Here is a 72089-nt window from a genome sequence, read left to right as displayed (position 1 = left end):
TGGAATATCTTTCCATTTATTTCTATCTTCTTTGATTTTCTTGTGGCAGTGTTCAGTTTGTAGTGTGGAAACCTTTTACCTTCTTAGTTGAGCTTATTTGTAAGTATTTTATCCTTTTTGTTGCGATAAATGGAATTGTTTTCTTAATTTCCTTTTTTTTTTTTTTTTTACAGCTCCTTTGGTTGAGGGATTTCCTTTGTGAATTGATTGTTAGTGTATAGAAATGCAATTTTTGAATTTTGCTTTTGCATCCTGTAACTTTGCAGAATTTACTGATTTTAACAGTTTTTATGGAACATGTCATCTGTGAAGGGAATTAATTTTACTAATTTTCCAATCTGTATGTTTTCTATTTCATTTTCTTGTCTAATTGCTCTGGATAGACCTCCTAGTACTGTGTTGAATAGTAGTGGTGAGTGTGGGCATCCTTGCCTTATTCCTGCTCTTAGAGGGAAAGTTTCAGTCTTCTTTTGTTGACTATGATGTTAAATGTAGCCATCTCACATATGGCTTTTATTATGCTGGGGTAGTTTTTTTCTATTCCTAGTTTATTGAGTGTTTGTATCATGAGATTGTTGGATTTTGTCTGCATCAATTCAAATGATCATCTGGTTTTGTCCTTCATCTTGTTAATGTGGTGTATTAAATAGGATTATTTTCATATGTGTTTACTTCCTTTCGTTCCACAAATAAGTCCCACTGGTCATGGTGTATAATCCTTCTAATATACTGTTGAATTCAGCTTACTAGTATTTTGTTGAGGATTTTCACATCAGTATATTTAAGGGATATTTGCCTGCAGTTTTCTTTTCTTGTGTCTCTCATTTTGGTGTTAAGGTAATTCTGACCTCATAGAATGAGTTTGGAAGTGTTGCAGTTCTTTCAGAGAGTTTCTGTTTTGATTCCTTCGAAGAGTTTGAGAAGGATTAGTGTTAGTTCTTATTTAAATATTTGATAGACTTCTCCAATGAATCTGTCTGGTCCTGGCCTTTTTTGTTGGGAGGTTTTTAATTACTGTTTCAATTCTTTACTAGTTATAGGTATGTTCACATAGATTTCTTATTTCTTCATGATTTAGTATTGGTTGGCTTCATGTTTCTAGGAATTTACCCATTTCTTCTAGATTATCTGGTTTCATTGTAATTTAATAGTAGCCTCATACTTCTTATTTCTATAACATCAGTTGAATGTCTTCTCTTTTGTTTGTAATTTTAGCTATTTCAATCTCCTCTCCATTTTAATTATTGCAGCTAAGGATTTGCTAATTTTGTTCATCTTTTCAGAATACCAACTGTTGGTTTTGTTGTATTTTTTCTATATTTTTTCCTATTTGTTTCATTTATCTCTGCTCTAAGCTAGTTGTGAATTTAGCTTATTTTTCTTTATTCCTTTAAGTGTAAGGTTAAGTTGTTGATTTGAGGTCTTTCTTCCTTTTTAATAAAACTTTCCTCTTAATACTGTTTCTGTTCCATTCCATCAGTTTTGGTATGCTGTGTTTTCATTTTCATTTATTTCCAGATATTTTCTAAATTCCCTTGTGATTTCCTATTTGACCCATTGGTTGTTTAAAACTGCATTAATTCCCATACATTTGCGAATTTGCCTGTTTTTTTGTTTTTGTTTTTTGGTTTTTTTGGCTATTGATTTGTAGTTTCATTGTGCTGAGGATGGAGAATTTATTTGTATGACTTCAATCTTCTTACATTTAAGGCTTTTTTTGTGGTCTAACATGTAGTCTCTCTTGGAGAATATTACATGTGCACTTGAGAAAATATGTATCCCCTGTTGTTGGGTGGAGTGTTCTGTTTGTTAGTTCCAATGGGTCTAAAGAGTTATTCAAGTCATCTGTGTCTTCTGTTTGATCTTCTGTCTGGTTTTCTATTCTTACTGAAAGTGGGGTAATTGAAGTCGCCTGTTAGTATTGTGTTGCTGCTCATTTCTTCCTTCAATTTTTTTTTTTTTTTTTTTTTAAGGTGGAGTTTCCCTCTTTTGCCCAAGCTGGAGTGAAGTGGTGCAATCTTGGCTCACTGAAACCTCCTTCCCCTGGATTTAAGCGATTCTTCTGCCTCAGTCTCCTGAGTAGCTGGGATTATAGGCACCTGCCACTACACCTAACTAATTTTTTATATTTTTAATAGAGATGGGGTTTCACTGTGTTGGCCAGACTGGTCTCCTGACCTCCGGTGATCCACCCGCCTCAGCCTCCCAAAGTGCTGGAATTACAGGCGTGAGCCATCGCACCTGGCCATCTTCCTTCAGTTCTGTCAGTGTTGCTTCACATATTTGACTGCTTTGATGTTAGATGTGTATATATTTATTGTTATATCTTTTTGGTGAATTTACCATTGTATCATTATATAATGTCCCGCTTTTTCTCTTATGATAGTTTGTTTTCCTTAAAGTCTATTCTGTTTGATATATGTATGGCCGCTCCTGCTCTCCAGTTTCTCATTTGCATAGAATATCTTTTCCACCTTTTCACTTTTAGCCCATGTGTATTTTTTGTTTATTTGTTTGAGAAGGAGTCTCGCTCTGTCGCCCTGGCAGGAGCACAGTGGCGTGGTCTCGGCTCAACTGCAACCTCCACCTCCTCAGTTCAAGCAGTTCTCCTGCCTCAGCCTCCCGAGCAGCTGGGATTACAGGTGCATGCCACCGTGTCCAGCTAATTTTTTGTATTTTTAGTAGAGACAGGGTTTCACTATGCTGGCCAGGCTGGTCTTGAACTCCTAACCTCATGACCCGCCAGCCTTGGCCTCCCAAAGTGCTGGGATTACAGGTGTGAGCCACCGTGCCTGGCTCCCATGTGTTTTTAGATATAAAGTGATTTTCTTGTAGGCACCTTATCATTGGATCTCATATTTTTTAGCCATTCAATGTCTTGGTATGTTTGATCTTTTTACATTTAAAATAATTACTGACAGGAAAGGACTTAGTATTACTTTAGTGTATTTAATCCTTTTATGTTTAAAGCAATTACTGATAGGAAAGGACTTAGTATTACTTTTGTTCATTGTTTTTTGTCTGTCTTACAGCTTTGTCTTTCCTCTCACTGTGTTTTTTGTTGATTTTTTCTAGTGACGTTTTGATTCCCTATTTCCCTTTGTATATATTCTACAGATATTTTCCTCATGGTTACCCTTGCAATTCCATAAAACATCTTAAAAGTTCTAACAATCTATTTTAAACTGACATTTTAAATATTTAAATATTTCAAACTGATAAATTAACTTCAATCACGTATAAAAACCATGCTCCTTTACCTGTCTTTCTGCCTCCTCTTTTGTTATTGATGACTCAAATTGCATGTTTTTACATTGCTTATTTAATATAGATTATATTAAATAAGCTTTTAGAAAAATTCTGGGCCAGATGCAATGACTCATGGCTGTAATCACAGCACTTTGGGAGGCCAAGGTGGGCGGATCACTTGAGTTCAGGAGTTTGAGACCAGCCTGAGCAACATGGCAAAACCCCATCTCTACAAAAAACACAAAAATTAGCCAGGCATGGTGGTGAGTGCCTGTGGTCCCAGCTACTTGGGGGACTGAGGCAAGAGGATGACTTGAGCCTGGGAGGTGAAGGTTGCTGAGAGTTGAGATCATGCCACTGCACTCCAGCCTGGGTGACAGAGCCAGACCTTGTCTAGAAAAAAAAAAAATTCTATACCAGATTTATAAGTGATTTACTCACCTACATTACAATACAGGATTCTGTATTTTTCTGTATATTTACCTGGGACTTATGTTTTTATTAATATATGGCTTTATGTTCCTGTTTATCAGCTTTTCACTTACTTATAGGTGCTTTTTTAGAATTTCCTATAGAATAAGTCTAATGGTGATAAACTCCCTCAATTTTTATCTGAGAAAGTCTTAATTTCTGTTTTTGTTTGTTTCGAAAGGGCACTTTTGCTAAACATAGCATTCTTGATTGGCACCGCTTTTCTTTTGAATACATCATCCGACTTCCTAGCCTGCAGGATTTCTGCTAAGTCTGCTGAGAATCTAGTGTGAGCTCCTTTATATGTACTGAGTTGCTTTTTTTTGTTTGTTTGTTGCTTTCAAGATCTCTGTCACTAGACAGTTTAATTATGATACAATGATATGTCTCAGTGTAGATCCCTTAGATCCCTTTAAATTTATTGTGGTTGGATTTATCTGAGATTCTTGAATTCATATATCCATATTTCCAACCATTATTTCTTCAAATAGGTCCGCTACCCTTTTCTTTCTTCTCCTTCTGAGGTTCCCATAATGCATGTTTTCTTCTATTTGATGCTATCCCAGAAGTCCCTCAGATTCTCTTCATTTTCCTTCATTCTTTTTTTCTTTTTTGCTCCTCTTCTTTTCTTTTTCTTCTTCTTTTTTTGGGGGATTTATCCTGCTTGATGTTCTCTGAACTTCCTGGATCTGTGGTGGGATCTGAAACCAATTTCAGGAAATCCCCAGTCATTGTTACTTTATTTATTGCTTCTGTTCTTTTCTCTTTTAATTTTCTTGATGTTTCCATTATGCATATGCTGCATTTTCTGTAGTTGTTCCACATTCTTGAATATTATTCCATTTTTCCGTCTTTTTTCTCTTTGCTTTTCAGTTTTGTAAGTTTCTACTGACATGTCCTTAAGCTCAAAGATACTTTCCTCAAGATGTGTCCAGTATACTAATGAGCTAATCAAATGCATTCTTCATTTTTGTGTTTTTGATCTCTAGCACTTCTTTTTAATTCTTTCTCAGAATTTCCATCTCTTTGCCTACATTATCCAGCCATTGTTGCATGTTGCCTAATTTTTCCACTAGCACCCTTAGGATATTAACGGTCGTTGTTTTAAATTCCTGATCTGATAATTCCAACATTCCTGCCATATGTGAGTCTGTTTGTGATGCCTGCTCTGTCTCTTCAAGCTGTGTTTTTGCCTTTTAGTATGCTTTGTAATTTTTTGTTGAAAGCTGGACATGATGTACTGGTTGAAAAGAATTGCAGTAAATAGGCCATTAGTCATGTAGTAGTGAGGCACAGGGGAAGGGGAAGCATTCTATAATTTTATGATTATATCTGAACCTTTTTTTTACAATTAGGACAGAATGAAGCTGTCACTCTGGTACCCAGGCTAGAATGCAGTGGCATAATCTTGACTCACTGCAGCCTCCACCTCCTGAGTTCAAGCCATCCTCCTGCCTCAGCCTCCCAAATAGCTGGGACTACTGGCATATACCACCATGCCTAGCTAATTTTTCTTTTCTTTTCTTTTTTTGGGGGGGGGGGGGTAGAAATGGGGTCTCTCTCTGTTGCCCAGACTGGTCTTGAACATCTGGAATCAAGCACTCCTCCCACCCCAGCCTCCCAAAGTGCTGGGATTACAGATGTGAGCCACCACACTTGGCCTGTCTCAGTCTTTAAGTGAGCCTGTGGCCCTAGGGTCTGAACTTCACAAGTGCGCCTCACTTCTTTTCCCAGATGGCTGGAGGGAGGTATCTTCTGTTCCACGTAGGTTAGAGCTGACTGGAGTTGGTTATTTTTGCCCTTTCCCCAGGTCAGTTAGATTCAAAACCATAGCAGATTATGATCTGGTAAAATAGTCTTCCTTGGGGGAAGGCCTTGTTTAGAACATAATGCTTCTCCCGACCACCCCTAATACCTGAGGGGATTTTTCCTGGTAGAGCTCCAGGAGGTAAAACTCACAAAAGCATTGGGTCCCCTGGAAGTTTTTTAACTCTCAGACTTGTCCACACTGAGTCTCTGGCAATTTGTTTATTACCGTTCAGGCTTTGCTACCAGTACTGGTTCTTGTAGTGGTTTTCTACTCAGGGTTTCTGCTAAGTTGTGACTGTATATCTGCTGTCTGTCAGAAAAGGGAATGCTTCTCAGCTCTTCTAAAGGAATACTTTTCAGAAGGCCCACAAAGCAGTGAACTGAGGATGCAAGTTGGGTGAGGAATTACTACCATGGCTATGGTTCCTAAGAAATCAGTGCATTCATGAGTTATTTGAAAAGGAACTGTTTTATTACCTCATGTCCAGAGATAAAGATCCTAAGGTCTGTACTGTAATAGCTTTGACTGAAGGAGACTGACAGTTGGTGTTATAGGTTGATTTGTATCATGGCACTCTTATCATTTGCCTGTAGCTGTAAATGCTTAGGAGAACCATGCTTTAGTCCACCCTTGCCTCTCTCCACTGAAGTCGGTGTTGTTTGTACCATATGGGTTATTTGGGAGTAAGTTGGTTTGGGATGGGCATTGCACCAAATTAAAATTTGATAATTTCACATTTTAGGTCTTATAAGCATGTAACACATACTATTATGTAGTATGAAAGCAAACTGTGTACTTTGCATATATGAATTCAGTTAGTTTTCAGAGTAGCCTAATTAGGAAAGTACTGTCATGTCTGTTTTATGGATAAGGAATATGAGACTTAGAAAGGTCAAGTAAATTGCCTGAGGATACGCAAGCAGCTAAAGGTAAGTGGCAGGGCTGCAATTCAACCTCCTGACTCCAAACACTAGTAAATACTACCCTACTCTTTTCAGTCACTACCATTTCATGGCTTTCATTCTTCCCATTTTCCTTCTCTTGTCATTCCCTCCACCCCACCCCTACTTTTCCTTCTCTTCTTTAACTCACTATGTCAAAGAGAAAAGGAAATACCATTTTTGAGACAAACTGATTTGCTGAAAGTTCAAGTCTACTATCAGTATATAGTACTCATTTCATCATATTCTACATTAACAAGGTAAAATATCCATTTATATTTCTGCTTTTGTAAACTGGCATGCCCTTTATTCACATTTCAGTTAGGATCATACTATTTTATTATTGATTCGTATGCACTATTTAGAAGGAAATTTTACGTATGACTTCCTGTAGTCACCTTTTACACTCTGAGGGCTGCAACAAATATTAGACTAATCTAATCAACAAGCAGAAGTCATCTAGAAGCAATTCAGCTTTATGCAAAAATAATGTAGGCCCAGTGCCCCAAGTGTAACTGAGACGGACAGATTTTTTATTTAATTTCCTTTATATGTAGGGAGAAAAAACAAATTTTAGATTAGAATTACATAAATTTCAGTTTGTTGAAGTTGGCTCTGGAAGGGTGTTGTACACCCTCATTTCCTAGTGGCCTGAAAAAGAATAATAAAAGAAGAATAATGAACCTTCTGTACTTAGTATAAGGAAATGCCTTTTTTTTTTTTGAGACGGAGTTTCACTCTCGTCACCCAGGCTGGCGTGCAGTGGTGTGATATTGGCTCATCACAACCTCTGCCTCCAGGGTTCAAGCGATTCTCATGCCTCAGCTTCCCGAGTAGCTGGGATTACTGGCGTGCGTTACCACGCCCAGCTGATTTTGTATTTTTAGTAGAGACAGAGCTTCTCCATGTTGATCAGGCTGTTCTCAAACTCCCGACCTCAGGTGATCCGCCTGCCTCGACCTCCCAAAGTGCTGGGATTACAGACATGAGCCACCGTGCCTGGCCTAGGAAATGCTTTTTAAGTACTTGAGGTCTGGCACAATATTTACCATTCCAACACTCCCATTAACTTTGGTTTTTCTCCTCAGGATGATAAATCTGTATTCAGAAAGGCTTTGGGTACAGTTGTAGTTTATCTGCATAGATAATATCAACCAAGTTAGGACCAATAAAGAGTAATATAGAATGACTATTTAAAATACTATAGGGAAAAGTTGGTTTTTTTTTTTTTTTAAAGCTAGAGTATCCGAAGTGAAATTTGGCCAAAGCGGGTATCAATTCCTAGACTTAGGTTTTAACTTAAATGGATTTATTTATGGCCTCTAAGACAATCATTTTATTCTTACTGCATTCATGAAATAATTCACTAACACATTTCCCCCAAAGAGTTGCTAATGCAATGCTCTTTCGCTCAGTGGAGTCATCTGATTGTTTTAGCATATGCATTATCATCTCACCATCAGAATATATAAGAAATGTTTGACCTTTAATTGAAGTTGCAGAATATAGCTGCTATTGTGTAGCATTCTAGAAATGTTTATAAAAATATGAAACCATGGGAGATGGGAATAAAAAGTGGTCTTCATCCCTGCTTTGTGTTAAATATCTGAAGAAAAAAATGTTCTGGCTTATGAATTGGAAACATTTTCATCCCTAGTAAACAGGTAGCTGCTTAAGTGTATTTCTTAACACTGTGAATCATAGGGGAATATTTAAATGTGACCAAAAATTCTACATACATAACTTAGGAGGCAATATAATAAAACATAACAGCTAAGACTATGCAGAGGCTTTAGAGCCCAACAGACCTGGGCTGGAATTCTGGATCCCCCATTTATTGGCTGTGTCACCTTGTGCAAGTTTCTTAACCTTGCCAAACACCCATTCATGTGTAAATGTAACTAATAGTACCTACTTCACAAGGTGTGTGGTTGGGAGGGATTTAAATCAGTTTATGAAAAATGCCTACAATAGTGCTTGGCACATAGAACTCAACAAGTAGTAGCAATTATTATTACAAAAGCGAAACAACCTCTTAAATAAAAATAAAATATTAGTGTCATCAAAATTCAGTCATTAAACATATTTTATGATTAAAAAGAAGACTGCCAAAATCATGAAGCAGTTGGAAAATAAAACCATTACACTTGAAATTTCAATAACAGTAAGTTGGAGCTAGTTGTATTTTTGTTTTAGAATTTTTTGGTTATCATGAGATTTGACATCTTAAGTAAAAGGTCTATTTGTTATACCATATTCTGGTAGTGGTTTTGACAGGTACACATAGATGTTAGAAAAAAAAAAACCCTTTGGTTGTTGCAATTATCTCCTTATTGCATCTAATTGTACCGTGGAAGCCATGGAAGCCTTTAAGAGAACTTCTATAGGCTTAGAATGTAGTGAAAATTGTTCGGGGACTCTATAACATTTGTATTACCATAAAATCCCCACCCTTACCCTTACTCCTTCCCCACCCACCTGCAAAAAAACAAGAAAGAAAAAAAGAAACTATTCTAGTAATCAGCTGCTTCATTGTGCTAAAAAGAATTTCTGTTGTGGAAATATTTGGCAATGAACCAAAAAGAATTTGGCATTTGGAAATATCTTCCATTGGCATAGCATGTAATACAGTTCACAGAAACTTTTAAAAACAACTTGAATATAATATCTGTAAACTTTCATATTTACCATACTTTGGGGACAGGATCTTAAATCTTCCTATCTTACTCATCTTCACTTTTGAAGTTCTTTCAGAAATGTTCATGCTGATTAACAGTTAAACGATTTAAGTATTAACTTACCCATTTCTAGCACATATAATAAATAGCCTTTTAGTTGTTTTCTTGCTTCTGAAGCAGCCAGCATCCTTACAAATTTTTTCATTACTCATTGTCCTCAAAAATTGCTCTTCAAGCAAAATGTGGTTTCCTGTATTTCCTGTGTCATTCAATTAATGTATTTATCCAAGTCTAACCATAAGAACTAGATACCACACACTGTTTCCTAACAGATGGAAAATCCTTATGTTTTCACTTAACATCCCTCTACTAAGCAGCTCTCTGGGAGCTGTCTCCCTTGTCCCATTAGTATGTTAAAGCAGCCAGATCCCTGAAATATAAATGATAAAAGTGGATTTCATATCTGACATTTTAAGTTACCAGGCATTTTTCCTTTATGGCTTAATCATTGAGATTTTTGAAGATAATATGTACAGGAGGGGAAAGATTCTTATTTCAGAGACTGGAAAAAAGCAACACAGCATTTTAGTAGATTGCATAAAAATGGAGCAATAGTTAATTTTTATAATTTTTTACTTTAGCTATTAAAGACTTCTTTTTTTATAACTACATTTTAATAGCTTTTAATCTAACCATAATAATAAATACTAGTTCCTTTGCCCAGGGTTTGGAAATAATCAGAAAGAGTTCTCAGGCAAATTTGGCTTTTAAAATATTTCATCCTGTTGTATTTTGTTGATTTCTTGGGAACTGGTATAGGGAAAAGAAGAATAAAAAATAAGATTCATTTATTTCTTATTTGCTAGAAAAAAAGCTGCTATTCATATCAAACACACTCTTGGACTACAGGGCAATTAAAAAGAAATCAATACTAAGAAAAAAAAGCTGCTATTGTTTTCTTCACTGGCAGAAGCAGCGTGTAAGTGGCAACTCATGACTCTAATGATGCATCATCCCTACGCAGATTACTTATAATACATATGTAAAGTCAGTATCACTAGTGACATCTATATGTATTTAACCCTGAATCTTCAATCTCTTTTATCTTTTATTTTGAGGAAACCTATTCTTGGTTTACTTGATACCTAGACTAGTTTGGTATAGTATTGAACAATTCTACATCAATTTGTCTCCACTGTGACTATTTTAACTAGCTCAGTTTTAAGCCTTGTTTAGAAATGGTAATTCCTCTTTCTAAATCTAATTTTATGTCCAAATGTTTTTGGTACAGCCTGGCCAAATTCAGGTCCCCATCTAACTTACTTTTGTATTTATTCAAAGACTGAAAGAAGGCCACAAGGATGCAGCATGAATGAAGGGTGGACTAGTATGAGATGAGACAGGATGGCGGGGTAGGGGGATCAGATCATATATAGCTATATGAAGGCCATGATAAGGAGGTCAAATTTTATTCTCAGGGAAGCCATTTAAATTACAATGACATGATGTGATATTTCATTTTTAAAAGATCACTGTAGCTGCTGAAAACTACATGGGGCAGGAATAGATGGGAGACCAGAGAGGAGGCTCTTAGCATAATCTAGAAGATTAGACCAGAGTAATCAAGGCGATGGAGAGAAGGGGAAAGATTCAGAATATGTTTTGCAAATAAAAGGTTCCAGGATCTAGTGACAGATTGTACGAAGGCTCTAAGGAAAAGAAGCATCAAAGATATGCCTAGGCCTGATACTCAGTTCATGCCACTGCCTTGGCTGCCTAGGTCTTTGTGTGAGTCTTGTTACGAAGGGCCAGTGCTTTTCTGTATCTGATGAGCCAAAGTTTTGGGCTTGAAATGGGGAAAAATCATGGATGAACAAGTTTAGAGAGGAGACAATCTAAGTTCTGTCTGGCTACATGTTTTAACATTCCCAGACTGATGAGATTTACTTTAAAAGTACCTTCATGAAATTTTTCTGAAACTTTATTCTACAGCAGTGCCAAAAACATTCCAGACAAAAGTGGTCCTCTGTTGTTTCATGTAACAGACATGAATCTGATTTCTTCCACAACTTTTGACATCTTATCCAATAGTGAATTAGCAAAGTTTTGTTAGCCTGCAGGGGTTTCTATGAGGGTTTCTCACCTCAGCACCACTGACATTTAGATGGGATACTTTGGTTTAGGGGGCTGTTCAGTACATTATAGGATGTTTAGCACCATCCCTGGTCCACAAGATGCCAGCCGCAACTCTCAGTTATGAAAGCCGAAAATGTCTCCAGATAACACCAAATGTCCTTGGGGAGCAAAATCATCCCCAGTTTAGAACCAAACTAAGCAACAGAATTTTCTAGCATGGTGCTAATAGTAACAAAACTAACACTTATTAAGCACTTGTTATAGCCCTTTTATCTTATACTACCAGAGCCAGTAGGTAATGTTTAAAATCTTATACATCATAAAAATAGATAAATGCCTTTAATTTCTATTTTAAATGTAATTATAAATCCAATCAACAATTGATGTTGGACCACAGCCTTTTGAGTATGAATCCACTGGCTGGATTTCCAAATTGCCATGGTACATGAAGCATTTTCTACCATTTTTAGTTTCAAGTATTTTAAAATGGGGTAAAACTGGATTCTGCTTTCATCCTTGCTTTTTACATTTGTCCAGTCTTTTAGTTTTCTTACCCATACCCAGTTTAACTGCTTTTTGGCTGGCGATGGGTTGAGGGGAACAACTAGCTTTTTTTTTTTTAAGTGTTTCTAATGCATTCAACCTAGCTTTCAAATAAAACCAGAAGTCTTTTACACTCACAGTTTATTGACTGCTGAATATTTAACTGAATTACATAATTACCCTAAGTAAAACAAAACAGATTCAATGACCACTGCCACTAGCCTTTGGTAAGCATGCAGCTGATCATCTGGTGGGACAAAAGCATAAGGTTGGTTAGAGAATAGCCTCCTAGCGACAGCCTTCTACCATGTGATAAGCAAGTATGCCTATCAGCTAGTTTCACTAGGCAAAAACTGGTTAAGAGTTATTGTATGTGTGAAACACCATGTAAATTACTCTACCTGCATTATCTCTTTTAATCTTCACAACAACCCTAATACATAATTATGTTAATATTTGTGTTTTGCCTTTGAGAAAACTGAAACATAAAGATAAGTGTTTTACAGAAGGTTACATAGCTAATAAATAAAAGGACCAGGATGGGAACCCCAGGCATTCTAATAGGTGCTTTACCATGTCATCACAAGTCCAAGGCCATAAAGGTTAATTTTCTACAGAGCACTAAGCTCCAGTTTGGTCCATGATCACAAACTGTACCTTGGCATCTTGACCTGTCATCTTCAAAGTAAGTGCTATGGCAACAAAACATGGGATATTAATATAAATCTACTACTTGGAACAATTCAAAGGATTGATAAGAAAGCTCAGTGACTCCAAAGCATCAAGTCCATACATTTAAAGATAACCCAGATAAATATACCTGTATTAGTTTCCTATTTCTTTGATAACAAATCATCACAAGCTTAGTGCCCTAAAACAACAAAAATATATTATCTATAGCTTATAAGTTTGACACAGGTCTCACGGGGCCAAAACCAAGGTGTCAGCAGGACTGTGTTCCTTTCTGGAGCATCCAGGGAAGAATCCATTTTCTTACCTTTTCTAGCTTCTGGAGGGCACTCACATTCCTTGACTTGTGACCCTTCTTCCCCCTATCTTCAAAGCCAGTAGCTGCATCTCCCTGACCATTCATCTGTAGCCACATCGCCCCGACTCTGAACTTTCCTGCCTCCTTCTTCCACTTTTCAAAACCCTTGTGATCACATTGAGCTCACATGGATAATACAGGCTGATCTCCCTACCTCAATAAAATGAGCCTTGGAGCCTTGGCACAGCTTTGAGCCACAGTCAGTTCCTGTTCAGCTACATTAACTGTTTTGTTTTTAGTAGGCGTTTTTACAAGGTGATGTGACTCAAAGTTTGATTTGTATGAGAAATCAGTTATGACTGAATTGCATAACTGTCCCCAAAGTCCATGTAAATGGATTTATGTAATTATAAATAAAAATAATAATTACAGCTATATCAGAGGTCCTTTAGTCTTGTAATAGTTGAGTCTAGTAAGTCTCACCAAATTCCACACACAAGGTTCTAACATATGTATACATGCCTTTGTTACAGAATGTAATTTAAATACTATAGTAACCAAATTCAAGGTAATGGACAAAAATTAATTTTCATTAAAGCTTTCTATTTTGGGCTCCTCCTGAATGTGCTGTTTTAAATGACTAGGACATTAAAGTGATTGTTTCAGAAGAACTATCAGCACCTTTTTTATGTGCCATGTTCATCCAGACTATCCATCCAGATAATGATATGTCTTCCAAGGTTGTTACCCCTCCATGTGGGATAGGCAATGAATTTAACTGTCTTTTGTTCCCTAAAAGTTTTATAAGTTTTTATCCAACATATGCATGTAGTGGAAAAAAACTCACAAAAGTGCTTTCAAGCACTCACAGTGGTGTCTAAGCCACTATTAACTGAAAAAGCTGCTGTATTTAAAAAACTGCTAGCTCCTTTAAAGACTTAGAAAACTACACTGAAACTCCAAAAAGAGCTATGAATTAATAAATTTCTATGATTATAAAACTGATAAATTCTACAGTAAGACAGTTAAAATGGCAATATTAATAGTATACCCTTTATTGAATACCTATGTGTCTGGCCCTTTGCTCGTATCATCTCATTTCATCCTTATAACCTGTAAGGTAAGTTAATCTTTTTACTGATAAAGAACTGGATGGCAAAGGCTAAGCAACTTGCCAAGCACCGCAGAACGTGGTAAATGCTGGAGATTTGAAGCCCAGTGTGACTCATTTCGAATCTGTTTTTATTTGCTAATATAGTTAAACATTTGAGTGTGTTCTCATGTTTCCATTTTTATTTAAGACTGAGTTTGAAAATTTTAGTAGTGAAATTTTTCTGGCATTAAATATTTCAAAACTAGCATTTGGTTAGGTAAAACACTGATGTAATTATGATTCTTATTAAAATATTTTGCAAAGATAATCAATGTAAACAAATTTGTCATCCATTTTAAACTATCTAGTTTAGGTAAAATGTGAATTACTTAAATTGAAACTTCAGGTCCTACAACTTGGATAAGCAGATCCTTGAGTCTGATGCAAAAGGCATCATTCAAAGATAAATACATCAAAAGGCAGTAACTGACTGAGGACTAACTTGAAAAGTTTGAAAGGCGAAAAAATAATTCTCTACGTATTTTCTGTTTTCAGGAGATGAGTATGATGTATGTGCCATTTGTTTGGATGAGTATGAAGATGGAGACAAACTCAGAATCCTTCCCTGTTCCCATGGTATGAGTAATTACATACTGATTTGAATTTACATATAGTAATTTATATTTAGGTTCCATATTCCAGGGGAAGAGATGGAAAATAGCTACTGGCACACCGTAAGCCAGGCCCTGTACTAATTAGTGGTCTCATTCAAGGATGGAGGTGTATTTATAAAAATGTATAAACTTTCAGGCCAGGTACAGTGGCTCACGCCCATAATCCCAGCACTTTGGGAGGCCGAGGCAGGCGGATCACAAGGTCAGGAGATCAAGACCATCCTGGCTATCAGTGAAACCCCGTCTCTACTAAAAATACAAAAAAATAGCTGGGCGTGGTGGCGGGCACCTGTAGTCCCAGCTACTCGGGAGGCTGAGGCAGGAGAATGGCATGAACCTGGGAGGCGGAGCTTGCAGTGAACGGAGATCGCACCACTGCACTCCAGCCTGGGCGACAGAGCCAGACTCCGTCTCAAAAAAAAAAAATTTATAAACTTTCTTCCCGTCCCTACATGATACATACAGAACACTGAATATGGCAAGAGATTAAATATAAAAGTATCAACCACAGCATACTAAAGATGTATATTTTGCTTCAACAGCTTATCACTGCAAGTGTGTAGACCCTTGGCTAACTAAAACCAAAAAAACCTGTCCAGTGTGCAAGCAAAAAGTTGTTCCTTCTCAAGGTGATTCAGACTCTGACACAGATAGTAGTCAAGAAGAAAATGAAGTGACAGAACATACCCCTTTACTTAGACCTTTAGCTTCTGTCAGTGCCCAGTCATTTGGGGCTTTGTCGGAATCCCGCTCACATCAGAACATGACAGAATCTTCAGACTATGAGGAAGATGACAATGAAGATACCGACAGTAGTGATGCAGAAAATGAAATTAATGAACATGATGTCGTGGTCCAGCTGCAGCCTAATGGTGAACGGGATTACAACATAGCAAATACTGTTTGACTTTCAGAAGATGGTTTATTTCCCTTTAAAATGTTTAGGTAATATACTGTAATTTGATTTTTTGCTCCCTTCAAAGATTTCTGTAGAAATAACTTATTTTTAGTATTCTACAGTTTAATCAAATTACTGAAACAGGACTTTTGATCTGGTATTTATCTGCAAGAGTGTACTTCATTCACTAATAATAGACTGGTGCTGTAACTCAAGCATCAATTCAGCTCTTCTTTTGGAATTAAAGTATAGCCAAAACATTTAAAAAAAAAAATCCTCAGTATAGCTTGCAATTAAGACTTAGATCACAGTATTTAAATGTTTTGTGTTTTATACATGAGGTCAGTGCGACAGCCACCTAGCATGAACTAACCCAGCTTCCACCTCCATAAAGTTACCTAGAGTTGTTGAGTTGGAGTATGTTCTGGCATTTACCTGACCTGCCAATCATTAGGGAGAGGCAACAAGGTAACTCAGCCTTTCCTCCTCCTATCAGCACAAAGAAACTCAAAGCTGTATTTTCCCTTTCTGTTCCAAAGCAGTCTTATCCTGACAGGAGCGGTCTATACTAGTGCTGATTTCAACACTTTTTTTTTTTTAATGTTTTAATTACTATAGTGTTATGTAGAGATTTGATTCAGCAGCTAATGTTTCTGAACTTTACTTATTAATTTTCAGTGTCCTTAAGGGTTTTGTGGTGTTATCAAAGCAAAAAGAAAATGCTGCATAAAAATACCAAACTTCAGCAACTGTTAATACTCAGATCATATACCTCTTAATAAATAGCATCTTATGCTAATTAGCCCTGCTAAACTATGTACAGAGGAAATTGTTCAAGTATTGGATTTGAAAGTAAGTGACTTATGTTTAACAGAACTAATGATGTATTGAAACACTGTATTATGAAAAGCTAAATTATATACATCATTGTAACTATGTAGAAAATGTAGACTAATGTATAATCAAAATGCTAAGGATTTTTATATGGCCTTGTATGAGGGGAGTTTGAATGTTAATAAACATGTTTTCCACTTTAAGATCCAGTAAATGTCTGTTCTACCATTTACTTACCATATTAGTCTTATTTATATATATCCTATAAAGGGATAACGATTGAGGTCAGAGAAATCACATCACCTTAGAATTTTATACAAAGTAACTGACCATTCACATGCAGTTAGGTAATCTCCCAAAAAGTTTAGACTGCTGCCAAAATTATTCCAAAAATAAACAGTGTACATTTTGGTACCCTGTTGTAAATTATGGTATATCGAGGGAAAATTTCACTTTCCGAATTGCCTTTTAAAAAATGTTCATAATCAGGAAAAAATAGGTATTTCTACTTTGGAAAATAAACGGTTGAATTCAACATCCGCTATCTGATACCTCATCCCTCTTCCCCTTTTTTATAAAAAATTAAAGAACCACAGGCCTGAGAAACAGGACATCAAAGGTTACCACGGTAGTTAAGCAAAGTTTGGAACTGGACATAATTGTGTGGCCCTAACCTTTTTAAACCTGCTTGGTCATTTGCATAATTTTCATTTAACCTAAGTGAGGGTGTGAGGACAAAACGTTGGGCTCAGTATCTGGCGCACAGATGTGCAATAAGTAATAGTCTTCAAAATAATAATTAAATAAAAACATCAAACCTAAAATAGTATTTTAAAATAGGAAAAGGGAAAAAAATAAAAAGTCACAGTAATGGGTAAGTATGTATTAGATGTTATATTCCCTTAGTCTTTAATCCAAAGTTTAGAACAAGGACCTAGTTCCTTTATGTTAGGAGTTTTTATGGAAAAAAAAAATTTTTTTTTTGAAATTCCAAATTACTTTAATTTTATGTAAAAAAAAAATCTACGAAGTGTCTTATTTAGCAGCACTGGCTAGGACTGTTACTAGGTTCTGTTAATGTTCACTTGAAATGTTCTGTAATTTCATGGTATAGCTTTTTGAATAGGACAGTAGGTGCAATTAAAATCCAATTTCTATTTAAAAAACATTTAAAATTTTCTTGATTACAAAAGTAACATTAAAACACTAGAAATCAAAATATAGTCACCTGGAAACTATACTGCCTTCAGAAATACATATGTAAAATACATGTATATTAATACTGTATGTATGTGCACTGTCATGTAACATGTTTATACTCTCATTAACATTCATTGGTAAGCATTCTCATGTCATTCTTCAATGACTATTTTGTCCTATGGACTTAAAATCATTTATTCAAACCATACCCCTTAAAAAGCTGAACCTTGTAGATGTTTTCCAAGTTTGGATGGCTTAAGTAATGCAGTGTGATGGACATTCTGGTATACAAATTTGTATAGCTTCATTTCCATATGCGAAATTCCTAGAACTAAGTACAAAGCAAAGTATACCTGTATATATTTCCCTAAGTATTTTTCTAATGAAATTGTGGGTGGAGGGCCAATGAATAGTTTCATTATATACTATTTTAGTGATACAGTCACCCTTTACCACCTTCTACCCCCAACCTCCTCTCTGAACACACACACATACACACTGCCCCCTCACCTACTTACAGATTAATTCATTAACAGTTTCAGAATTTTGGTCACTGCTTTCTATAATTGGTTACCCTAATAGTTCTTTACAAGTGAAGTGTGAATGTATATTATTGTAAAATCTCAAATCATCACAACCACCAAATTTTCATTTGCCCAATCTTTTGGCCTTAACAGGTCAAGAAACTGATACCAGGTTTTTATTATAGTTTTACAATTTCTAGGTTATGTCCAACTACCACAATAGCCCCAGTTCCTTTATCTTCCATACTTTTACATCCCTGTGTATGTACAACCATATTCACAACCAATGCCTGACAACCAAAGAAAACTTTCATTATGCATAGTATAAGGCAGATTAATTCCTATTCCCTAACCCATTGTTTCTCAAAAGGTAGCATAAACACTACTTAAAATGAATCAGACTGACCCAGTGATTGTTTCTGAAAAGGGATTCCTGGGCTTATGGACTCTCCATCTCCAGGATGGAACCCCAGAGTCCATAATCTGCCTTATAACCAGCTCCCCAGTTTTACTGAAACCCACTAACTTTTGAGCACCCCTGGCTCTAAGCATCTGCTTGAGTTGTTGGTAATAATGATTTATCTAAATAGCCCTAAATTTACATATTTACCAAACTTCAATACATATCAGGGATTTTATGGCCTCTGGGATTAAATCTATTACATAGCCATGGTCAACATGTCACTACAAAGCCAAAAAGTGCAAAAGCATCCCAATTACCTTATATGCTGCCTAAGGAATGTCTTCTGCTCTTATGTAGGAGGGCCCCAGTTGGCTGACTTCAGCCTGCCAACACAGCCTCCAAATCTAAAGTCATATGACATTTCAACACAGAAAAATCCACAATAGTGCAGAAACCCTTCTTGGTACTCCCTTTGCTGTTTATTAGATTTCACATCTAGAAACCAGCAAGAAAAGGAAAATACTCATTTTCTAGAAGATGTCAGTTGCTTCTCACATACGCCTGAAGATGAGCCTGAAATGACTCAAAACTATGTGTAACAGATCAAAGCCCATTAAAAAGAAATTCCCAGGCACTAATTTTATCTGTAATATTACTTGAAGTAGGCCATCACCTGAATGTTAAAGTTTTATGCTTGCGGCCGGGCGCAGTGGCTCACGCCTGTAATCCCAGCCCTTTGGGAGGCTGAGGCAGGCAGATCACGAGGTCAGGATTCGAGACCATCCTGGCTAACATGGTGAAACCCCGTCTCTACTAAAAATACAAAAAATTAGCCGGCGTGGCGGTGTGGCCTCTAGTCCCAGCTACTCGGGAGGCTGAGGCAGGAGAATGGCATGAACCCGGGAGACGGAGCTTGCAGTGAGCCGAAATTGTGCCACTGCATTCCAGCCTGGGCGACAGAGTGAGACTCCGTCTCAAAAAAAAAAAAAAAAATTTTATGCTTGCAGCAGACTTTGGCCTATTCTGTGTATTCCCACTTTGTCAAAAATCAGCTTTTAACAGTAAGGCAACAATTTATATAAACAACAGGAGCCTAGAGTATTTGGTTGGAATAAATTTATTTCATCTGTCTGTAAACAAGGTGTTTAATAGTTATGGCATTTTTTTAAATGCATATTAAATCAGATGAGTTAGACTGTATCCCAGATGTAACAAAGTGCAGGGAAAGAAATGGACAAATCAGCAACAAGATTTGTTTTTAAATCTGTACATTATCCACAAGGCCCAAACAATAGAAGCAAATACTAGAATGTCCCTAAAGTAGTGCCATTCGAAAGAAACCCTTAATAGGTCGGTTAAAATCCATCTCACAATAGCAACGGTTCATTTTAACAATAGTATGGCACAGAATACATATGAAAAAAATTCATCACAAGACAGCCAAGTCCACAATAATGCAACTTCATATAAAAACTCAAGCTGCAAATAAAAATTGGTCCTATGAAGAACAAACTGGACACACTCCAGATGGTTATGTTGGGATACCTAATGTCCATAATGGCAGCCTTTTACAATTTTACTAAAGAGTAGAGCTGGTGTGCAAAGAAAAAGACAGGAATAAAAATGTGAGCTATTGCAATGATGGAATGTCCCTGGGGAGTCAATCAGTATGGTTACTGTAAGGTCATGGGAGGAAGTGCTTTTTGCTCTTGTTTTGCCATTGCACTCTTCATATGTCCTGTAGACACTATGAATAAAGGTTTGTCTCAAGTGCAACAACAATACTAAAAGCAAACTACTGCAGCTCTCAATAGCTCATCAACAAAAGGGATATTAATTGGTTAAAAAAAACAGGCACTGCATAAAAAAAGATGGAAGCAAACCAAATGCCTATGTGCGAAGGGAGGTGGGGCGGGAAAAAGAGAAGAGTGAAGGAAAGATGCATGCACTTTTTCCTCCCAACCATGCGCTACAAAAGGAAGACTAAATGAGCCAAGTAAATGCTCAAAGTGCTGAAAAGACATTGATCAGAGATTGTACAACCGGCACCTTGCTTAATATTAACTTATTTTAGTAATCAATATCCCATTAATTGCTAAGACAAAGTGATGCCCAACTTGGCATGCCCCCTCCCCCCAATTTCAAGGTATCATGCAAATCATTATTGTGCTGCAATTATGTTGCCAGATAAGGGTTGGTTACATACAGTGGTTAACATACAAATGATCCATTGGGCAAACAGGAATCATGACATTAGAAAATAGGTAAAGAAAAATTAGCTACCATCTATAGTTTGGTAGCATTGTGACCATAATTAGGGTTGTTGATGAAGACAGTTGCTAGGTAGATGGGGAGAGGCTGCTTACACATCAGACCTCCTCAGGTATAAAGCGAGTTCATATGCTTTCTTGTTAAGTGTGCCTCCGTGGACACCTTCCTTTCCCATGACTATAACCAATGCTGGAGTACACAAGGAAACAAAACAAAAGTGAACAGAATTATTTGGGGGGGGAGGGCAGAAAGAAAGACACCTTTCCCCACCAACAGAGGGATACAAAGGAGACACAGGTTCATACCCCATCACCCTGCATTGCTAATAAAATTTCCAGAATTAAGACTTAAGCTTACAGCTAGGAAAGTTTAAGAGCAATTTTCCCCTAATACTTAACAGTCTGCCTAGCAGCTAGAACCCAGAGTCTCTCAAGTATTTTGCCATTGAGTATGCCTTCTTATTCAATCCGCCTCCATGGACCCCTTCTTTTCCCATTACAAAGACCAAGACTGAAAGAGAAAGAAGAAAAGTGTTTCAAAAGAAGTGTTAATCAAGAAAGTCACATAAGTTTTAGCAGACAGAACCCCGATTAATAAGTTAACATTAAGTTAGTTTTCCATGAACTGCCAAGCACTGAAATCAAGTAGGTTTCCAAAAAGAACTTTCAAACTAGTAATATACTAAACAGAAAATAGTAAACTTGAATGCATCTTGGAAGCCCAATCAATGCAAGCAAAAGTTCTATACAACTATCTTTACACTAACTACAGGAAAAAAAAAAAAAGGTGATCATTTGTCTTCTATTTTAGGGCAAAAAAATTCTGGCTTATGTCAAGTACATGTTATTACTTGCCCCAAACATATAAACTTAATAAACTCAGGGAGTTATTTACTTACAAACTCTCCCCAAATTTTAACATGCTTGACAAGTTTAAACTATTACGTTTTACCAGTGAGGCTAAATGTATCTCTTATTTCCAAAGGAAAATGAAGATCAAATTTTAAGTAGCATACTCAGTATCATTCAGAAAAGGCCAAATTAAATTATTTAAGGTGTTTGCTTACTGATAACTTCACCGTACTAGCCTTGTTTCTAATTGCGTCTAAAAAAATAGGTTTACGATTTCTAATCGCTCTTGTATAATACAATTCAAAGGTCTATAACCCAAAATATATGTATATGTCAAATTTTATATTCACTACCACTAGATGTCAGTAGTGCTGTAGAGTATAAAAATATTCTGTTTTTTTTTTTGTCTTGTGCTTGACGTTTCTTTTTAGCATATAGTGCAGCTAAGGTTTAAAGAGATTTGTCACTATTTCAAAGTCATCTAATTTTCTTATAAATACTTAAAACATCAACTCACACCAGAATTACGAGTAACTTTTAGGATAATCACAGGGAGCTGGTAGAGCCACAGCATTAAATTACAACTCAGGGCAGCTTCAAGTCCCCTCACATGGTAGAGCTGTTATTAAAATTAGATGTGCCAAGTCAGCTATGTGAGGCTACAGAAGCACTCTATATTTACAAAATATTCGTATGCGTTAACCCATTTAAATGTATTTGTAAATCAATCAGATGTCATAATAAACCTCAATTTCAAAAGTTTATTTTGAAAAAGTAGGGAGACTTAGTACAATTAAGAGTTTCTATAATGCTGACAACAGTCTGGAGACACCTGAATTTTTGGACCAAGTATACAAATGAAATGTAATTTCCTACTTTTCAAATCTAAGTCTCAGACACACAATTTTTGAAAATATTTCAGTGAATGGACAACTTACTCCAAAATCCTCATCTAATTATCTTTTCCCCAGCAAAGTTCCTAACTGAAAAATGAACTGATGTTAATTTTTACTTCTTTATGCTGAATAGTGAAATGGTTAGAATACAAGCAAGAAAAAAAAGAAAAGAGATCCAAAGGTCAAACACAAACTGCAAAGGACTAAAATAACCAAGTGATTCCAACAATTTAACAATCTGAAACACCACAGGATTATCATTTGACATGCCAAGCAGTTTAGGAGACTTTATAGTTTAATAAAGCTGAAAGTGAGTTGATACGAATATTCTACCTTAGAACAAAATCAGGATCTAAAAGGGCAGGTTGTAGATGCTGTAGAGTAGGTAAAACTAAAGCAGTGCTTCTCCATAGTGCTGGGCAGTTCACAAAAACCACCTTAATAGCCATTATGGACTAACTTTTATTCAAAATGTTAAAAGAAACTGCTTAATAAGTTGTAATGTGGCATGCAACTTTTAACCAAAAGAATGCCTTACTTACCTCTACCAGCTCTGCCGACAGCAACATTGTATGTTGGCTCCCCACCTTGACTCTTTGTCCGGATGTCCATTGTGCAGTCACCATCGACGTATAGACTATCTCTGATCACTGAGCATTTCTTCGCGCCAAGAGTCAAACCGTTGGTAAAGAAACCTTCCCGGTCTTTTCCTACAATCATATCTATTTCTATTGGCTGCCCCCCACCAGAAAGAAAAAAAAAAAAAAACAAAACACATGAAGTTGTAGTTAATTCCTTTTAGGGCTTGATGTTAACAGGAAAGGCTGTGTGCTATGCCAGACAGCCACATTTCACTAACGTAAAACCAAGATTCGGTCTTTTCTTAATAATTACTTAATTCTATATAATCACATCTTTTACATCAGTTGATTTGATTTCAGTTAACGGTGTCGTCTCTTAACCAAGACCAGTCTATATAAAGAAACTCTAAATAATTGATAGTTGACACTAGACAAAGTGCAAACTTAAAGAGTTATTTATAAACTGTATTAAGTCAGCTGGTGCCTGAAAGTGTTCACGTAATGGTAAAAATTCAGCTATCAACTCTTTGAACACAGCTGGTCTATCATATTCAGTCCCATTACAGTAAATCATGTTTCATCACATTTAAAGTTGCTTCAAAGTCTCCCAAAATAAAGCCTGTTCTTTGATTTGTTCACTTCTCTGCTTGGAATAACTAGAAATATACCTGATAATATGGACTTCAATCCCTGAACATCAGTGCTTTTCCAAATTCATATTTCCCTCCTATTTTTCTAGCCACGACTCCTGTTTCTTTCCAACCTCCCTTCCCCTCCCATCTCAGTAATCAGTTTTCTTTCCGGGCAAACGCAAAGTGGATTCTGTCTACAGCACTGCGGTAGGCAATAGTAGAACAGAGAAAATGGAGGGAGATTGGGAAAGAAACTGAGGTAGCCACCAGAACCGGAAAGGAGAAAACGTGCATTCTAACATTCCATGAATAAGAAGGAAGGCGTCGCCCCCATCAGAACTGCAGAGTCATAGCAGGCCCCAGCCATTTCCAAGCACACTCCCGCAATCTTCCTAGTCAGACAGCGGGAACTCACACACAAAGACAAGAGGACTGCAGGAAAAAAGTTGATGACCAGATGCCAATTCCCTACAAGAATTGTAGTCCACTGCGGGTATACGAGACCTTAAAGTACTAGCATCAAGGACTGAGTTCTAAAGTCAGACTTTAAACCACGTTAAGTGGCAAAAGAATAATTAGCACCCATAATAGGGGACCTGAATTTTGGTGTTTAATGGGAAGGGAGCGTGGTGCTAAGAAATTAAAGGAATGGTCTCGTATTTAATACAATTATCATAATTTTAGAAACAGCCTTGGGCAGAAACAGGCAAAACAATAAGCTGGAGGCTTACTTGCAAATATTTCCAAACATACTGCAACCAACTCAAAACCATCAAGTCTCAAGAAAATCAGGCAATGTGAAGCATAAAACTGCATTAGTTCCTTTACTGCCACCACTAAAGAGGGAGGGACTTGGAGAAGTGAAGTGTGCTCCTGGTCTTCGCAGATAATTGAAAGCCCCCGAAAAGCACCCCTTTTTTGAGCTATGTTGCGTAACTGGGGATAACCGTATATCGATGAATCTCCATATGAGAAGGAGAGAAATCAATGGCAGTTCGCCATCTTGGAGAATTTAAAAAAAAAAAAAAAAAAAAAAAAACAACCTATAGAGCTACAGCTGAAGTCGAGATTCACGAATCCACCTACGCGGTCGGCGCACATCTCTCGCAAGCCCCAGAGGCCTGGACATCGGCAAACCTACGCAAAGTCGCTTCGAGAATCCCGGGGGCCGGGTCGGGGCCACCGCCTCCCACAGCCGGAGGCGCGGGCGGCTCGCTGTCCGCCGAGCAAGAGGCGGCCAAGAAGCCTGGGGACCTCTACCCGGGGCCCGCGCTCCCCGGCCCGGATCCCCGACCCCCGCTTCCACCCCAGGACGTGCATAGCAAACCTCAGGGCTTCAAGAGAACCTAGGGGAACTGCACTAGGAGGAAAAAAGGAACCCCTCCCCTTGCCCTGGCCGGTGCGTGCCCCCTCCCCCAACCCGGGCACCTGGACCCACGCTGGGAACGCCGGGGACGCCAGGCGAGGGCCAGCGAGGAGTCTGGCCGCCGCCCCCGCTTGTCAGCGCAGCCCCGGGTGAGGGGGCGTCCCCGGGCCTCGGCCTCCCAGCCTGCCCGGCAGCCGCATCCTCGGCGCCCGCTGCCTAGCACACCTGCGGGCTCGGCCCTCGGTGTTCCGGCCCCGCGCTGCGGCGCCCCCGCGGCCCGCCAACCCCACTCCGGTGCAGGGACCAGGGTCCCGGCCGCCACTGGTCCTCACCGTAATGCTCTGAAAGACGCCCCCGGCCGTGGCTGCCCAGACGTATTTGGCGTCGCAGTAGCCGACAATGGCGGCCTCCTGGCAGCAGCCATCGCACATCAGGTTATCCACGTAGCTCTGCCAACCGGCCATCTTCGAGCCCTTCGCACTGCAGCGCGGACGGCGAGGAGCAGCAGGCGCGGCGGCGGCGGCGGCGGCGGCGGTAGCGGGCGGCGGCGGCGGCGGCGCGGGGGAAGGCGGGGCGGGGGCGGGGAGGAGGCGGCTCTGCGCAGGCACCGACCGCCCCCCTCCCCGAGGAGCCGCGGAGGGAGGACGCGGGTTCAGCGATGAGGGACGAACCTCAGAGCGCGCCCGGCCACCCGGCCGCCCGCAGCCGCGGGGCTGACTAACCAGCGGCGGGAGGCTGCGGAGCGGCTGTGCCGGTGGTGGTGGTGGCGGCGGCTGCTCCTTACCGCAGCGCCCTCCGTTCTCCGCGGATACGGCGGGGCGTGCGCGCGCGCGTGCGTGCGATCCTTCCGCGGCGCCCTGGCACGGAGGGTCCCGGGAAGGGCGGGGGGAGACTGAGGCGGGGGCGCGGAGGGATACCGCCCCGGGACAATCACGGCCGCCACGTGCGGCAGGCGCCGGCCGGGCGCGGTGGCGTTGCGGCGGATGGCCGATCTTCGGACCCTGGGCCGGCGGAGAGGGGTGGCCCCCGCGTCGCTCTCGGCACCCTAGGAACAGCAGCCGCAGGGACGCCTTGGAGCCCCGCGGCCGGGCCGCGATGTGCTTTTCTTCTGTGTCCGCTGCCCGGGATGCGGAATCTTGAGCCTTGGTGTCGGGTTGCAGAGTTGCCCTGGTGACGGGATGCGGAGCGTTTCCTCTTCTTTGTGGTGGGGGCGGCTGGTGGCAGGGTCGCCCACGTTAATCTCCGAGCCCCTAAGGGCACCCTCTTTCCTGGAGCCCTTTTGCGCCTCGCCCATAAAGGCAGACCCGCGGGCGCGCGCCGGCAACCTGAAATCAGAGCAGGCGTCCGTGGCGCTCAGGCACCTTGCTGAGCTTCGCCGATCTTTCATTGTTGCTTCATTTGGGTACCAAGGGCCTCTCATTCTGTGGATTCTTTGCCTGGAAGAGCCCCCTTAGTGTTGCTAATCACGTGTGTGCTTAAATGGCTCGTAAATTCCGAACAAAACAAATAGCGACCTGTGTTACACTGTTTCTTGGTAACTGGGAAAGTTACTGGTGGCTCGAAGTAAACGCAGAAAATACAAAGATTAAAAACTAGGGACGAGTTCACTGAATGAACACCATAACATTTCTGTTCTGCAGGGTAAAATAATTTCGGGACCCAGGTCTGGGCGAGATTTGCATTAACAAGGTAAATGGTGGGTGGAGTGCCTGAGAAGCTATTCGTATCGTCTTGTAGCCTCTGGGCACTAGGACTAGACATGGAATTAGGGGTCCCCCAACAAGGACTTCAATTTTAGGTTAATAGAAACCATCTGCCACTTAGGGAAAGCAAGCGCCAAAATGTAGATAAGTTGATGTTCACCCTTAAAGTTATCGTGTAAGGTCATGATTTGTAGGAGGATTAAGGCATGTATCTCTGGAAAGGGCAAGAACGTTGCTTTTAAAAGTCTAATTGGTTCTGAAGTTTGATGTTTTTTCTGCTGATTCCTTTAAAATGTTCGGCTACTAGAGAGAAAAAAGTACAGTAAAAGAACCCCCAAGTCGGAGACCTATCAGACTGAGAATATGTATTTTCTCATGTTCTAAAGATACAGAATACCTGTGTGGTGTAAAATGTGAGCCAAAAATTGTTTCATTTCTCTAAGTGTGCCTCCCACCTGATTTAATTACACTTAATTGTTCTTGTTTATAACTGCCTTTTATGGTGATGTTGATCATTTTAGTCCTTCGATCATAGCACTGTATCATCTTAAAAGTTAATAATAGATTACTTGTAACACAGGCTCACTGTGAGAATTCATAAAGCTGTATGTACATTTATTATTGTACTCTTCATTGTATTTATAATTCAATAAATTGAAACAGTAAACAAAAAGGTAATGATAGAAAAAATAAAGTGATGATAACTTGAAGTATGTTGAATTTTTATTAATTTACTCTGAAGGTTTTAAAGTGTAATTTCTAGACGTTATTATCTTATTGTTATAGCCCAGAGTTGGAAGTAACTACATTCTTTTCCTATTCTTTTATTGTTGGCTTTAAACAGTTAAAGAATTGGACCAACAATATTTTCGAATGCAAATCTCAAAAGATTCTAAAACACATTTCTTGGGTAAAATATTCACAAAATTTAGAATTCCTGTCATTTTTCTATATTTTTCAAAATATAATTCATTTTAAATTACTGCTTTTCCAACATGATGTTTTTTTCTAGAATTGCAAACAGTAAAATTTAAACAACTGAAAATTCTGTATAATAGATTAAATTTTACAGTTTCAGTTTTTAGGTTATATATTCAAAGAGACTCCATTTGCTGTCTCCGTTTTCAATACTGTGATAAAGTAACCTTTTTGTTGGTTGGTTGGTTGGTTTTCTGAGATGAGACTCCGTTGCCAGGGCTGGAGTGCAGTGGCGTGACTGCAACCTCCGCCTCCTGGATGTAAGCGATTCTCCTGCCTCAGCCTCCAAGTAGCTGGGATTACAGACGCTTGCCACTACACCCAGCTAATTTTTTGCATTTTTGGTAGAGATGGGGTTTCACCATGTTGGCCAGGCTGGTCTCGAACTCCTGACCTCGTGATTCGCCTGCCTCAGCCTCCCAAAGTGCTGGGATTACAGGCATGAGCCACCATGCCCTGCCACCTGTGCTTGTTTTCTTTAGAGCCAGCTTCCTTGAATGCTGCTTTATTTTCCATTTGCATCTTTCTCTACTTTTCTGAGAGTAACTAATGGCTAGGATAATAATTGTAATATCTGGGCAGAAGTCTAGAAAAGTTGTCGCTATGTTGTTGATACAAATATCCAGAATAATGTAGCCATTAACAATCAGTAGCATATTCAAGTTTGGAGTGCATTATTATGCATTCTTTCTAGAAGTATTTTATTCTTATTGAGTAAAGCAGAAACTGTGTAGTAAACCACATTCTTTAATGTGTGAGTCCAGTGGTGTCTGAACCACTTGAGTCCATGTAAAAGTCATTTGAAATTTTAGCAAAACTCAAACAAGAAATTATCTTTAAAATGTACACAACCTGATAATCACTGGGGACAGGATCTAAAACTACAGACTGTAATTACCCCCAAATTTAGTAAAACCATAATTAACCCTCTGTTATCTAAAGATTTCACCTGTATACTTCATTTCTGAAAAAAAGTATATTAATTATAAAAGCAGTATGACAGCAATAAAGTTTAGAAAATGGAGAAAAATCCTTAATCCCACAAGCTAATACAAATATCTTTTGAATGTATTCACTCTTTTATGAGTTTTACAGTAAAGAACAAGGAGGACTTATAATTCCGCATTTGGCCATTTTACCCTGAAATTCTGTGAATTTTTGCTTTTTATATTTTGAGGCTATTAGGAAAATGGACATTTAAATTGTTATATTTTTCCTTTCTGATGGATTTATTCTTTGTTATTTAGTAGTTACCCTCTTTATCACCAGTACTGCTTTTTGTCTTAAAATTTTTGTCAAATATTAAACATCCCAGCTCTCTTTTTATTGGTGTTTACCTTATATAACTTTTCTCTCCACCACCTCTCTTTCAACTGTTCTCTGCCTTTTTGTGTCTCATAAACTTCACACAGCTGGATTTTGTTTTTTAATCCAATATGGCAGTATAACCTTTAATTGGCAAGTTTATTCCATTTACATTCGTTGTAATTATTAACATATATGTGGACTTGTTTGAACTAATTTTATTAGTCTCTTTTTTTTTCTATGCTTTTTTCTTCCTTGCTTTTGAAAAATAGTTGGGGCATGTGTGTCTTATTCTTCCATATTTTTTTCAAATTTATGCTAACAATTTCTATTCTCTTAGTGTTACCCTTAAATTTTTGCCTTGCGTATTTAATACAATAAAGTTTTAAGTTAAATATCTTAAACACTACCCCTAGACAATCCAAAAACCTTAGAATGTTTTAAATCTGGGCACCTCTCTCCAGACTATCTTACACAGATGTTTGTTTATGTATGTGTGTATATATATGTACTTACATGTTTGTATTTTACTATTCCTTTTCATATCTCAGATCATTCTATGATCATTTTTCTTTATTTCTAAAGTACATCTTTTAGAAGTTCCTTTAATAGAGGTCCTTGGTGAGAAACTTTATCTGAAAATGTATTTATATCACTTTCATCCTCTAACAATGGGTTTGATCTACAATGCAAAATGGACACTTGGAAGGTGTTATTCGATTTCATTTTGGTTTTTGTCATTGCTGTTGTATCATATGGATGATTTGTCTCTTTTCCTCTGGCTAGTTTGGAAACTTTTTGTGTTTGCTCTTCTACAGTTTCACTATGATGTGTCTACTTTTGGGTTTATTTTATTCTACTTAGGAAAATAGATTTATATCACTTCTGTGAAATTCTCAGTCACTGTCTCTTCAATTCCTTTTTCTCAGTTCTCTTTACTGTCTTAGAGTTCAGAATACATATGTTTCTGTTTCCTCTTCTGTTCTCTGTATCTCTTAGCTTCTTTCATCTTTTTCATCTTCTTACTACTCTCTGTGCTCTATTCTGGGTAATTTCCTCAGCTGTGTATTCCAGATCACTGTTCAAGTATGTTTCATCTGTTGTTAAACCCCATACATTGAGACTTTTTTAATTTTTAAAAGTCTATTTCTCATTTTAGAAGTTCCATTTTATTGTTACGCATATCTTCCCAGTTATTCCTGATACTCTGGCATTCCTTCCCCATCTTTGTGGTTCCATGCTTCATTTCTTTAAACGTTTCTTACCTACTTATTCTGTACTCTGTATCTCAGTACTCAGTATTAAATGAGGCTTTTAAAATCTTTTGTTTTTGCCCAATGAAACCATTCCAATATATAAACAAGTTGTGTGTTGTTTTTAATCTATCTCACCCATAGTGGCTTGCCTCCTTGTATGCTTGGTGATCTTAAAGACTGTGAATGATATTTCATTGATCTTAATATGTGGGAAATTTAATGGCCTAAAAAGTGTGGATACTTTTTTTCAAAAACAGTTTGTATCTGCTTCTACTATAGGTCCGGGGTGCTAGCAACCTGGGGGCACTTTAACCCTTTCTGTGGTGCCCCCTAAATACAGGAGTATCTGATTCAGCTCCTCACACAGCTGCCACTAGCATCTGCACTCAGACTAGCCCCATTTTTCCTGGTTACATACAGACTTCAGCTCTGCTTTCTGCTGAAGATTTGTTTCTCTTTATTTGACGGGAAAAGGGTATTTTGAAGATTTTTCTAATACTTTCTGTATGAGGATTTCAGTTGCTCCACATATGCACCAACACTTGATATTCTGTGTCTTTTTAATTTTAAACATTTTGCTAGGTGTATTATGGTATTTAATTATGGCTTTAATTTGCATATTTCCAATGACAAAGGTGAGCGTCTTTTTCATGTTGTTAGTCATTTAGGTACTTTTTTGTGAAATGCTTGTGCAAATCTTTTGCTACGTATTTTTCATTGTTAATGACTATGCAGTAGTCCATCAAGTGGCTGTATCATAAGTTATCATTTCTTATTGAAATATCAGGTAACTTGAGAAACAGTAACCAAAAGAAAACTTCTTTATGATCTGTGTGGTGGTGAACTTTGAATTGTGTGGACATGGATGAAATACATTCTTTTAAATGTCTGATGACAAGATTTAAAATATGAAGTGTGGCACTTAATTTGGTTAATCAAATGTGATAGACATTGCTGATTTCCCTATCCAGTGTGTACTCTTCTTCCTTGCTAACAGAATCTTGAATTTGCTTGAGATAATAGTAAATAATTTAAAATACCTCTGTAAATACCCTTCCAGCTAGGGTGATCATCTAGTCCATTGGCCAGTAAACTAGATCAAAAGCTACTTCATGGACAGTTATTTTTTTGTTGATACCTGTATCTTTCTATAAAGGACTGCTCAGCTGGCATAAGCTTTCTACTTTTAACCTGTCTTTTCTCTTGTCCAGATTGTGATTCAGTGTAAAGTGGAGCAGTCATTCCTAAGTGCTGAGCATTGTGCAGCAGGAGGGGAAAGGGGCCTGTTCTCTCAAGGGCCTTCACTATCCATGCATTTCCTACCCCCAGACTCTTGTTACATTGGGTAAACAAACTCTTTACTTGGTTAAAGTACTGTAATCAGCCTCTGTTAAGTGCAACCAGACCCTGCTCTAACCAGAATATCCATTTTGCTATCCCACCTCAGGTCTCTAAGCATTCTAATTTATCCAGTTTTGCTTTTCCATAATGAGTTAAGCTCTTGAGGAAATGCTTTACATCTATTGCATCCCTATTGTAATAATGACTGAATTAGCCATATCATAGAAAATTGCTCTATTGATTTTTTTTTTTGCAATAATACATTAAATAGTGCCCTAGAGGCTTCAAGGATTTCGTGTACCTCCCTAAATATCACATTAGCTGATAGAAAATTCCTTATGAGTCATGAGTCATTTTTTCTGATTTGATGCAGAAAAGAGAATTCTGGAAGCACATGTGGAGCATTTCATTCCAAGTTACACATGAACTTGAGAGATGTTTTTTGTAGAATTCCAAGGGTAAAGGCACAAAGCCTATAAAAACACTGGCCGTCTTGTTATCTGATATGTGAGAGAAATGCAGGCAATCCATCAAAACAGCCCCGAAAGAGATTACATGTCTAATTTTTCTTCATCTCAGTCCCAGAGGACAAATAATAAAATTTAATTAAGTAGCTATCTCCCCCAAAAAAGTATTAAATGAGGCTTTTAAAATCTTTTGTTTTTACCCAGTGAAACTCAGATATCACTTCGGGGAAAAATTCTTTCTGGGTTCACAAACATACAGATAGAGAACTAAAAGGAAAGTGTAAATTGAGCAATGGCTGTGTTCCATTTACAAGCATTTTAAAAGTGAATGTCAAATATATAGATGTCTAAATCATTTGATTTTCAAAGAATGTAAACTTCGCCACCACCGCCTACAGCACCCCCATTCTTATTGAGAAATTTATATTAGGTAGCTAATTATGCACATAATAAGACTGTCAAAGATCATGTTGACGCCTTATCCCACTTTACCATTTCAGGCTAATCCAAACTCATAATACGAATAGATGTACATTTACCAAAGAGACCAGCAGCAGAACAAAAGCATAAACAAACATGAGAGTAGGCTAATTTTACCAACCTGAGGTCAAAAGTAAGTATTTTTAGAAGTAAGTGAGTAACAAGATGAAGTAGATGATGAAGGTGGTATGCAGGACTGTTAATAACTGAAATTCCAAATAGAATCCAGGGAGGTTAAAGTGAAACAGTTTCAATACGATTTCTTTATGTTGTAGAGGTTAGACTCACTTGATGACTTATGTGGCTCTGTTTTAAAGACCTCTTGAACAAAATATTTAATTGGAACGATTTATTTACTATCAGTTCTTTTAGTGGATAGTAGCTATTCCTGGTAATATTAACATTTTTCAAATCATATAACAAGTACTGAGCTCTCGCTCTTGTTACATATACCAAGTATTACATATAACAAGTATTGTAGCTCTTGTTACATATAACAAGTATTACATATAACAAGTATTGTAGCTCTTGTTACATATAACAAGTATTGTAGCTCTTGCTACAGCTGTACTTGTTGGTATGTATTAAGGATAATATTTGTTAAAAAAAATCCTTGCCCTCTGATTTAAAGTCAGGCAGGAAAGTAATGCATGCAAAAGCACGTAAGCAATGTGGTCTGGCTGTAGAGTATGTGAGAGGCAAACAAGGATATGAACTAATTATATTACCATTAGATCACAAAATCAGATGGTAAACACTCTAGAAGGGCAGAGACGGTGAAAATTAATGGAGGCTGGAGTTATAGGAAACTAATAAAACAATGTTTCATAGAAAAGACCCAAGTACTGTGAGACCTTAAGGAATGGGTAGAACTGAAGTTTGATTTTCAAAATCATAGAGACAGCATAAGCCACTGATTCCCCCTTCCACTAGAAAAAGCAGCCCACAGAATGAGAGAAGATATTTGCAGCACATTCATCTGACAAAGTACTTGATATGATTTGGCTCTGTGTCCCCACCCAAATCTCATGTTGAATTGTAATCCTCACATGTCAGGGGTGGGGCCTTGTGGAAGGTGACTGAATCATGGGGTGGACTCCCTGCCTTGCTTTTCTTGTGATAGAGTTCTCATGAGATCTGGTTGTTTGAAAGTGTGTGCCACTTCCCTCTTCGCTCACCCTCCCTCCTGCTCCGCCATGTGAAGACTGTGCCTGCTTCTCCTTCACGTTCTGCCATAATTGTAAATTTCCTGAGGCCTCCCCAGCCATGCCTCCTGTACAGACTGTGGAACTGTGAGTCAATTAAACCTCTTCTTTATGAATTACTCAGTCTCAGGTAGTTCTTTATAGCAATGTGAGAACAGACTAATTCAGTACTCATTCAAGATATGTAAATAAACTACAGGACAATAGAAAAAGGGGGACAACTTTTAAGAAAAGTGGGCAAAGGCTTGAATGGAAAATCTGCAAAAGAGATTACAGGCCAATAACTACAGGAGAAGATGTTCAACTGCATTAGTCACCAGGAAAAAACAAATTATCTTTTGCACCGTCTTATACCCATTAGGATCGCTATTATAAAAAATAATAATAATAAGTGTTGGTAAGGATGTGGAGAAACTGGAATCCTTGTGCACTCTTGGTGGGAATGTAAAATGGTACAATATGGAAAATAGTAAGGTGGTTCCTCAAAAAATTAAAAATATGATTGCCATATGATCCAGAAGTTTCATTTCTGGGTATATAAACAAAAGAAGTGAAAGCAAGAACTCAAACAGATATGGACACCCATGTTCATAGCAGCATTACTTCCGATAGCCAAAAGGTAGAAGTGACCCAAGTGTCCATGACAGATGGATAAACAAGTGGTGGTAGATACGTACAATGGAATGTTATTTAACCTTAAAAAAGAAAATTCTGGCACATGCTAAGACATGGATAAACCTTGAGGACATTATGCTTAGTGAAATAAGTCAATCACTAAAAGACAAATATTGTATGATTCCACTTATATGAGATACTTAGAATAGTTAAAATCATAGAGATAGTAAATAGAATGGAGGTACCAGGCCTGGAGGGAGGAGGAAGTGAATTATTGTTTAATGGGTACAGAGTTTCAGTTTAAGAAGATGAAAAGAGTTTTATATGTGGACGATGGTAATGGTAGCACAATAGTGTGAATAGAATTCATTCCACTGATCTGTACACTTTAAAATGGTTAAGATGGTAAGTTTTGTTATGTGTATTTTACCACAATTGAAGTTTAACCACAATGCAATATCACTATTTACCTATCAGAAAGGCAAAAATGAAAAAGAAAATACCACATGTTACCAATCAGAACAACACATACACTGACTGCTATTAGGAGCGTAAAATAGTACAATAATTTTAGATGACGTTTGCGGTGTCTACTATAACTGAACATACAGAAACCTAAGACTTTACAGTTCCACTCCTAGATATATATCCAAGTAAAAATGCTTCCGTGTCTTCCCTAAGGGACTGCAAGAATGTTCACAGCAAATTCATAGTAACCCCAAACGGGAAACACCCAAATTCCTATCAAAAACAGGATGGATAATAAATGTTATATTCATGCAATGGAATATTATACAGCAGTGAGAATAAACATAATGGTAACTATTTTCAACATATGAATGAAACTCACAAACATACAGTTAAAAAATGTCAGATAAAGTGTATCCTTTGGGTGGATTATTTGAAAGGTGCCCTGGAGTAGTGTTATAGTACTGTTTCTTGATCTCCGGGCTATTTATATGGATGTGTTAACTCTGTGGAAATTCATCAAGCTATATACTTATAACTGGTGCAATTTTCTGTATTTTTGTCATAATTAAAATGAGAAATTTTGAAATCCCAACAGTTAGGTGTGTATGCATGTGTGTGTGTCTGTATGAGAGACAGTGAGTGAGAGACAGAGACAGAGAGAGATTAAAAATTGGCAAACTGTTAATAAAATTCATACAGAAATGCAAAGGACCAAGAATAATCAAGAAAATGTTTCTTGAAGAACAACAGAACTGGAGGATATTTACTATTGGCTATCAAGTCTACAGTATATGTAATATTGGCACAAGGATAAACATATAGGTCAATAGGCCAGAATAGAGACTCCAGAAATAGATCTATGTATGGTCAATCACTTTTTCAAATAGATGTCAAGGTAATTAAGTGTGTGTGGGAGAAGATAATTTTTTTCAAAAAATAGTGCTGGAACAACTGGACATCTGTGCAAAAACATGAACCTCTACCCTTACATCTCACTCTCTGCAAAAAATTAACTCAAAGGGAATCCTAACCTAAATGTAAGAGCTAAAATTATAATATTTCTTGAAGAAAATGAAGAAGTCTTTGTGACCTTGAATTAGGCAAAGAATTCTTAATTAGGACACAGAAAGCATGAATCACAAAAGAAAAAAATGATAAATTGGACCTTATCATAAAGTTTTTAATTTATTTCTTTATACGACAAACTCTCATACACTCATAATGGGAATGTAAAATATGGTACAGCCTTTTGGAAAACAACTTGGCAGTTTCTTAAAATTTTAAACACACACCCACCATATGACTGAGCTATTGTACTCTTAAGCATTTATCATGGAACTTTAAATCACATGTTTACACAAAGACTTGGACAAAAATGGTTTTAGCAGCTCTATTTGTAATAACTCCAAACTGGTAAAAAAAAAAAAAAAAAAACCAAATGTCCATCAGCAGAGGTATGGATTAGAAAATTGTGGTGTATTCATATAATGGAATATTATTCAACAATAAAAAATAACACATCTGATACATCCAACAACAGTGAACCTCAAAATCATGCTTAATGAAAGAAGCCAGACCACCCCCACTACAAAAGAGCACCTACTGATAGAGCTGACCTAAGAAGTTTTGAAATGCAGTATTTCGACTTGATATGACAAGGCAGACAAAACTGTATATAAACGCTACACTCTGGTTGGTAAATTTGTTTCTCATAGGTGCATGGTTAGCAATTCTGAAACTCTTTTACATGTTGTGTTTTCTAAGGCTGCTGTAACAAATTACCACAGACTTGGTGGCATGAAGCCAGAGAAATTTAATCTTTCATAGTTCTGAAAACCGGAAGTCCAAAATCAAGGTGTTGTCAGAGCCGTGGTATCTCTGAAGTCTCTAGGGGAGAATCCTTCTTTGTGTCTTCCAGCTCCTGGTGACTTCAGGTGTTCCTTGACTTGTGGCTGCTTCACTACAGTCCCTGTCTTTACCTGGCCGCCTGCTCTTGCCTCTATGTTTCTCTTCTCTGCGTGTCTCTTATAAGGATACTTGCCATTGGATTTAGGGCCCACTGGGATAATCTAATGTAAATAAATCTTGAGATCCTTGATTATGTCTGTGAAGACCCCTTTTCTAAATAAGGTTACATTCACAGCTTCCAGTAGTTAAGACATGAGCATATGTTTTTGAGGATCACCAATCAACCTAACACACATGTATATAAAAATTGAATAAGTGCTTTGCAAACACTGTCACTGCCCAGAGCCCCCGACGTCAGCCATAGTCGACCCCACCGTGCTCTTTGACATCACTGTCAATGGCGAGCCCCTGGGCCACATTTCCTTAGATCCATTTGCAGACAAAGCTGTTAACACAAAGACAGCAGAAAATTTTCATACTCTGAGCACTGGAGAGAAAGAATTTGGTTATTAAGAGTTCTTGCTTTCACAGTTTTATTCCAGGATTTATGTGTCTGGGTGGTGATTTCACATGCTATAGTGGCACTGGTAGAAAGTCCACCTATGGGGAGAAATTTGATGATGAGAGCGTCATCCTGAAGTATACAGGTTCTGGCATCTTGTCCATGACAAATGCTGTACTCAGCACAAATGTTTCCCATTTTTTTCATTGCACTGCTAAGACTGAGTGGTTGGAAGGCAAGCATGTGGTCTTCGGCAAGGTGAAAGAGGGCATAAATAAGGTGGAAGCCATGGAGTGCCTTGGGTCCAGGAATGGCAAGACCAGCAAGAAGATCATTTCTGACTGTGGAAAACACTAATAAATTTGAATAGTGTTTTATGCTAACCACAAGAAAATAATATGCTGCTTCTGTAGCTCAGGAGAGCACCCCTCCAACCCATTTGCTCACAGTATCCTATAATCTTTGTACTATCTCTGCTATCCTTTAGGTTCCATATTTTTCTTATTCCCTTCCATGTCTAGCTGGATTACAGAGTTACATTTATGATCATGAAATAAAAACTAAATAACAAAAATTAAAAGTAATAAAAATTGAATAAGAAAATATATTGTAAATAATGAGAGCCAGGTTTCTCACTGACATGAGAAAGAAGTTACAAATAAGCAAGAGTGAAAGGTTAGAATGACCCCTGTGGCGCTGGATTAGAGTCACAGTTATCAGCATGAACTTATATTAATATGTATACAGATATATGAGCATAAATACAGGTATTGTAGATACACGGGTTAGTATACATACATATATCTCTTACCTCTGTTCACTAACAGAAGCTGAAGCAATGACACTCAAGTAGTAACAAGTACACATAGCACTTAGATCTTTATTTCTAAATACCTTTTTTTGTCTGTTTGTTTGAGATGGCATCTCACTCTGTCGCCCAGGCTGTAGTGCAGTGGCACGATCTCGGCTCACTGCAACCTCTGCCTCCTGGGAGCAATTCTCGTGCCTCAGCCTCCCAGGTAGCTGGGATTACAGGTGCCTGCCACCGCACCCGGCTAATTTTTGTATTTTTAGTAGAGACGGGGTTTCACCATGTTGGCCAGGGTCTCAAACTCCTGACCTCAGGTGGTCCACCCGCTTCAGCCTCCCAAATCTAAATACCTTTTTCCAGCAAACAGAACCAGTGCTCCTTAAAGAAATGGTTGTTTCTAGATCTAGAGCAGAGTAATACAATATGAGCCAGGAGCATCTTATAGTGCCAGAAAGGAAGTGTCCAGAAAAAAACTCTATAGAGATGGAAATTAGATTAGTGAATGCCTATGGCTGAGATTGAGAATGAGAAAATGACTGCAAATGAAGATGAGGCTTCTTTTCGGGATGGTGGAAGTATTCTACAATTAGCTTGTCCCATTGCTTTTACAACTCTGTAAATATACTAAAATTCATATTGATATCATGTACCTCCTGATGTGATGAGTATGAAAGTTGAACATGTGCATACATGTCAATAAATTTTATGGTATATAAATTATACCTCAACAAAACTGATTAAGAAGAAAATGCTCAATAAAACAAACAAACAAAAAAAAGGTCAGGCGCGGTGGCTCACACCTGTAATCCCAACACTTTGGGAGGCAGAGGCAGGGGGATCACGAGGTCAGGAGATCAAGACCATCCTGGCGAACATGGTGAAACCTCCATCTACCAAAAATACAAAAAATTAGCCAGGTGTGGTGGCACACACCTGTAGTCCCAGCTACTTGGGAGGCTGAGGCAGAAGAATCACTTGAACCTGGGAGGTAGAGGTTGCAGTCAGCCTAGATCGCACCACTGCATTCCAGCCTGGGCAACAAAGTGAGTCTCTGTCTCAAAAAAAAAAAAAAAAAAGAAAGAAAGAAAGAAAGAAAGAAAGAACAAAAAAAGGATGGTGTATGTTGAAGACACGCAAGAACCAACTGAAAGTGCTACCAATGGCCAAAGTTGGAACAATCTGAGCAACAAATTAAGTGATGGTAGTATTGGATTAAAGCCCCAAAACAGAACCTTCATGATATTCATGACTCCATACTAACATACATACATACATAAATGGGTAAGAAGGGACAAATCTCTTCCTTACAGAAGCATTGCAAGTACTAAATATAGAAGGAATGAGAGAAATAGGAAATCACCATTAGAACACCACAATAATAGCTACTATGAGCAAGATCCACTAACGAAGGCTAAAATTAGTGAGTGAAACTTTTAGGATGAGTGAGATATTTGCATAACCTCCAAGTATCTCCTTCTAAGTATTTATTAATTACTGTGGTCATTTAACATAAGCCTATAAAGTCTTTCATATACCTTCCTCCAGAGGTAAAGTTTAACTCCTTTTCCCTTGAATGTAGGCTAGACTTAGTGACTTGCTACTAATGAATGGAATGTGAAAAGGGAAAAATAGCGAGAGAAGAGTGGCAAGCATGACCTTGAAAGTGGGTCAAAGTTAGCATCAACAATAATAAGTCATGTTGATATAATGCGCCTGCTGATATGTGATAAATATGTATCTTTGGGGTTTGTTCCTTTGTTTGTTTGTTTTGAGACACAGTCTTGTTCTGTTGCCCAGACTGGAATCCAGTGGCGTGATCTCAGCTCACTGCAATTTCTGCCTCCTAGGTTCAAGCAATTCTCGTGCCTCAGCCTCCTGAGTAGCTGGGACTACAGGCACCCACCACCACGCCTGGCTATTTTTTGTGTGTGTGTGTGTATATTTAGTAGAGACAGGGTTTCACCATGTTGCCCAGGCTAGTCTTGAGCTCCTATGAGGTGATTTGTATCAAATCTCCTAAAGCTGATCATACCCATACCCTAGGACCTATCCATTCCAACCATAGGTATACATGCAACAAAAACGTGTTCACATTTTTTTGCACCAAAAACCCTTTAAAAGAGGTTGAAAAACAGCATTATTTATAATAGCCCAGTAAGTAATACCTAGCTCAAAAGACTATTTTGAGGACTAAATAAAGACTATTTTGAGGGCTATATAATATATATATATAAAATACATAAAGTAGGACCACAGGCTCTGGTACAATAGACAATAAAAGGCTATCATCATTATAATAAACAAGGGGGACTGGGCAAGGTGGCTCACACCTGTAATCCCAGCACTTTGAGAGGCCGAGGCAGGTGGATCACCTGAGGTCAGGAGTTCGAGACTAGCCTGGCCAACATGGTACAGCCCCATCTCTACTAAAAATATAAAAATTACCCGGGTGTGGTGGCAGACGCCTGTAATCTCAGCTACTTGGGAGGCTGAGGCCTGAGAATCACTTGAACCTGGGAGGCAGAGGTGGCAGTGCGCTGAGATCATGCCACTGTACTCCAGCCTAGGGGATAGAGCAAGACTCTGTCTCCAAAAAAAACAAGGAGAACCTTCCTTTTAACTCTGGGCCATTCTTTGTTGCATATGCCTCCAAAATAGCTCAGCTTGGGTAAATCTCACAAAGTCCCACTTGACTGTGTCTGCTTTTAGCCTCTCCAAAGAGGTTCAAAATCAGCCAAAGAAGAAGACATGCCGTCCTATCTTTATTCATCAGCTCAACACAAAAGATCCCATTTGTGTGTGGCCAAAACGGCCCTTCTCCCCACTCCCCTAGGTGAAGTAAGGATGGGAAGAAGCCATGGATTGGGTAGGAAGCTTTGAACATGGCATCTTCCAAGGTTAACTAATTCGAAGATATTTTGCTTGTCATTTTGCTTGTCACTCAAGCTCAAGCAGAAGATAGGCCCTAGTCATGATGTGGTGATGCAAGCATAAAAATAGAATAAGTTTAAATTGAAACAAGCGGTGTTCATGAAGGGTTATGAGCTTCTAACTAATGACGTAACAAAAAGTATACAATAATTGGATTGTTAATTAGCACCAGGGGTCAGTTGCATAACCAAATAAAAAAGAGGTCCATTCATGTATTCCAAAATGATAAATTTCCTAATTGTCCTACAGCGGTTTGCTAAGCACACAGACTCAGGTTATGAAACTCTGGTGGTTCCAGCAATGGCAAGAAAATACCAATAAGAGCATACATGTTGTTTAAAACCCTAACATGACAGATCAGTCTACCCCAATATATTTTAATGTATTATATCATCTTGACCAAGTGAGACTTTAAAATACATTATTTCAGAAAACAAACACCAAGTTCTGGGGGCAAACTAAAATCTAGAGAAAGGAGTTGACTTTAAAAAGTTTAAGCAACCTAACAACAAAGTTTAACAGTAAGAAAGAGAGGCTATTGTCTTAGGTTTAAGTCACTTTAGGAGAAAAAACTGAATTTTGTGTAATCCCAGCACTCTGGGAGGCTGAGGTGGGAGAATCAGGAGGTCAGGAGTTTGAGACCAGCCTAAACACAAAAAATTAGCTGGGTGTAGTGGTGGGTGCCTGTAATTCCAGCTACTCAGGAGGCTGAGGCAGAAGAATCGCTTGAACCTGGGAGGCGGAGGTTGCAGTGAGCCGAGATCGTGCCACTGCACTCCAGCCTGGGCGACAGAGTGAGACTCCATTAAAAAAAAAAAAAAAAAAAAAAAAAATCCAGGACCCCAGGGAATTTGGGGTTGAGTAAAAATTATTACCCAGAAGGTATCCAACTAATATTACTGAAACATTAGGAAGAAATCAAAATAAGTTTATCTCTAATCCTAGAAAGGTATAAAACAACTTTAAGGAAGAAATAAATTCACCACATGGTACTTGATGTTTGGAATAGTTTAAGGTTAAATGTTGTAATCAGTTTTGTTGTTTTGTCTACAAAATGCATTTTATGTATTTTGTATTTTAAGGTGTTGAAATGTTCAAAAGAATCAGACATACTAAGTTTGCAATTGATGTTTAAAGGAATTTAATCAAATTTTATACCAATACCTAAATGCTCACTCCACTGACATTAAGGTTCATATAATTGTGAGTGTTACTCTCTGTGCAAAAACTCTCTCAGATAGTAAAGGCTAACCTATATGCCAGCAAACTCAGTCTTTGCAGAGAAGGACCGTGACTCAAAATGCACCCTGTGTGCTGGGAAGATTTCTGTCTTAGTGTGCTTGGGCTGCTTATATCAAGTACCACGGACTGGGGGATTTAAACAACAGAAATTTACTTCCTCGCAATTATGGCAGCTAGAAGTCTGACATCAAGGTGTCAACAAGATTGCTTTCTTCTGAGGTTTTTCTCTTTGGTTTGTAGATGGGCATCTTCTCTCTGTAGTAATACATGGTTTTTCCTCTGTGCCTATCTGTCTCCCAATGTCCTCTTCTTGTAAGGACACCTGTTATATTGGATTTGGGCCCACCCATATGAGCTCATTTTACCTTAATTACCTCTTTACAGGCCCTGGCTCTACAGTCACATCTTTAAGGTATTGGATGGATGTTAGTATTTCAACATATGTGTGAATTTTGGGGAGCACAATTCAGCCCATAATGATTTCCAAGACCCAAGAGACTGAGGGCTCAAACACCGTGGGCAGAAGAACCCAGCCTTGGAAAGGATCTGGGGGGGAAACTCTGGGGATATAGAAAAGGAACTGGATTATCTGAGGAGCAGAAATCAGAGAGGAGGGTGTATTCTGAGGAAGCGAGAGAGGAACCCCAAGGGTTGTGGTACAGAGGCCCCTGTCTGCACACTGGTCATCATAATCTCAATGCCCAGGTTGTACTCAAGAAGAATTCAATCAGAATGTCTGGGGGTGAAACCTGGGCATCAGTAACTTTTAAAGCTCCCCAAGTGATTCCAACTCTGCAGCCAAGGTTGAAAACCTAAAGGTTTGATCACAAGGCCTTGAGCTCCAGCACCCTACACAAAGAAAGTTAGACTACAGGCTGGAACTTTCTGACCTCTTGCTCTGCAAAAGGTGGGAACAGATGACCCCCACACCCACACCAAAGTAAATGGCAGGTGTCTTGATCATCTTCACTCCGACCCAGAGGGTCGTCTGAAAGAGCTACTGGTTGTAATGAATCCTACTGAGAAATACTAAATCTGACATTCCTGTCTGCGTTGACTCTTTCCAGGCGCTTTACCCGTGATTTTGAGCTTCAGGGTTTTTCCATAGCTGTGTCCAACCCCCACCCACACTCTCCACCCTCTATCCCCAAAAAGAAAGAAAAAGAGGAAGTGGGAAAGTGTGTTTAATATATTTGCAGATGCACATATTCGCGAATATGTTGGGAATGTTTGAGCCATGTTAGTTGGGTGAATACTTTGACCCAATCCTTCAGGAATATTGAATCATGGGAATACCGTACTTAGAACAACACAATATTACCACGGGCCTCTCTGCCCTGTTCAAATATTAGTCTTTAACTGGAATGACCAAAAACAGATGTTTCATATCTAGAATGTTTTCTCACAGAGAGTTTCAATAGAAATATTTTAGTCCCTCAGATACATCCAAATAAAATACTTGGTCTTGAAACATTCTATTTTAAAACTCAGTGAGTTGTGGCTTCATTATAGCAGAAGAAGCATGACTCAGAGACCTGTTTTCATTTTTCACCTTCAGGTTAAGCAAGAGGGAACAGTGAAAAATGATAAAATTCTGAACGCCAGTGATTCAGAGATGATTTTTTAAAAAACATGCATCCCTCATGTAATAAACCTGAGAAATGCCGTGACATTTGCTCTAAAACATGCATGGTGACTCCTTTCATGCTTATTTGCATTATAAAACCAGAAGTGACGTTTGATTAAAAAAATTGTCCCAGGGATATACTAAAATCATGCATGTAGCCAAATTTTAGTCACATCTTCAAAGAAACGTGTCACTTAAAAAAAGACCTAACATGGCCAAAGAGTCAGTATTATTGATATGGCACATTCAAAACAAACTACAGGAAAAAACATGGAAAGTAAAAATATTATACAACAATGCCTCTCAAATTTTAATTTGCATAAGAACCACCTGGGGATCTTGCTAATTTTGATTTGGAAGGGCCCAACATTCTGCATTTCTAACAAGCTCCCAGGGCATGCTGTTGCTGCCAGTCTGCAGACCAAAGGCTCTGAAAGCTTGATTTCTTCCTTATTAATTATGCCCACTCTAAAGGTAAAGTTTTGGTTCTTCGCTAACATTTTCACCAGGTTTGAACAGTCCTGACAGTTACAACTTTATATTACCACCCTTCTTTTTTTTTTTTTTTTTTTTTAAACTCCCTACGGGATCTCTTCATGAACAAATTTTCCCTTACCATCACTATTTTACTTGATTATATGGCCTATAAGGAGCAAAACTGCATAAGGGTTATGAACTCTCATTAAGAATGAGCAAACAGACTTCTCCCCAGTGTAGGATTGAAAAGTGTACTAGTAAGGCAAGGCTTAGCAATGATCACCACATCACCTTCTGTAATGGTAATGGCATCTCCTACTGACTACTTACTATTTGTCAGACACAATGGTAAGTGACTTATTTAACTCACCTTAATTAAATGTTAAAATAAATCAATGAAGTATTTATTTTATTTAGCAAACAAACACTTATATAATGCTTTCTACTTACCAAGCATTGTTCTGAGTGCTTTACAAATATTCACTCAATTAATCCACATAAATCATATCAGGTTAGTGTTACTCATCTGCCAGATAAGAAAGCTAAGGCATGGAGAAGGTGAATACTTGCCTAAAGTTATTTAGTTCGGAGATGGTTCGAATTGAACCTATGTAGTTTGGCACTTAATCATCTTCCTAAAGAGAGGAGGGAGCGGGTGAGAAAACCAAAAATTAGCTAACTTGTGAAACTGTCAGGTCTCACAGCCAATAAGAGGAGGAGACAGGGGTTAAAGCAAGGTTTACGGGACTGCCTGTCCCCTTACGTTCTCACCAGTGCACAGTGCCTCTCTACCTTAACAGGTGTCTCACTGTGGGACACTTGACTCTCAGTCTAATGATCTGTTCACTTAACCAATGATTCCTATCCACGTTAAAGACTATTCCAATTTCAAACCATGATGTTATATGCTTAAAAATGGTTTGAAGTATTAGATCATGTCTGAAGTTTAAAGATGACGTATTAATGCATGTGGTTATAGAGGAAGCAGGAAGAGAAGAGAACAAATATTTGATTGGCAGCAAGAGAAACAGCATTGTCCTATAAAATTACAAATTTTATCTATTCAGTGGGTTGTGACTCTTAGAGGAAACTGCAACTTAAATATATTTAGTTAAAACCAGGACCGAGGCAGGCAGATCATGAGATCAGGAGATTGAGACCATCCTGGCTAACATGGTGAAACCTCGTCTCTACTAAAAATACAAAAAAAATAGCCAAGCGTGGTGGCGGGCGCCTGTAGTCCCAGCTACTGAGGAGGCTGAGGCAGGAGAATGGCGTGAACCCAGGAGGCGGAGCTTGCAGTGAGCGGAGATCGCGTCGCCGCACTTCAGCCTAGGCGACAAAGCTAGACCCATCTCAAAAAACAAAAACAAAAAACCCAGGAATATTTCCAATTTTATTATGCACAATTTAGGAAACATCTATCCAGTGATATACTGGATGTTAACCTATCTCTTTTAGAGATCATCTAGTTGAGTCTTGCTTTTTTTAAAATGTAACTTAATATTCTGTGTCTTTTAATTGAAGTGTATAATCTACATTTAATGTAATTAATATTGTTAGATTTAGGTCTGCATTTTGCTATTTATTTTCTATTTGTCTTATCCTCCTTTCTTCCTTTTCTGCCTTCTTTTGAGTTAATCAAATATATTTGAGCATTCCATTTAGATTCCTCCATTTTTAGGTTTATCTTTGCATTTTGTTACTGGTTGCTTTAAGGATCACAATATACATCATAACTTATCAGAGTCTACTTACAGTTAAAATTGTACCACTTCATTCAAAATATAAGAATTTGCAACAGTGTACAGCAGGTCCTCAAATAATATTCTTTCATTACACGTCATTTTGTTATAACATTGATGAGAAAAACATTGATTCCCCACCAGGGCCACTGTCTGTGTGGAGTGTGCATGATCTCCCCATGTCTGCATGGGATTTCTTTGGGTACACTGGTTTCCCCCCACATCCCAAAGATGTGCATGTTAGGTTAATTGGTGTGTCTAAATGGTCCCAGCCTGAGTGAGTCTGGGTGTGTCTGTGAGTGTACCCTGTGATACAATGGTATCCTGTCCAGGCCTGGTTTTTGTCTTGTGCCCTGAACTGCTGGGATAGGCTCCAGCCACCCATGTCTCTGAACTGGAGTAAGAAGGCTGGAAAATGAATGAATACAAGTTATTATAAGACAAAAATTCATTAAGTATACAATAATCATACAAATGCACAACACTAAACGATGGGGTACAAAAACACTCAGCAAGCTGCCATATTTGTGATTGTTTTTGAAATGTATGGTGGTAGGCGGTATTCCTTATAGTTTTTACTTTGCAAACATTTATTCCTGGATTCAACCCACTACCAATATGACCACTGTCACTCACTCATCACCAAAAATAGCATTGATATCTGACTTTTTATTAATTGTTCTTAAACGTATGTATAGCTCACACCTAATCCAGTGTTTAATATTAGAAGTGTTTTGGGTGTTTAATTGAAGTTTAGTGATGTTTTTGTTACCAGAAATAATCTATAGGAACATAATTCTTGATTATATCAACTAGCCTATGGTAAAATTAGTTTCCTTACATGTTGTTTCACTTACAGTCACAGTTTCCAAGAAGCCATTGAGGTGTGAAGACTTAACTGTAATTTCATTTATGCTACCCTATTCTTTGTACTAGTATTGTCATGCATTTTACATTTATGTAGATTAGATTATAAATGTTACAATACAATGTTACGATTTCACTTTAAACAACCAGTTGTCTTTTAAGTAAAGAGAAGAAAAAGTGGCCTTTTATACTTATCCAAACATTTGCTATGTGTAGTGTTCTTATTTCCTTTCTATAAATTAAAATTTCTCTTTGGTGCTGCTTCCCTTCAGCCAGAAAAACTTCTTTTAATATTTCTTGCAGTACAAATCTGTTAGTGATAAATTATCTTGACTTTTGTTCATCTGAAAATGTCTGTTTTAACAGTCTTATTTTCTTTCAACACTTTAAAGATGCCATTTTATTGTCTTCTGGCCTTTATGTATTTATTTTTTTCTGATGAGAAGAAAGCTGACATTTGTGGTGGTGTCCTCCGTATGTAGTATGCCTTTTTTGCTAGCTGATTTAAAGATTTTCTTTTTATCATTAGCTTCTACTATTTTTTTTAAGCTGGCGTTTTCTTTGGATCTATCTGCTTGTTGTTTGCTTAAACTCTTGGATTTCTACATTGATGTTTTTCACCTTTATTTGTTTAAAGATATACATGTATTTTCTGCCTCATTCCCTATCATCTCTTCTTCTGAGACTGCAGTTACATGTGTGTTAGACCCCTTGATATTGTCCTATGGGTCAATGAGACTCTTCATTGTTTTAAAACTTGTTTTCTTTGTATTCTTCAGATTTGATCATTTTTATTGGTGTCTTTAATTTTATTTACACTTTCTTCTCTGCTTCCAATATTCTGTTAAGTAATTTTCTTTTAACTTCTGATATTTTGTTACCAGATTTAGAATTTCCATGTCATTCTTTTTTTAAATAGTATCCGTTTCTTTGTGGTATTTCCCATCTATTCCATCATCATGATAACTTTTCTTTACAGTCTTTAAACGTATTTATAATAGCCACTGCAAAGTCCTTGTCTACTAATTCCAACATTTAGTCTTCCAACTCTGCATAGTTTGAACTGGGATGTGCCTCTGGGGACAAAACTATATAAATGTGGCGCTCATCCATCCTTCTCTTAAGTTTGTGCTCAACTTTGGTTGTTCTTTTGTACCTTATAATAGCAGCTTTTTTTGGTGGTTTGTCTAAAGGTTATTATTGTATCTGCAGGAAGATTTGTCAGATATAAGCTTCTCTGCCATTACCAGGAATATAATTCTAAATTGAATCTTGTATTTAAATTAAGACAGTATCCAAATAAATCATTGATAGAGGTATTAGCATATTAATATCAGAAAGAATTTTACTAACAAAAATCAAAGAAACCCCCTCTCTGAGTCAACATTTGATATTAAAGTAGCAAGTTAAATATAGGAAGAGACTTCAAGATGGCTGACTAGAGGCATCTGTTGCTTGCCTCCTCCCCAAAGAGGAACCAAAATACTGAGTAGATAATCACATTTCTAACAGATCACCTGAGAACACTGGAATTCAACAGAGAAGTGACAGTAGACACCGAAGACAAAGGAGAGGGGAGTGAGGTAGTCAGCTGAGGGATGACAGGATCAGCTGGGAGTCTGCAGAGGATCCTCAATGTGGGGAAAGAGTGAGTGAGTGACTCCCAGTGGTCTACATTCTCACTGCAGACTCTCCCAATCCTAGCCATGGGAGAGCCCCTCAACTCATGAGGGCCCTGAGACTAACACAGGGATCTGCCTGGAGACTGCATAACAGGATTGCTGCAGAGAAGGGTCCCACAGATGCCTCGAGTCCTAAGCAGCTACAGCAAAGTGCCATTTTGAGAGTCCAGCTCCCACCAGCCTGCATCCTGCCCTGGGGCTCAGTAGCACCTGCATCTCCATATCCATGGAGCCCCACTGACATACCTTGCATGCAGCCAGGTGCTGCTGCTAGTTGCTGCCACTAGGGCTGAAGTGCAAGCTATTGGGAGCAACCCTGCCATTCCCGGTAGCATGGCTGCTTTGAAAACCCCCTGAGGACAGGCTATCCTCCTTAAATCTGCCACCAAGGGTCCAAGTGTGCATGCCCCCCTGCCATACATTTAAGACTGCAGTCACTGAAAGCAACCCTGCTCTTCACAGGAGCAGAGTTGCAGCACAGCCGCAGCTTCCTCCTACTTGAGCATTCAGCCAGAGGCCTGGTGATCATCTCACCCCTGCCTACCACAGCCAGCACCTGCATGTACCTCTGAGGGGCCTGAGGACAGGTCTACACGGCCCAGCTCTTATCCACCAGTGCCCAGGAACCTGCGAATCTCCCTTCCCCATCTACCTCCATTGGCATATGAGGACTCCTCCTGGGGGCCAGAGAACAGACCACCCAACCTGCTGCTAGTACCACAGCTGGCACTCACCCATGTGTATCACCTTTAGGCCTGGGGACTGGCTCACCCAGCCTATCATAGCCAACGTCAACACCAGTTGGGAGGCAGAGAATTGTCCCACTACTGCTACTATCATTGCCCACACTACACCCACTGCCTAGAGGCACAAGGACCCACCCACCAGCCTGACCCACCACTGCCACTACTGGCACCCAAGTAAGCAGACTGGAGGCCTAAGAATTGGCTCACCTGTACCTGCTAAAAACAATGCCAGTGTATACTTCCCTGGGAGCCAAGGACAGGCATGCTTGGCATGCTGCCGCCACTACTGGGACCCAACGGCTAGCCCACCTGATGTCCCTGTCTCCAGCAAAACTTCACCGCACCCTCCGTTAATGATTAAGCCACTGAGGGAATTACAGACACTCTTGACACTGCTTATAGCCAAAGAAATAAAAAAGAGACTACACTACTGCACACACCCTAATTCAAAGCCAAAGTATCCTACCAACCAATGCCATAGGGACATCTTCAGGAAAAAGTCCTCCGCTATGAAAGCAAATTCAAAGAATTGGAAGAAGTGACCATTACACCAGATGCACAGATATCAACAGGAGAACACAGGAAACATGAAAAAGCAAGGAAATATGACACCTCCAGAGGAACACAATAATTCTCCAGCAATGATTTCAATGAAAAGGAAATTTATGAAATCTCAAATAAATAATTCAAACTGATTCAAAATAATATTTAAAAAGCTCAGTGAGGCACAAGAGGATTAAGAAAAACAATACAAAGAAATCAGAAAATTCAGGACATAAATGAAAAATTTACTAAAGACATGGATATCATAAAAAAGAATGAAATATAAATTCTGTAATGCAAGAATTTACTGAATAAAATATAAAATACATATGAAAGCTTTAACAATAGACTAGACCAAGCATAAGAAATAATTTCAGAACTTGAAAAAGGTTTTTTAGTTTGTTTGTTTGTTTTTGAGACAGAGTTTCACTCTTGTTACCCAGGCTGAAGTGCAATGGTGCAATCTCGGCTCACTGCAACCTCTGCCTCCCAGGTTCTCCTGTCTCAGCCTATTAGCCACCACACCCGGCTAGTTTCTGTATTTTTAGTAGAGACAGTGTTTCATCATATTAGTCAGGCTGGTCTCGAACTCCTGACCTCAGGTGACCCAACCACCTTGGCCTCCCAAAGTGCTGGGATTACAGGTGTGAGTCACTGAACCCAGCCAAAAAAGGGTCTTTTAAAATCACCTAGTCAGACAACAATAAAGAAAAAAGAATGAACAAAGCCTATGTGACATATGGAACACCATAAGGCAACCAAATTATTTGAATTTTTGATGTCCCACAAGGTGAAGAGAAAATAAAAGTGATAGTAAACCTACTTAATGAAATTTAGCTGAAAACTTCCCAAGTCTAGCAAGAAATTTAGACACCTAGAAACAGAAAGCTCAGAGATTTCCAAACAGATAAAATTCAAAAAGTCCTCTCCACAGCACATTATAGTCAAACTGTCAAAAGTCAAGGATGAAGAGAGAATTCTAAAAATAGCAGGAGAAAAGTATCTAGTTACTTATGATGGAAGCCTCATCAGACCAATGGCAGATTTCTTAGCAGAAACTTTATAGCTTAGGAGAGAATGAGATTATATATTCAAAATGCTGAAAGGAAAAAAAAAAAAACTGTCAGCCAAAGATATTACACCCAGCAAAGTTATCCTTCAAAGTGAAGGAGAAATAAAGTCTTTCCTATAGAAGCGAAAGCTAAAGGGAGTCTTCACCATTAGACTGGTCCTATAAGAAATACTTGACCAGATGTGTTGGTGCATACCTATAGTCACAACTACCAGGGAGGCTGAGCCAGGAGGATCACTTGTGCCCAGGAGTTCAAGGCCAGCCTGGGCAGCACAGTAAAACACTTCTCTTAAAAAACAAAAACAGAAAGAAAATTTAAAAGGAAAGAAAAAGAAATGTGTAAAGAAGTCCCACATGTAGAAGCAAAAGATGATATCTATCCTCATTAAAACATACAAAAGTATAAAATGCACTGGTAGAGCAAACGTATAAATAAGTAAGAAAAAGAATTCAACTGTTATTACTACACAAAACCACTAAACCGCAATGATAAATAATGAGAGAAAGAAAAGAACAAAGGATATATATATACAACAACCAGAAATCAATTAATAAAATGACAGGAATAGCCCTCACATAGCAATAAAAAGTTTGAATGTAAATGAATTAAACTGTCCGTTTAAAAGATATAGAGTAGCTGAATGAATTAAAAAACATGACCCAACTACATGCCAACAAGAAACTCATCTCTCCTGTAAAGACACATATAGACTGAAAATAAAGGGATGGAAAAAGATATCCCATGCAAACAGAAACCAAAAATAAGCAGGAATAGCTATATTTATGTCAGACAAAACAGACTTTAAAGTGAAAAACAGTAAAAAGAGACAAAGAAGGTCATTATATAACGATGAGGAGATCAACTCAGCAAGAGGATATAACTATACTAAACATATACGCACCCAGTACCAGAATACCCAGACAGATAGCAAATATTGAATCTAAAGGGAGAGATAAACTCCAACACAATAATAGCTGAGGACTTCAACATCCCATTCTCAGTATTACACAGATCATCTAGACAGAAAGTTAACAAAGAAACATTGAGTTTAAGCTGCACATTAGACCAGATGGACCAAACAGACAGACAACACTTCATCCAACAGCTACAGAATACACATTCTTCTCATCAACACATGGAATATTCTCCAGGATAAGCCATATATTAGGACACAAAACAAGTCTCAACATATTTTTAAAAATTGTAAACATATCAAGTATCTTCTCAGACCACAATGGAATAAAACTAGAAATCAGTAAGAAGAGGAACTTTGGAAACTGTACAATTATATGGAAATTTTAAAACATGCTCCTAAATGACCACTGGGTCAAGGAAGAAATTAAGGAAGAAGTTCAAAAAAAATTGAAACAAATAAAAATCAAAGCACAACATGCCAAAACCTATGGGATATAACCAAAGCAGTGATAAGAAGGAATTTTGTAACAATAAATCTGACATCAAAAAAAGTAGGAAGATCCCCAGTAAGTTCTAACAATTCACCTTAAGAAACTAGAAGAGCAAGAACACATTTAGAAGAAGGAAAGAAATAATAAAGATCAGAGCAGAACTAAATTAAATAAAGACTACAAAGCCATACAAAGGATGGACACACTGAAAAGTTTTTTTTTCAAAGGATAAACAAAATCAACAAACCACTAGCTAGACTAAGAAAAAAAGACACAAATAGATCAGAAATAAAAAAGGAGACATATGACTGCTATCACAGAAATGCATAAGATAATCAGAGATTGCTGTGAACAACCATACACTAACAAACTAGGTAACTGTGAGAAAATAGATGAATTCATGGACACATATGACCAATCAAGACTGAATCATAAAGAGAGAACCTGAACAGACCAATTACAAGTAATGAGATTGATTCAGTATCAAAAGTCTCCCCACAAAGGAAAGTACAGGACTGGATATCTTCACTGCCAAATTTTGCTATAATTACAATGAAGAACTAACACCTCAAACAATTCCAAAAATTGAAGAGGATGGACATCTCCATAGCTTATTCTATGAGGCTGGCATTGCCCTGATATCAAAACCAGACAAGTTTGCAATAAGAAAGAAAACTACAGACCAATATCCCTGATGAATTTAAATGCAAAACTCCTCAACGAATACGACCCACCCAAACTCCAGCAGGATATCATGATCAAGTGGGATTTATCTCATGGATACAAATACGGTTCAACATACACACAACAACAGAATGAAGGACAAAAACTATATGATCATCTCAATAAAAGCAGAAAAAGCATTTGATACAATTTAACATCCCTTTATGATTAAAAAAAAAACCCACCTCAAATTGGGATAGAAGGAACATACCTCAAAATAATAAAAGCCAAATATGACAGGCAACACCATAGTAAATGGAAAATTGAAGGCCTTTAGATCTGGAACAAGACAAGGATGCCCACTTTCACCACTCCTACTGAACATAGTACTGAAAGTCCTAGACAGAGCAATCAGGCAAGAGAAAGAAATGAAAGGCATCCAACTTGGAAAAGAGGAAGTCAAATTGCTCTTCTTTTCAGATGACATGATCTTATATCTGGAAAAGCCTAAAGCCTCCACCAAAAAACTCTTAGATTTGATGAATAAATTTGGTAATACTGCAGGATACAAAATCGATATACAAAAATTAGTAGCATTAATATACACCAATATTGAGCCAGCTGAAAAAGAAATAAAAAAGTGATCCCATTTATAATAGCTATAAAATAATGAAATATTTGGGAATAAATTTAAGGAAGTGAAAGACCTCTACAATGGAAACTAGTGAACTATGATGAAATAAATTAAAGAGGATGCAAACAAATGGAAAGACATCACGTGCTCATGGACTAGAAGAATTAGTATCATTAAAATGGCCATGCCACCCAAAGCAATCTACAGGTTCCATGCAATTCTTATGAAAATACCAATGTTATTTTTAGAAATAGAAAAAACAATCCTAAAATTCATATGGAACAAAAGAAGAACCCAAATAACCAAAGCAATCCTCAGCAAAAAGAACAAATCTGGAGGCATCATTATAAGGCTATAGTAACAAAAATAACATGGTATTGGTGACCCATAGACCAATAAACATAATAGGAAATCTAGAAATGAATTTACATATTTACAGCCAACTGATTTTCAACAAAGATGCCAAGAACAGACACTGGAGAAAAAACATCTTCTTCAATAAATGGTGCTGGGAAAATTGGATATCTATACGCAAATAATGAAACTGGACCCCTATCTCTCACCGTACATGAAAAGCAACTCAAAATGAATTAAACACTTAAAATATAAGACCTGCAACTATAAAACTACTAACAGATAATATTGGGGAAACACTTCAGGACATTGGTTTAGGAAAGATTTTATGAGTAAGACTTAAAAAGCATAAGCAACGAAAACAAAAAATAGACAAATGGAACTTAACTGAACTAAAAAGCTTCTGCAGAGAAAAAATAATCAACAAAATGATCAGACAACCTTGAGAAAAAGAGAGAACATTTGGAAACTATGCATGCAACAGGAGACTGATATTCAGAATTTATAAGGAACTCAACTCATCAATAACAAGAAAAACCCCAAATAATCTCATTAAATAGTGGGCAAAGGGTATTAATAGATATTTTTCAAAACAAGACATACAAATGGCCAAGAAGCATATACAAAATGCTCAACATCACTAATCATCAGGGAAATGCAAATTAAAACCATGATGAGCTAACATCTTGTACCAGTCAGAATGGCTATTATTAAAAAGACAAAAAATAACAGATGACAAGGATATAGAGAAAAGTGAATGCCAGTCGCTGTTGCTGGGAAAGTAAATTAGTACAGCCTCTTTGGAAAACTGTATGGAAATTTATCAAAGAACTAAAAATAGAAGTGCCATTTGATCCAGCAATTCCACTACTGGGTATCTACCCAAAAGAAAATAAATCGTTATATCAAAAAGATACCTACACTTGCATGTTTATCACAGGACAAAATTACAATCACTATAGCATAGATGTAGACTCACTTAAGTGTCCATCAATGGACGAATGCATAAAGAAAATGTGGTGTATATACACAATGGAATACTACACAGCCATAAAAAAAATCATGTCTTTGGCAGCAACATGGATAGAATTGGAGGCCACCATCTTAAGTGAAACAAGTTAGACACAGAAAGACAAATACTACATGTTCTCACTTACACATGGAAGCTAAATAATGTATATACATGGACTGATAGACAACGGAACCTGGGAAGGGTGGAAGAGTGTGAGAGGGTAGATGATGAGAAATGACTTAACAGGTACAATGTACATTATTTGGGTGATGGATACGCTGAAGCCCAGACCTCACCACTTCACAATAAATCCATGTAACAATATTGCACTTGTATTTCTTAAATTTATAAAAACAAACAAATAATAAATGAGATATATGTTTGTTAGCTTACTCTTTTCTGCCTGTGGAAAAAGTATCACGAAAGTATCTTTCCACTGCCATCTGTCTAATTCTGCCATCTGCCATCTACCACTCTAAGTCAGGGTCTCCTAAAGAAACCAAACAGCTGTGGAAGGTCTTCATCAAAGGCTTGGTGAAACAACCAGCATGAGTCTGAGGAGTCATTGTGAGGAGTCATTGTGAGCAATGGGAAACACTCACAGAATGTGTGGTAGCAAGAGATCCAAACACCTAGCGCTCCAGGAGCTTTGAGTTTGTCACCTATACCAATTTAGAGGAGGTGGATGCAGCTACGAATCAAAGGCCACACAAGGTAGATGGAAGAGTTGTGGAAACAAAGGGAGTTGTCTCAAGCGAAGATTCCCGAAGACCAGGTGCCCACTTCACTGTGAGAAAGATATTTGTTGGTGTTATTAAAGGAGTCATTGGAAAGCATCACCTAAGAGATTATTTTGAACAGTATGGGAAAATTTAAATGATTGAAATCATGGCTGTCTGAGGCAGTGGCAAGAAAAAGTGCTTTGCTTTTGTAACCTTTGACAACCATGACTCTGTGGATAAGACTGTCATTCAGAAACACCACACTGTGAATGGATATAATGGGCAAGTAAGGAAAGCCCTTTTAAAGCAAGAGCTGGCTTCATGGAGCCAAAGAGGTCACAGTGGTTTTGGAAACTTTGGTGGTAGCTGTGAAGGTGCTTTTGGTGGAAATGACAATTTTGTTTATGGAGGAAACTTCAATGGTTGTGTTGGCTTACTGGCAGCTGTGGTGGTGGTGGATATGATGGCAGTGTTACTCTGGTGGCATAGTTATAATGAATTTTGTAATGTTGGTGCTTATGGAGGAAGAAGCCCTGGTTACTCTGGAGGAGGAAGCAGAGGCTACAGAAGTGGTGAACAAGGTTATGGAAAGCAGGGCAGTGGCTATGGCAGGACTGGCACCTATGACAGCTATAACAATGCAGGAGGCAGAGGCAGCTTTAGTGGTAGTAGTGGAAGCAATTTTGGAGGTGGCAGAAGCTACAATGATTTTGCAGTTACAACCATCAGTCTTCAAATTTTGAATCCATGAAGGGAGGAAACTTTGGAGGCAGAAGTTCCTATGGTGGTGGAGGCCAATACTTTGCCAAACCATAAAACCAAGGTGGCTATGGTGGTTCCAGTAGCAGCAATAGCTATGGCACTAGAAGAAGATATTAGTTACTGCCAGGAAACAAAGCTTATCAGTAGAGGAAAGCTAGAGAAGTGACAAGGAAGCTACAGGTTACAAGAGATTTGTGAACTCCACCAAGCACAGTGGTGGCAGGGCCTAGCTACCACACACACACACACAAAGGACATGTTTTAGACAATACTCATCTGTATTAAAAAAAACTTGAGGACTGTAGTTGTGACTAATTGTATAACAGTTTAATGTTTCTGTTCTGTGGAAAGTGGAAAGCACCACAACAAAAGGGGTTTAATGTAGATTTTTTCCACTCATGTTGTTGATTGCTAAATGTAATAGTCTGTCCGAACACGATGCTGAATAAATATGTCTTTTTAAAAAAGTGAATCGTGCTGGGAAAACTGGATATCCATATGCAGAAGAATGCTCCCCTATTTCTCACCATACACAAAAATCAACTCAAAATATGTTAAAGACTTAAGTGTAAGACCCAAAACTATAAAACTACTAGCAGAAAATATAGGGGAATCACTTCAGAACATTGGTCTAGGGAAATATTTTATGCCTAAGACCCCAAAAGCACAAGTATCAAAAACAAAAACAGACAAGTGGAACTTGATTAAACTAAAAAGCTTCTGACCAGCAAAGGAAACAATCAATAAAGAAAAAACCTGTTGAATGCGAGAAAATATTTGCAAACTATTCATTCAATCAGAGACTAATATCCAGAATATACAAGTTGTCATGTCAAACAACTCGACAATAAGAAACCAAACAATCCCATTAAAAAGTGGGCAAAAGACATGAATAGACAGTTTTCAAAATAAGACATAGAAATGGTCAACAGGTATATGAAAAAATACTCAATATTCCTAATCATCAGGGAAATGCAAATTAAAATCACAATGAGATATCATCTTACCCCAGTTAAATAAGCTATTATTAAAAAGACAAAAAATAACAGATGTTAGTGAGGATACGGAGAAAAGGGAATTCTTATGCACTGTTGATAGGAATAAGAACTAGTACAGCCACTATGAAAAAACAGTATGGAGATTTATCAGAAAAACTAAAAATAGAACTATAATATCCAGCAATCTCACTACTGGGTATTTATCCAAAGGAAAAGAAACCAGTGTATCAGAAAGATACCTGTATCCCCATGTTTATAGCAGAACTGTTCACAATAGTCAATATATGGAATCAACCTAAGTGTCTCTCCACAGGTGAATGGATAAGCAAGATGTGATATATTCACACAATGGAATGCTATTTGGCCATAAAAATAATAAATGCATGTCATTTGCAGCAACATAGATAGAACTGGAGGTTACTATGTTAAGTGAAATACGCCTGGCACAGAAAAAACAAATATCACATAATCACCTGTTCTCACTCATCTGTGGGAGCTACAGAAGTTGATCTCATGGAGATTGAGAGTTGAATGATAGCTATGAGAAGCTGGGAAGGGTGATGGGGATTGGGGGAATGAGTAAAGTTTGGTCAGTGGGTAAAAACATGCAGTTAGATAGAAGAAATAAGTTCTAATGTTTGATAACAGAGTAGGGTGATTATAGTTAACAACAATATATTGTATCTTTCAAAACAGCTAGAGGAAAGGACTTGAAATAGTCCCAACACATAAAAATGATAAATACTTGAGGTGATAGGTACCCTAAACACCCTGACTTGATCATTACACATTCTGTGCATGTAACAAAATATCACATGTACCCCATAAGTGTGTACAGGTATTACGCATCAATTAAAAATAAAGTAGCAAGTTAATTTTTGATTAGGTTATTTCCTAGAGAAAATAACTAATTTGGATTATGATAGACAACACTATGGTCTGAATTTTGGGTTTGTCCTCCTGGTGGCCTACTGAACAACTGACAAATTATGGGAGTTATGTAAAGTATTAATTGCTTCAAAAATAAGATTTCAACCAGGAAAAAGAAGGATTGCTATTTGATAAAAATATTTTTCTTTCCAAAATATGACAGATTATGACATGTGATATTATATTTTGATGAACATACTGTATAAAACTATGATGGTTCAGACTGGATTTTTAGGTACAACTGTTTCATATTCATGACTATATTTCCCTGTTTGTGTTCCATTACATTATCAATAATGATGTCAATTTGGGGAATCAGTAAGGATGTAAAACTAGAGAAAAACTTTTAATAAGAATTTTGAAAATGTTTAAGAAGCATTGATAATTTTTAATTTGTTTCTTCTCCAGTTGTTGTAGAAACCAGAATAACTACATGACAAAATGCAGGGTTTCATTTTACCTTCTTCTTTCTGGCTTTTTATTGTGATATTCTGTGGTTCAGAATTTTTTTTAAATAGGCAAGAGTTCACATGTATACTGCATTTTGATAAAACAGGGAAAGTCCAAAATTGACTGTAGAAATTCTTTGTTTCAAGGGCTACCCGCAACCTACTCTCCTAAAGTAAGATTTTTCCTGGTTTCTTGGGTCCCTAATGTATTAAAAGTGCTCAAGGTGATAGCTAACATTCCACAGTTCTTTCAGGGCCAAGAAAGTCTTCTCTAAGAGACACAAACCTGAGATTTATAATCTTTTGTCCTATCTCTCCTCTCACAAACACCTCACTGCACATTTGGCATGCATAGAAAGCTCATGACCACAGACTGTTATTTCTAGATACAGAAATAATTAGAAATAAATTAGAAATAATTCTAGTTCTAGAGTATTTTATTTAGTATAGATAATTACAAGATTAGAGATTCACATTACATGATTATTTTTGACATGGGTTAAAAGCTTTGTTTTTTTCAAACTCTGCCAGTTTTATGGCCCCTTTATGCTGATGCAAGCCTCAAATATGGCTGGTTGCTCTTGTTTTAACTAAGCATTAGTTCAATTTCAGGCTCTGTCCTGTAGGACCCATTTAGAGCCTGGGAATGGCAGGGCTCTTTTCACTTTGGGCTCCCAGTGAGCTCCTTGGGCTTTAGGTCAAACTGGTCTTGCAGACACCTTGATCCACTATCCCTGAGCTTTGATTGTCCAGAAATGCTTTGGATCTTCCTCTGAGAACATTGGCTGATGCTGTGACACAATATCTACACCAAGTTTAAATAAATTGTTTGTCAACACGTGAAATTTTATTGATAAAATTGTACCAGTTCTATAAAGCCCAGTAAGCAAGCCCCTTTTTGTGGAATTATGACCACCTGAGGAATGTGTGACATTGTCACACTCTCTAGCTTTTCAGCAAGCTCAGAGTTTGTGCATCCTAGATAATATAATCCAGCTGACTTCTATATGTGAATTATACCTAATTACATTAGTACCTAATTACTATTTTTCTTGTTACGTCTTATCTAACGAAGAATAATAAGGAGGATGAATTAGTAATTCTCACATTACTTAATCTCTGTCTCATGGAGATTGACTATGAGTCAATCTCAATAGTCAATCATACGGTAGGGTGGGTGGGGAATCTCCACTCACAAAATACATGAGAGGTTGAGCTATGGAGTAAAGTGTAAAGTCAGCAAATGAGACCCACCCTGGGGTACATTCCTTGTCAATGGAAGTGTTTGGTGGCAGGGAGAGGTTACAGGAAGAAATGCCAAAGAAAGCTGTTTCTTCAGGTCTGTGCTGAGTCATCTCAGACCATTAATGAAACATGGAAATTGTCAAGTGATTTCCATATATTTTCATATCAGCAAATTACTTGCTTATATGGAAAGCAAGATAATAAGTAGAACACATGTTCCAAAAGTTTGGGTTGGTTATTATATAGAGACATTTGAAATATGCTAAATTAGTTTACCTTTGAACTTAGTTGGCACCATTGTGTCCTTGGCTAAGGTTGACCCTACAACACGGAAGGAGATCTGAGTGGTGCTGTGATGATCTCATTGGCTTTAGTGTCTACCACTAACCACAATGCACAATTTTAGCATAATCATTGTCATCATCATCATCATCATCATCATCATTACTACTATTCAGAAGAGATGAAATATAGTACAGTCACATAATATCACATAATATGTGCACATTGTGAGTCCAATTCAACTACCCTCATGGAAATAAAATACTGTAAACATATTTGGCATGTGTGTTATTTATTATATTCTGTCTATCCTGCACACATAGCAAAAAGCTGTAAGTCCAAAGCTATGAATACTGTGTTTGATTCTTTTCAAGAGAAGATTGGATTATATGTAATCTTCTTATTACAGGTTGATTTTAGAGTCTATGTTCTGGGTAAGACATGATTCTACTCTATAGTATAGATTCTTGTTAAGCAAGTAAAACGTATTCTGTTTGTATTTTGTTTTTCTTCACACATGGATTATATTTACATTTACTATAATAGTTATTTTAAAAAGTTCTAAAGCAATATCCTAATTAATTATTCATTCTTCACAATTTATACTTATTCCATGGAGGCAGAAGGGGTCCACTCTTCTTTCCCCCGTGAGTTGTTGGGAACTCAGGACAGTGTGATGTTTACCCTGGTTGAGGAAAGGTGCTCAGTATAGTCAAAAGGGATACCACACACTTGGTTTCCCTTATCACAAAGGTATTCTTCTTGGCTTCTAAACTTAATTTTATAAGACAAAAAAACACATATAGTATGGGAAAATGTGTTAAATAGTGAGAGTGGGTGAAATTTTTGTCAGGTTTTCTAAAAAGGGACTGAGAGAAGTTAGTACAAAAGGAACTAGCTGACTAGACAGAATAAACACGAATATCATAGAAGGGCGAGGTCATGAAAAACACTGAAGACTTTGAAAAAGTTGCATGAATGTCCAGAAAGAGCCTCATCAATAGAATCTTTCATTGTGTTGATGAATTGCTAGGCAGGAATTACAGTCTTTCTCAGCCAGGTTGATGAATGGCATCATCTCAAATTATACAGCCCGTGAGACTGATTACCTTAGAAAGGCTAGACATGTATTGTCAGGAGCTGTGTCAGGGTCAAACCCCCACCACCAACTGGCAATTACAGTGAGGCTTACATGCAAATTTATCTACAAACCTGTCAGAAATATATGTTTTGCAAAAATGTATTTAAGAAGATAGGCATAAGATATATCTGAATCAAAATATTGTTTCTACTTTTTGGAAGACATAGAAGCCTTTAAAAAGATCTGCTTTATCCGCATTGCTCAGATGATAGATACTCTCATCCACGTTAAGATAAAGCTTGATTGTTACAAGATGTATCCAGAGTCATGAGTCATAGGAAGAGTCTGTCAGAGATTAGATCATATCTGGTACTCTTGGGAAAATGTGGAAGTTCTGCTTCTTTTAAAGAAATATAGGTTTTTCTTGCCTCACTGGTCAGCCTTTCCCAGTGCAGGGACACACACACTCATGTTATTTGTACTGTACCTTTGTCTCTAGAATGAGAACCAAAAACCTGTAACTCTGCAGAAAAAAATGATACTTAAACTATTCAGAGAAAACTAATGTGAGCAATATAATAAGATGCTTGGTCCTGAGCAAAGTTATACTCCAGGAATATGACTGGGAAATTGTAAGCTGAAAACATTTACCTATTTTGCTTCTGTAGCCCCAAGAAGATGAATTAAAACAACAGTGAAATGTTATGAATCATTAAGAAGACATGGGAAATGAAAATAGCCACTATCTTGCCAGTTTATTGAACCTAGAAATATCATGTGTTATTCTGGTCACTGCATTTAAAAAAATCAAATCATAGTAGGCTTGAAGAAGAGCAGGGGTGACTTCCATATATAGAAAGCAGAGACCCTCCATTTCCCCTGAAAAAAGACCTAGAGGGGGATAAGATTAAAATACATACAGCAGGGAAAGCTGTGACTGGATAAACACAGACTCACCAGGAGTAAGTTTCATGTGAAGCTTGAAAGTTGCAAATTTAAGACAAATAAAAGGAAGAATTACTTCGTACAGTAGTTAGTAAGTGCAATGCACTGAATATTTGTATTCCTGTAAAATTTATATGTTGAAGCCTAGATCCTCAGTGTGATGGTATTTGGAGATGGGGCCTTTGGAAGATAACTAGGTCATGAGGATGGAGCTCTCATGATGAGGTTGGTGCCCTTATGAAAGACAGGGGAGAGCTTGCTCCCTCTCTCTCCACCAGGACACAGCCCCTCACCAAACACTGGGTCTGCCGATGCCTAGATTTTGTATCTCCCAAAATTCTGCCCACATGATTTTTGAGAAATTTCTGTTGTTAGAGTCACCCAGTCCATGGTATGCATAGCAGCACAAACAGACTAAGATAGTAAGTTTTACACCGTCTTTTCTCAGAGGGGAAGTACTAGTGACAAACCTCCATAATGCCAAGAAAGGCTTGAGGAGTCATTATGATAACATAGTTCAGGGCATAAACTTTGACATTAGATGGTCTTGGGTTTGAATCCCAGGTAGGGCATTTGCTGAGAGTGACTTTGGGCAAGTTAGGTAATCTAACTCTTTACAGAAAACACTTGACCCCTGTCTTGGAGCACAGAAATTCCTGAGCAATGGAAGAATAATATTTCGTTGAATATTTGTAAATATTTTAGGTTTAGTGGGCCATATTATCTCTGTTGCAAATACTCAACTTTGCTCTTTGGCATGAAAGCTGCCATAATCCATAAATATATTGACTTAGTTATGTTCCAAATTAAACTTTATTTATGTATGCTGGAATTTGAATTTCACATAATTTTGATGTCACTAAATATTATTCTTCCATTGGAATTTGAATTTCTTATAATTTTCATGTTACTAAATATTATTTTTCTTTTGACTTTTTTTCCAACCATTGAAAAAATGTAGAAACAATTTTATCTCCTGGTCTATACCAAAACAAGTGGTGGGCCAGATTTGGCTCACAGGTTGTAGTTTGCCTACTGCTGCTCTAAAATAATAACTCAGTTAACTCAGTTCTGACAATATTAAGAGTCGTTCTCAAACTCTCTAGTGTGCCACTCCATCCGTGCTTGAGGACACGCACAGTCTACTGCTAAATGCGCCACTTGGCATCTCTGTGTTAGGTTAAAGGGAATTCAAAATATATTTTGAAAAGCATAGGATTTTCAGGATTCCATCTTAGATTCTGACCTGTAGAACAGTGGGGAAAAGCAAATTAGGGTCACTTCAACAAAAAATACTATAATAAATTGTCTCTTGTTGGTAAGTTCTGAAAATAACAAATATGAAATATTGTAGGAGCCATTGCCAATCTTACGTCTTTCTATGTGTGACTCATTGGATCATAAGACTAGATACTCAATTAATCAACAGCTGAAAAATATTATGATAACAAGGCCCAAGATTCTGAAGGTAGTTTTCTAAACACCTTTTAGAATGGTCTAATGACAAATGCTAAGACATCTGCAGTGATGTTTGTAGTAGAAGACGAAATTTATTCTTGATATTTCCATCAGTGTGCTTAAATTAATTTTATTTTAAATTTGGAAATTGTAATCTTGTATTAGTGTTGTGGTGACTTATATGTGGGAAATCAAGCTTCACACCAATGCTTCACATCAATGCTCCCATCCTTCAAAGTGAACTGGAGATCACATACATCATGGCTGAGACCAGGGAGCTCAGGGCAGTGTGAATAGATAGAAGAAAGCACAATAAAGGATTTCCTCATACCCCATTTCTCTTCTATGTCATGTTCTTACTCCTAAAGTTAACTCTTTTATAACATCCATCCATCCACCTATCCATCAACAGATACTTAGTGGGCATATCTTAACAGATTCAACATCCATTAGGCACAGTAGGTACAACTAAGAGCCACACTATTTTCAGAGGTCTGTGAAAATGTTTTAATTTCTTTTAAAATTAGAAGAAAAAATAACTTTCAGGTTGAAGAAAATGTTTTCATACTAATATTATTTGTCTTTATAGCAATGCATTGGCAAACTATAATTTCAAGTATTTTTAATGCAGGAAGAAGCCAGGAAAGTAAAAGTGCTGAGGGCCCTTGAAATTCATAATATGTGTTGAAGGAACATACCTCAAAATAAAAAGAGCCATCTATGACAAACCCACAGCCAACACCATACTCAATGGGCAAAAGCTGGAAGATTCCCCATGAAAACTGGAACAAGACAAGGAAGTCCTCTCCCACCACTCCTGCTCAAACACAGTACCAAATATAGTCCTGGTCAGAGCAATCAAGCAAAACAAAGAAATAAAGGGCATCCAAATAGGAAGAAAGGTAGTCAAACTATCCTTCTTTGAAGGTGAAATAATTCTATATGGAGAAAACCACACAATCTCAGCTCAAAAAGTTCCTTAAGCTAATAAACAGCTTCAGCAAAGTTTCAGGATATAAAATCAATGCACAAAAATCACTAGCATTCCTATACACCAAACAACAGCCAAGCTGAGAGTCAAATCAGGAACACAATCCCTTTCACAATTGCCACAAAAAGAATAAAATACCTAGGAATACAGCTAACCAGGGAAGCGAAAGGTCTCTACAATGAGATATACAAAACACCTGCCAAAGAAATCAGAGATGACACAAACAAATGGAAAAACAGTCCATGCTCATGGATAAAAAGAATCAATATCATTAAAATGGGCCACACGGCCCAAACCAACTTACAGATTCAATGCTATTCCTATCAAACTACCAATGAAATTCTTCATAGAACTAGAAAAAAAAGTGTTAAAATTCATATGGAACCGAAAAAAGAGCTCAAATAGCCAAGACAATCCTAAGCAAAAGAACAAAGCTGGAGGCATCACACTACCCAACTTCAAAATATACTACAGGGCTACAGTAACCAAAACATCATGGTACTAATACAAGAAAAAACACATAGACTAATGGAACAGAATAGAAAACACAGAAATAAGGTCTCACACCTACAACCACCTGATCTTTGACAAATTTGACAAAAACAAGCAATGGGGAAAGGATTCCTTATTCAATAAATGATGCTGAGATAACTGGCTAGCCACATGTAGAAGACTGAAACTGGACTCCTTCCTTATACCATATACAAAAATGAACTCAAAATGGATTAAAAACTTAAATGTAAAACCCAAAACTATGAAAAACTGTGGAAGACAATCTAGGCAATACCATTCAAGACATAGGAACTGGAAAAGATTTCATGATGAAGATACCAAAAGCAACTGCAACAAAAGCTAAAATTGACAAATGAGCTCTACCTAAACTTAAGAGCTTCTGCACCGCAAAAGAAACTATCATTAGAATACACAGACAAACTACAGAACGGGAGAAAATATTTGCAAACTATGCATCTGACAAAGGGTCTAATACTCAGCACCTATAAGGAATTTAAACAAATTTACAAGAAAAATCAAACAGCCTCAGTGGGCAACAGACACGAACAGACACTCTTCAAAAGAAGACACATAAGTGGCTGGGATGGTTAATACTGACTGTCAACTTGATTGGAATGAAGGATGCAAAGTATTGATCCTGGGTGTGTCTGTGAAGGTGTTGCCAAAGATTAACATTGGGGTCAGTGGGCTGGGAAAGGCAGATTCACCTTTAGTCTTCATAGGCACCATCTAGTCAGCGACCAGTGCAGCTAGAACGTAAAGCAGGCAGAAAAACATGAAAAGGCCAGCCTGGCTTAGCCTCCCAGCCTACATCTTTCTCCCATGCTGGATGCTTCCTTCCCTTGAACATCAGACTTCAAGTTCCTCAGCTTTGAGACTCGGACTGGCTTTCTTGCTTCTCAGCTTGCAGGCGGCTTATTGTGGGACCTTGTGATCATGTGAATTTAATACTCCTTAATAAACTCCCATTTATATCTATCTAACCTACTAGTTCTATCCCTCTACAGAACCCTGATTAACATAGCGGCCAAGAAGCATATGAAAAAAAGTTTAATAGCACTATCATTAGAGAAATGCAATTAGAGAAACCACAATGAGGTACCATCTCACACCAGTCAGAATGGCTATTATTAAAAAGTCAAAACATAACAGATGCTGGCAAGGTTACAGAGAAAAGGGAATGCTTATACACTGTTAGTGGGAGTGTAAATTAGTTCAACCATTGTGGAAAGCAGTGTAGCAATTTCTCAAAGCAGAATTACCATTTGCCTCAAAAATCCCATTACATATACCCAAAGGAGTATAAATCATTGTGTCATAAAGAGACATGCATGCATATGTTCATTGCAGCGCGATTAGAAATAGCAAAGACATGGAATCAATCTAAATGTTCATCAATGACAGAGTGGATAAAGAAAATGTACATATACACCATGAAATATCATGCAGCCATAAAAAAGAATGAGATCATATCTTTTGCAGGAACATGGATGGTGCTGGAAGCTATTAACCTTAGCTAACTAACACGGGAACAGAAAAACAAACACCACATGTTCTCACTTATAAGTGGGAGCTAAATGATGAGAACACAAGGACACAAAGAGGGGAACACCACACACTGGGGCCTACTTGAGGGTGGAAGGTGGGAGGAGGGAGAGGATCAGAGAAAAAACTATTGGGTACTAGGCTTAGTACCTGGGTGATGAAATAATCTGTACGACAAATCCCTATGACACAAGTTCACCTACATAACAAACCAACACATATACCTTTGACTCTAAAATAAAGGATTTTAATAATACTTAAAAAAAAAAAAAAAAAAGGCCAGGCGCGGTAGCTCACACCTGTAATCTCAGCACTTTTGGAGGCCAAGGTGGGCAGATCACAAGGTCAGGAGTTCCAGGCCAGCCTGGCCAATATGGTGAAACCCCGTCTCTAGTAAAAAATACAAAAATCAGCCGAGTGTGGTGGTACACGCCTATAGTCCCAGCTACTCGGAAGGCTGATGCAGGAGAATCGCTAGAACCCGGGAGGTGGAGGCTGCAGTGAGGCGAGATAGCACCCCTGCACTCTAGCCTGGATGACAGAGTGAGACTTTGTCTCAAAAAAAAAAAAAAAAGAAAAAGAAAGAAAGAAATTCATAAAGTGACCCTGCCTCTTACTTAAGTCTCAACTCTCTGCCACGAGCTGCAAAGGAAACCGAGAAAACAGAAGTTACAATCTCGTATCCTTTCTCAGCCTTTCTATAGTTTTAGTTCCTGTGTGTTGCCTACAAGGCAAAATTGAGACAAGGTGTCCTGGACTCGGCACAATGGAGGGCTCTGGAGAAGCAGAGTTGAGATTCGTTCAGGAGAACCTTGTGACCAAGAGATACCAAACAACCTTATATTTGGCCACAAACTAAAGGGCTGCCTGAGCTCTTACTTCCATGAAACTAATTAGAAAATAAGAAGAGCATGGGGTGACCATGGAGGTCATCAGAGACCACCAGGAAAGCACCAGGAAGCAGCTGATGAGCCCTAAGTGGTGAGTAGCCTGGCTGTGGAGGAGGGACTGAGCAGGCTTTCTTGCCCAGCCCAGATCCTACCAGATCCTTTCCAGGATTTTGGTCACAGACAGTATCCCTTAGTTTGCTTCCTATATGACTGGGTTACTCACAAATAGAATCACCCAGGTGGCTGGCCCCTGTGGTCCCCAGGGATAAATCCCCTGATATCTGGGAAACTGCAGTTCATGAGAAACTGGCTTGAATCTTGGTGGGTGGAGATCACCTCTTTGTTTCAGTTTTGGCAAATAATGACATCTGATATGAAACTGTACTCTGAGGGTGGCAGAAAACTCAGTAAATATCCTACCTCCCAACCCTGGAAGAAGAAACAGACTTCATTAGGGGGTGGAGTGTAAAGAGCGCATTAAATTTAGTTGTAGATTTGTTTCCCTGCCATCTAATTTTAAACTTCCCAACTCCTAGATTTTTCTAGAAGGTACTTCACAAACTAGTTCTTGGCCTATTAGTAGGTTCTGAAATCAACTTATTGGGGCATGACCAATAATTTTCTTTTGTTTTAAATTTTTTATTAAAGATATCAAATATATAAAATTTTAGAATAGTATAACAAACTCCCATGTGCCTATCACCCAGTTTGATATGATCAACTCATGGCTAATCTTGTTCATCTAGTTGTCTGTCTCTATTATTTTGAAGCAAGCTCCAGACCTCATATCATTTCATCTGTAAATATTTTGGTATGTATCACTAAAAGATGGTTGGTACCATTTTGAAATGACATACATAGAATAGAAAACACCAGAGTGAAGGTTAAGTAATATTAAACTTTTGCTTCAGATGTGTGTGTGTACACATATGTGCACTTGGCTGAGATGTGAAATGTATTTCTTATAATAAGTCGCAAAAGAAAAGTGTGAAAGTCACTTTTCTAGGAGAAACTCTAGAGGACCTGGTCCTCACCAGCAACCTCAGTAGTGCCCTTGACCCCACCCCTCCAAGGCCTGTGTCAGAGCAGAACTTGGCTGAACCCAATAGGAGAAAAGGATTGAGGGAAGTATGCTGGGGTGTCTGGAAGGTGACCTGGACAATATGATGTCCTCATTTCAGTGAACAGTAAGTTTTTCCTAGAGATAATTTGTGACTGGGGGAAAAAGAAACAGAATAGTATAACAAATGCTTGCAACCTCCCCCTTTCTTTCTAAGGAGGTCTTAGAGCCTGCCTTTGTGTTGCTGCTTGGAATAAAAGATGAATTGAAGGAGACCTAGAAAAGCTAATTGTGTCTCCTTAGTGAACAGCTGAGCAGAAGTGGGGAGGGGAGAGGGAAACAGCCAGCACTGAAGGAGTTTAGCGGGAGAGTTTGCAAAGAAAGGGTGCGGAAAAGAGCCAGGAGAGATTTCTGAGTGGCTGCCGTGGAGACGGGCATGGATGGCTGGAGAGGGATTTTAGAGTAATTTGCTGTGAGTCATGCAGTGTATCTTGCTTTAGGCCTGTTCTTAAAACCTAATAGAATGTTAAGATCCTTTTCAGTGCCCTTTGGATGTTTCCAGTGAGCCACCCATATGAAGAGGAGGCTCAGGTTGTGTGGGTCAGAGTGAAAAGGGGCAGGCAAGTTAGGAGGCTTGAAATTTCAGCAATTCAGTGAGAGGATGGTGGCTCGAACCAGGATAGAGATGCTGAAGCTGAAGAGGAGTGGGTGGATTCAGGACACGTTTTGAAGGTAGTCAATAGGACTGCCTACTGGGTTGGATGTAGGGGGGAAGGGTGAGAAGGAAATCAAGGATAACTTACCTATTTTAGAAATAGAATTGGTGAAGAGGCCATTTATGGGGGTAGGGAAGAATGTGAGAGGGGGTAGGCTGCAGGTGAAACATCTAGTGTTCTATTTGGCTCATGCTAAGTTTGAGATAGATCAGATATCTAAGTTGAGGGGCCAAGTAGAAGGCTGAATATATAAAAGCCTGTGGTTCTGCAGATAGATCAAGGCTGGAGATATGGGTTCCAGGGCCATTAGCCCAAAGATGATATTCAAGCTGGGATCCTGGTTGAGATCATCTGGAGCATGTTTGCTTTCTGATGAAAGTGATAGAGAAGTCATTGTTAGGTGATGGGATCCAGAGCTCAAGTGGATGGGGCAATCTCTGGAGACACTTCATCCAGAGAAAAGAAAAGGTGGGGAATTTTACATAGATGCTGGTAGGTTAGGAGTCTACATTCTAGGCTGATGAAGGAGCTCCTTTCTGATTATTTCTAAAGTCTCAATGAAAAATGAGAAAAGTCACCAGCTTAGAGTGAGCACAGGGGAACAGGTATTAGCAGCTGAAATGATCAATCAACCAATTTTTCCATGTCTTTCCAAAAGACCGTCAACCCCGTAAAAGTAATAGGGGTTGGGCCTGTCTTGTTCATTCGTGTTCCTAGTGCCTTGCAAGTTGCTGCACATACAGTAAGTGTTCAACAAACAATTGCTGAATAAAAGAGTCAGTGATAGAATGAAAGTCAGACATCTCTGTTAGTTATTTATTCCATATAACAATCTACCTTGAACTTTGTGGCTTGAAACAACCATTTATGATTACCTCTCACCATTCTGTGGCCTTGATGAGCTCAGAGAGGTAGTTCTTACTTGGGGTTCCTCATATGATTCCAGTCAAATGACACCCCAGGCTGGGGTTAGCTTACAGCTTCTTTACTCATGTGTCTGATGCCTGAGCTGTGATGTCTGAGACATTTGGGTACTGATGGGGCATCTCTGTCTTCTTTTTTTTTTTTTTTTTTTTTTGAGACGGAGTCTCATTCTGTCGCCAGGCTGGAGTGCAAGGGTGCGATCTTGGCTCACTACAACCTCTGCCCTCCAGGTTCAAGCGATTCTCCTGCCTCAGCCTCCCAGGTAGCTGGGACTACAGGCACGTGCCACCACGCCCAGCTAATTTTTGTATTTTTAGTAGAGATGGGGTTTCACCATGTTGGCCAGGATGGTCTCTTTCTCTTGACCTTGTGATCCACCTGCCTCAACCTCCTACAGTGCTGGGATTACAGGCGTGAGCCAACGCACCGGGACATGGTTTCTTCTTGTTTGCTAGTTTGGTCTTCCTTACAGCACAGTGGCCTCAGGATATTTGGATTTCTTCCATGATGGCTGGCTTTCTTCAGGGATTGCTTCTCCCACAATTAGTGTTCCAAGGGACCCTGATGGACTCTGCGAGGCTTCTTAAATCCCAGACTTAGAAGTGTCACAGCATCACTATTTCTGTCGGTTAAAACAGTCACACATCAGCCCAGATTCAAGGGGGTGAAGGGATAGAATCCACTAACAGGAGAAAGAATTGATGCAGCATTCTTGGAGACAAGCTACAACATTCATGAAAATGTGTCATGTAGATCTGGAATTTAGATGAAAGAATAGAACTAGAGACCAAAAATAGAAATCACGGACAGAGATAAGAGAAGTGGATTCATGAGAATGGACTGGACCCCTCAAAGGAGAAATGGTAAAAAGTCTGTGCCTTGGAAGACATTCCCCCACCAGCAACCAAAGGTAAAGGAGAGAGAAGAGGGAAGACAGGGGAGGGAGGGATAAAAAGGAGGTGGGAGGACCAAGGTAAAGGAGGTGGGGAGACAGAGCAGGGAGAAAGGAGAGAGAGAATATTAGATTTACAGTCTAACTTTAGCTTATGGAATCAATAAGAACCCAATTAGCTGAAGAGTAAAATCAAATTCTCAAATCTGTTTTTAGAGACTACTCAGCCTCATTGATAAAATTAATTGCAGTTGCTACTTTAACCTCAATGGAGCAGAAGCTTAAAATTTGCTGTTTAGATTTTAGTTTCTAGTTACACCTGAGGTTGTTCCAGCTTGGTTAGGTTCAAGCCGGTGAAAGACAGGCTGGTACTATTGATTCTTGTAAATATTGCCATTCACATACCCTGCTGCATGCTTGATTGAGTTTCATGAGGCCTTCAAAAAGCAGTGATTTGCTTACGCTCTGAGTTTGAAAAAGGACCATTGTTATGCCAGATTTAAAGTTGGATTTTGGGTTAGCTCAGTTATCTGACTCATCACTAATTTTCTTCGACAATTAATTCTTGGGTATACCTTGTATCTGAGTCTCAGTTTTCATTGA

At 38.3% G+C, this 72089-nt stretch overlaps 2 protein-coding genes and 2 pseudogenes across 8 annotated transcripts in view; 3 read left to right on the top strand and 1 right to left on the bottom strand.

Moving 5' to 3' along the window:
* The window catches only part of RNF13 (ring finger protein 13), a 159353-nt gene extending 142829 nt beyond the window's left edge, over window positions 1-16524 (top strand). For all 3 annotated transcript variants that reach the window (XM_025376689.1, XM_025376687.1, XM_025376688.1), the window contains 2 exons: window positions 14465-14545; window positions 15126-16524. In XM_025376689.1, the coding sequence (XP_025232474.1) occupies window positions 14465-14545; window positions 15126-15490 (446 nt within the window). In that variant the 3' untranslated portion in view covers window positions 15491-16524. The remainder of the gene's footprint in view (window positions 1-14464; window positions 14546-15125) is intronic.
* Window positions 16525-19541: 3017 nt separating this feature from the next.
* PFN2 (profilin 2) lies at window positions 19542-25977 on the bottom strand. Of its 4 annotated transcripts, XM_025376693.1 has the most exons (4): window positions 25372-25977; window positions 23003-23195; window positions 20818-20902; window positions 19544-19987 (listed from the first exon to the last, which is right to left on the bottom strand). In XM_025376693.1, exons 1-4 carry the CDS (start codon window positions 25501-25503, stop codon window positions 19831-19833), a joined length of 567 nt encoding a protein of 188 aa, XP_025232478.1. In that variant the 5' UTR covers window positions 25504-25977; the 3' UTR covers window positions 19544-19830. The 4 variants fall into 4 exon arrangements, with proteins under 4 accessions (XP_025232475.1, XP_025232476.1, XP_025232479.1 ...); XM_025376690.1 differs by having other exon boundaries at window positions 19542-21223; XM_025376691.1 differs by having other exon boundaries at window positions 19542-20902.
* On the top strand, window positions 25939-27441 carry LOC112619391 (annotated as a pseudogene). The gene has a single exon (XR_003118217.1). The product of XR_003118217.1 is annotated as an uncharacterized LOC112619391 (transcript).
* A 16030-nt stretch (window positions 27442-43471) lies between these two features.
* Window positions 43472-56684, top strand: LOC112619390 (annotated as a pseudogene).
* Window positions 56685-72089: the final 15405 nt, after the last annotated feature.

The sequence above is a fragment of the Theropithecus gelada genome, chromosome 2 (assembly GCF_003255815.1).
Source record: "Theropithecus gelada isolate Dixy chromosome 2, Tgel_1.0, whole genome shotgun sequence".
Lineage (NCBI taxonomy): Eukaryota > Metazoa > Chordata > Mammalia > Primates > Cercopithecidae > Theropithecus > Theropithecus gelada.
The sequence above is the reverse complement of the archived record's forward strand: the minus strand, read 5'-3'. Positions and strand labels throughout refer to the sequence as shown.

What these genes read in the sequence shown, in the direction of transcription:
- PFN2 (XM_025376693.1), bottom strand. Translation starts at nt 25,503, where the DNA reads ATGGCCGGTTGGCAGAGCTACGTGGATAACCTGATGTGCGATGGCTGC. An exon ending in GCGTCTTTCAGAGCATTACG is followed by an intron (nt 23,196 to 25,371) that starts GTGAGGACCAGT and finishes GGTGGGGGGCAG; the next exon opens with CCAATAGAAATAGATATGAT. An exon ending in TGTCGGCAGAGCTGGTAGAG is followed by an intron (nt 20,903 to 23,002) that starts GTAAGTAAGGCA and finishes TGTGTACTCCAG; the next exon opens with CATTGGTTATAGTCATGGGA.